Source organism: Felis catus, chromosome B3, assembly GCF_018350175.1.
Source record: "Felis catus isolate Fca126 chromosome B3, F.catus_Fca126_mat1.0, whole genome shotgun sequence".
Taxonomy (NCBI): Eukaryota; Metazoa; Chordata; class Mammalia; order Carnivora; family Felidae; genus Felis; species Felis catus.
In genome coordinates, this window is record NC_058373.1 from 145,824,695 (window position 1) to 145,895,194 (window position 70,500).

Here is a 70,500-nt window from a genome sequence, read left to right on the forward strand (position 1 = left end):
GGCAGCAGGAGGCCCCCCAAACCACCCTCCCTGTCTTGGCCGGAGGTCAGCGGCCAAGCCCAAAGAGGCTGCGCACTGGTTTGTACAGCCCTACCCACAACAGCCCAGCCTGGGTTTGTACCTTTGCTGCTCCCAGGTAGCCGGCTAGCCCGGTGTCACCCCTGGTCCAGGCTGCAAGGGACGGTGCACCCGGGACCCCTCCTCAGCCTCCCTTCGCCCCAGCCCAATTCTCTCCTCCTCCAGGCAGCCTTCCCTGTTCTTCCCAGGACCCTTCTCAGACACAGCCCCGGAACCAAGCCAGATGGGGGGTGGGGGCCAACCCTGGGGCCGGGGAGCAGACAGAGGGGTTTCCAACAACCGCGGCAGGACCCCGGCTCCGACATTCTCCGGCATGTGACTCTCCTTGGCCTCGGCTTCCTCCTCTGTAAAGCAGGGCACTTGCGGGCTGTACCTACTTCGTGGCCATGTGCAGGGCTTAGAGGGACTAGACTGGGCGCTGGCTCCACCAGGCCAGCCTGCAGCCCCTGGTCCCCAGCGAGGCGCTCCCCTCCGGGCAGGGGCTCAGGCCAGGCCCCAGCCTGAGGGGGTGTGTGGGCCACACTGGGCCAGGGCCAGGGCCAAGAAAAACAGATACCCGTCCTGCCGAGAGCAAATGTCTGGTGGCTCGGTCTCAATGAGATGCTGGCACTGGGGATGTGTGGACGCTGGGGAGGGGACCAGGGCCTGCCGGGGCCCCACAGTGGCTAGGAGGCCAGAGAGACCTGGAGACGGACAGAACCTCTGGGCACAGGGAGTCAGCCCCGCACACGTCCCCAGAGGTGTTCCAGCTAGCCCCTGACCCAGCAGCGGAGAGGCCGGGCTGAGCTGCACGGGGGGGGAGGGGGGGCCCAAGATCACGGAGACAGAGATCACTATGCAGACAGCCCTGCCTCTGCCCCTCTTGTCCCTGAGGGTGGGCACTCCCGGGGAGGGTGTCTCTGAGGCTGGTGTCCCCTCCCTGCTGCCTCTCTGTCTGCCAAAGTCGTCCTCTCCCCCTCCAACCCACAGGCTGCAGCCCTGAGGCACAGCCGGCCAGGCCCCCAGCCCTGGACGGACACACCTTGGCCCCCAAGCAGCTCCGGGCAGCAGTCCAGGTCGTGTTTACAGCGGCCGCTGTGTGCAGACTGAAACCGCACAGGCAGGCCCCAGATGGGCTGGCGGGTGCTCCCGGCAGGAGGGAGCCGGCCACCCTGGGCAGGGCGACCGGTGCTGTGGTCCCTCTGGTTCCAGGGCCGGCCCCGCCCACCTGCCCACAGCACCGGCTTCCAGGAAAGCAGGGCTCAGCATCCGGCATCTGGCTTCTAGCAAAGCCCTGCTCTGACGACCCTCGTTAGGGGCCCAGAGAAGGAGATCCCAGTCCAAAGAAAAGACACTCACAGAACCTGACGCCAGGTGTCCCTCTGGGGGGCACCAACACGGAGACAGACGGTCAGAAAATGCATCTGCTCTGGCTGCCAAGGCCCTGCCCCCAGCGCCGGCCGCCCTGTAGGGCAGGCCTCCCTGCCCGGTGGGCACAGTCCAGGCCCCTCCAGTAAATTCCCTTTGCCGACGTGACTCAGGGGTCTGCGTTTCCCCCCGCGTGGCCTCGGTGATGGCGCCCTCCCTCGAGAGCCAGCAGCACCCGGGCCCCTGACGAAGCCTGGCTCACCGAGTGAGAAGGTTTCCCCAGAGGCGGCACTCGGTGTGGCCCAGCGCTGTCGCTCCCGCCTGGGACCATTCCGTTCGGTGGCGGGTCCCGGCCGAGTACCAGCGGCTCCCGCGCCACCAGCATTGACTGAGGTCCTACTGTGCGCTCAGGGCGCGTGCGGGCTGCCCGGCCTCCACCCTGCAGCGCCCCAGGCAGGTGCCCCGTGAGGCCCCAGGCAGCACAGGGAGAGGAGCGGCCCGGCCGCCTGGATCCGGTGCCCCGTGGCCTCTGGAGCCCCACGGACAAGACCTGGCAGAGGGTCACTTCCCCGCACGCACCTCAGGAGACCCAGGAGCCTTCGTGGGGAACGTGGGGGATGTGAGGGGCCCCAGGGGCCGTCTCTGGTCTCTGAGGCGGGGCCTCTCCCCTGCTGAAGGCTGTGGGGCCAGGTCTGTGGCAGGTGCGGGCGCCGCGGACCCGGGACAACGGGCTGACGGTGCCTGTGATGCATGTGACAGCTGGAATCCCCGGTCCTGAGCGTGCGTGTGAGAGGGCTCACGTGTCGGTGCGAGCATTAGTGCATGCGTGTGCGTGTGCGTGTGAGAGAGGGCACGTGTCCTCGTGTGCACGTGTGCGGCAGGGTGGGCGCGGCTGGAGACGGACCACAGCAGCCTGCAGGACAGCAGGGGGTTTGGTGGGAGCAGGGGCTGCGGGGCTCGACCTCGGGGGTGCCTGGGCCCAGCGGCCTCCGTGGGGCCCGTCTCTGCCGGAGCAAACTCCCGGGGAGCCGGGGTGTCTCAGCTGCCAGGGCTGGCCGTGCTGAGTGACCCCCTCTGCGGCGAGGTCTGGGTTAGGTGACCCCAGGAGGTAGAGGGGCGGGTGGGTACACAGGGAGGGCAGGGCTCACCTCTCATCCCGAATCAGAGCTCCCGGTGCCCCATAACTTGATTTCTGAGATGAAAATGCCAGGCCTGGGTGGGGGCGGGGAGGTCACCCGGACCCCATCCACGCACACCGTCCTCCCTCAGGTTTGGGGGGGGCAGCCACAGGAGGGGCGGGAGGCTCTTAGAATTCCCCTGTGCCCCTCATCTCTGGGTGGGGGGGAAACTGAGGCCTGGGGAGCTGACCGTCTGTGTGCCTGGTGGGTTGACGGGCCAGAGCTCCTGCAGGACAGGCTGCCGTCCCCCACCTGCACCACCCCTCACACTGTGCGCCCCCCGTGACTGCCGCTCCCCATGTGGGGAGGGCAGCGTCCAGGCCCCTCTGCATGGGCACTGGGGGTCCCCAGCTTTGGAGCAAGTGGCAGAGGCTGGGCCTGAGCGGGTGGGTCTGGCCACCTTGCTTCTCCCCTCGGACGCTCGACGGAAGGGGCATTTGGACTGGTGGCCACCGTCCTGACCACCCCCTGCTCTGCCACCCAAGGCCACCTGGGACAAGCTCCAGGGCCTTCCCACTGGGAGCGCCACCACCGCCACCACCAAGGGCTGCAGAGGGGAGCTCCGAGCCCGAGCCCGAGCCCGAGGGGCCTGGCTCAGGAATGCACCTCCCCCCTCCCGCAAATGTGCCTCAGGGAAGGGCCGGAGGCCTGGGGTGCTGGCTTACCATCACCAGCCCGTGCCCTCCACCCTCCAGGCAGACGGCCTCCGCATCCAGGCTGCACTGCTCTGCTGTGGGACCTGGGTGAGCCGCTCACCCTCTCTGTGCCGGGTGTGAGTGTGGTCTCCAGGCTCCAGAGACGTTGTTGACTGTGCCTTCAGGGTCTGCTTACCGGATGTCCCACGGGGGAGGGGAGGGTCCCGTGGCAGAGACGGGCCAGTGGCAGTGGTCTCCCCAGAGCTCTCTGTAGATGTGGGGATGACCTGGAAAGAGTGCAGAAGAACCTACCTCCCCTGGGATTCGGGGGTGGGGGGAACCTGGTGGGGGCGCTTCCCAGGCCTGAGCCCCCTCGCAGCTCCAGCCCTTAGGACAAGCGCCCCTGGGGACAGCCCCTCACCCAAGTGGCCCAAGTGGCCCAAGTGCTGAGCCAGCAGGGGCTGGATGAATATTCATGATGGGGGGGGGGGGCTGAGCGGATGGCGGGTGATGAGGCCACAGGAAGGGAGCCAGCCAGCGAGTGGGGCTTTCAAATATCAACCTTATTAGCGGTGCCCCCGCCTCCTCAGACTGCCTGTCCCCGCGCCCCCAGCAGCTGCCCTGCGCCAGCCCAGCCCCACACTGAGCTCCGGGCACCCCGGACCCTGGACTCGATGGCACCGGCTTGGGCTGTTGGGCACAGTGCTGCCAGGGCCCCGGGGTCAGTACAAGTGGTCACGAGGGAGCTCGGAGACCCTGAGGACAGAGGCTGGGGAAGGGGCCCACCCCACCCCACCCCGGGGAGGAGAAATCTTCGTACCCAGAAGGGGCGAGAAAGCCCAAAGGCGAGTGACAGGCACCCTGGACCACCCAGCACAGCCCCTCCCACGCTGAGGCCTGGCCACCAGAGGGGGTGTGGTCGGCTCCTCCTGTTTCCATGGAAGCAGGCCCCCCCCCGCCCTCCCCTGGACCTTCCTGCTGACAGATGCCAGTCTCGGGCTCCGGCCCCCAAGGACCAGGAAATCCTCCACAGTCTGTGGCTCCCACCGGCCCCTCCGAGCGCTTGGGTGCGGTTCTCCGAGTGCCGCACTGACATAATTCCCATCCGGATGCCTGGGGCGGAAGAGATGATTCCAGAAGTCCGTGGCAGACCGGGGTCACCGCACGGAGTCTGTGACGCGGCCTGGGACTGACCCAGGGCACCAGGTAGGCCTGAACTATATAGTCTTTCCCACCCCGGTGGCTGTTGGCTCACCGTCCGTGCGTCCTGCTTTTCTCTCTCCTGAGGGACACTGTTCCCGCCCCTCCACGGGCCGGGGGCCCTGGCTTCACCCACCAGCCAGATCAGGTGCTCGCTGCCAGTGGGCCGGTTGAGGCCAGTGGGCTGGCTGAGGCGAGGGGGCGCCCGAGGGCTGCGGTAACCCCCCTCCCCCGCAGCCGGACCTCCGGGAAGGGAGCCTGTTTCCAGGGCGCCTGTCGGGACAGATCACGAGCCGAGACCCGTGGCCCCTTAGAGGCTGACAAGGCGCCAGGCAGAGGATCGGTCATGGGCGGCCTCTGAGAGAGATGGGGCCCTGGGGAGGGGCCCAGGGTGGCCACAGCCGCGGTGCCTGGTGGGGAGGTCGCCGCAGGGGCACCCCAGAGGAGAGCCAGGGGCAGCCACTCCCCCGGTGCCCCTGCTCCGGCCACCACGGCCCCGCCGACGTCACAGGGACACATCCTTCCCTGCCGCCCACCTGTCCCGTCCTCGTCTCACCGCCTGTGGGTGACGTCCGGCCCCCACCCTCGTTGGCCCGGCCCCCCCCCGCCCGGCCCCCCTCCCTGGCATTTTCTCAGAGGCCCCTGCAGCCCAGCCCTGGACATGTGGCCCCTTTGACATGGCCGGAGGGAAAGCAGCCGTGAGTGTGGGAGGCACACAGGCTTGCAGGAGCCAGAGACCAGATCTGTATCCCCGACAAGGACAGCTCATTCCTCGCGGTAGAAACGCAGCGACCCCTGTCACCCGTCCTGCCCGGGGACCCCTGTGGAAGTGTCACTGCCCTGGCAGAGAAGGCACGGTCCGGAGGGCCCGTGCTGGTCTGGGAGCTCCGGGCCAGTGGCCAGATTCCAGGCCCTGGAGAAGCAGGTGGACGGGCAGGCGGGTGGGTGAGGCCCCCAGGCCCGGCCCCGCGCCGAGCGGTCTCGGTGGGGGCGGCCCGGGCCTCCCTGCTCCTGGCTGCGGCCCAGCGGGAGCCAGAGCTGTGCAGCTCCCCTCACAGACGGACGGACAGATCGCACCTCTCTTCCCCTGTGAAGATGCAGCCCACAGTGGGCACCACAGGTACAGCGGGCACAGCGGGCAGTGATTGTGACCGAGACGGCAGGGCCGCCCCAAGCAGGCAGGTAGGGGCGAGGCGGTGCACCTCTGGGGGCAGCGACCGCGTGCGGGCCGTACTCCCTGCCACCCTGCTTCTCCAATGAGTCCTTCTCACCTGGCCTCTGTCCCACTCCAGGACCCCCACCCAGGCCCGCCCAGGAGGGAGGGAGGGAGGCCCTGTAGACAGGTGACCAGGATGAAGGAGGGAGTCGGGCCCCACGCCTGGCGTGGGCCACGGGAGCGACCCTGTGTCACGTGTGCTTCCTGCCAGGGGTCTCGGCCCTGACTGTCTCTGGCCTGCCTCCCTCGCCCCTCCATTCTGCAGGAGGCCCAGCCGCACCTTCCCCTGGAAGTCTCCCAGGACTGCCAGGCAGAGGGGCCCCCAGGCCCCCTGTCCTCACAGCCTTTACAGCCCCACCACGTAAATGCCCTCACTCCTGGGCCTCCCCTATCAGCTTGGGCACTCCCGGGGGCAGGCACCACAGCGACGAGGCCCCAAGGCCCTGTCCGGCCGCTAACTGTGCCCCTGTGGGCGCCTCTGGCCGGCCGCTGCGGGCCCCCTGCCTGCGGGTGATGCTCGGCTGGGACAAAGCGAGTGCTCCCCGCACGCCAGCCCCAGGACACAATCAATACCCAATGAGCCTTTCATTACCAGGCTCTTAATTATTCAGTGTCGACTCCAGGAGACCAACGCCAGTGCCCCGTCCGGCCCCGGTCTCCCCCACCCCCACCCCAACAACGCTGTGCTGGGACACAGCAGAAAGCCGCCTGGAGGGGGAGCTGAGCAAACGTAATGGGGAGGCTAAGAGCCCCTGGAGGGACAGCAGTGACCCCTGGGGCCGGGGAGCCTACTCCAGGCTGCTGTGCGGAGGTTTGAGGAGGGAGGCAAGGAGGAGGGGAAGGAGGGGAAGCTGTCGGCCCCGCCCTGCACCACCTGCGCCAGCCCAGAGGTGGGGCCTGCTCCCTGTGCGCCCAGGGTCACCCGAGTGCAGAGTCCGGGGACCCCAGGCCATGGCTGCCCCCACAGTGGGGGACGAAGACCTCAGCCGAGCCCCCCGAGATCAGACGGGAGGTCCGCCAGGGAGGCACTGGGTCCCCGAGGGTCTCTGGGGATTCTCTCTGGCCCCAAGTTACCTGGGAGACAGGTCCCCTGCTGCTCGGGGTGGGGGTCTCCCCGGGGCCACCTGAGCCCAGGGAGCCCGTCAGACCCTGAAGTAAGGGCTCCTCTCTCCCCCACACATGGACCCTCTGCTACGTCTGCAAAACCCCAGCACTGAGGGCCTCCAGCCTGGGTCCCCTGCCTTGACCTGGCTCCTCGAGGTGAGCTGAGATGGTCTGCCCATCTACTACCGGGGCCCGGGACATGGCCCTTCCCCACCTGGAGGCCGGGCCTCTGCCGGGCCCACCGGGCTGTGTCAAGGGCCTGTGGCCAGCGTGCAGTGGACAGAGCCGGCTGAGGGGCCGGGCGACCCAGGGCAACGTCTCCAGACATTATAGGTTGCGTTGTGTGCCCCCCAAAGTCAAACGTTCGAACCCTAATACCCAGCACCTCAGAATGTGACCTCATTTGGAGATGGGTTTGCTGCAGATACAATGAATTAAATGAGGCTGGGGTCCTGCTGGAAGAGGGTGGGCTCTAACTCACGTGGGACTGTGTCCTTATAAAAGCGGGGATTTGGACCCGGACACACGGCAACAGAGGCAGAGAAGGGGCGGTGCTTCCACAAGACGGGGAGCCCCCGGGATTCCGGGAAAATCCCCGCAGCCCACAAGAGGCCTGGGATGGACGCTCCCCACGGCCTGCAACGCGGCCCCCCCGACCTTGAGCTTCTGGCCTCCAGGGCCGCGCGCCCACATGCTTCTGCTGTCTCGGGCCCCCGTCCGCGGTGCTTGGTTGGGGCGGCCCAGATGCACACACAGGGACGTGGGGTTTCAGGCAGCACTTCTGGGACCTGTGCCGCCTGCTCCCACCCCCACCTGAGTGCACAAGGGTTCAGTGACGGCTGGGGAGTCCGAGGCGTCGAGATGGGACGAGGTTTGCCTGCGACACCCACGGGTCCGAGGTGCGGGTGGGCCCGAGAGCCAGCCCCCCAGGTGCCCACCTGATGCCCCGTCCTGCCTTCCAGCTGCATCGTCAGGGCCTCTCCCACCGTACGGGCTGAGGCCCTGCGTCCCACACTCACCTGGGGGCTGGCACAGAGGGAGAGGCGGCCGGACCGCTGCCAGGGGGTGGACACGTGGGTCGTGGGCTCAGGGGAGACCTTGCAGCAGAGCAAGGCAGGAGGGAGCCCAGGGAACAGAGCAGTCAGAAGGCTTCCTGGAGGAAGGCCCCCCCCCCCCCCAGCTGGAGGACGGGCAGCATTTCTGGGGCAGGGAGGGGAGTGAGCCGGGAGCTAGGGCGGGCGAGCGTGATGCCTGGGTGGGCAATGACGGGCGGCAGGACAGCAGCGAGACGCTTGCCTGAGGCCACGTCTGCCGGGTGCGCGGCTGGCACGCAAGCTCCCGCTCGCACCCGCCCCGCGATGGATGCTCGGGGCCCTTGCTTCGCGTTTTTAATGACAGAACACAGAGCGCGTTATCGACAACCTGTTTCACATGAAAACACGAGGCCGTTTGCGGACGCGGGTCCCGGCCGAGCGCGGGCGCCTCAGTGCCGCCAGCGTCCATCCCCGGCCGCCGAGCGGGGCCTTTCGCTCTTGACGAAGGGGGTGTCCTCAAGGCGAATCTCCTCATGCCTGCGATGGCAGCAGGACGGCTCCTTCCGTGACAAGTGCCGATTTACAAAGTGCAAAGCGGGGGCCGCGGTGCTGGTCTTCAGCGGCCGGCCCCCCGCCCCCCGCGGCTCCCCTCCACCTCCTGGGCCCCCCCACCCACGGCCGGCAGAGCAGGAACCCGGGAGCCACACGGTCTGCCCCGCCCTGGAGGGTGGCCAGGCCCCCGGCTCCTGCGGCCTCCCCGGGCACGGGCAGGCTCAGGGCCGACACCCCCCTCCCCGGCCTGCACCCACTTCTGCAGCAACCCCAGCACCCGCCAGGGAGCCCCGGCCCTGAGCGCAGCCGGCGTTCCTGGGAGCCCCCACCCAAGTACCCGGGGCGCCTGTGACGAACAGTCAGGAACATTCCGGAGCCGGGCCCGTTCTGGGAACAGAGGCGAACCCTGCCTCGCGGCTGTGGGACGTGCGGCAGATACCCTCTTGGAACCTGCTTCTTCCTCCGTCACGCGGCGTGGGGCGTGCCAGCCTCTCCCAGGGCACCTTCAGACCTTCAGAGACTCGTGCGCGGGCGCACGTTACCAGCCTCAGAGTCTGGGAGCCGTCATTCCTGGGACGGCTAGGGACTGAGTAAGTGGGTGCACGAGTACACGAATGGACACACGACCGGGGTGGGGAGGGGGGAGGTAAACGGCAGAGGAGGGTGGGTGAGGCCAGCGTCCTGGCCCTCTGGGGACGACAGCACAATGGCGGTGGGTCCGGGAAAGAGCCGGGTGGAGGGTCCTGACAGCCAGGGCCCGTGGGTCCATCTGCACGGATAAGTGAATTTGGGTCGTTGTTATTCGGGAATTTCACAGTCGGCAGTGTGAGGGGTCACGAGGCAGGCGCCGGGGGAGCCCCTTCTGCTGAGCTCTGCACATTGATGGAGACCCAGGGAGGGTCTAATACAATTACTTACTTATTTGCCCCCAACTGGACCCCCCCCCACCAGGCCCTGCACTAACTCAGCGTCCTTTAGAGTGAGGGGGGCGTGGGGTGCTCCCAAGGGTCCTCCCTGCCTACCCCAGAATCACAGCCCGCTCTCAGGAGCTGGGGAAACTGAGGCCCGGCCCAGCCCCTCACAAAGCACATTGCAAAGAAAGCCCAGATGGAAACCCGGGGTGTTTTTACCCCAGTTCCAGGACAGACCCCAGCCTCACAGTCCCCAACAAGAGTCCTCAGGGGTCAGAGCTCAGCTAGAGTTGAGACCTCCCTCCTCTGGACCCTAAGAATCATCCACTGGCTCCCCTCCTGCATGTGGGTTCCTGGGAGGCAGGCCTGGACCACTCTCCACGGGGGTCTGGACCCAGCAGCAGAGCAGGGGCGTGGGCTCAGGCTGAGAGGTTCTGGAACTCACCCACCTACAGGGAACTCACTCTCTAACTCAGGGCTCCCCAGCCGCCCTATCCGTCCCGCCCCCCCCCCCCCCCCCCCGCCACCCCTCGCCTTTGCTCCGTGTTCTCTGTTCCTTCCTGATTTGCCCAGAACCCTCCATGTTCCTGGCTCTCTGGGTCTCCCCACAAGCCGTCCTTCCCCCCTAAGACCCTGACCCACTTTCTGTCCCAGCCGAAATGCACCTTCACCGAGGGGCCCTCTGTCTGCTCCCCGGCCCCCACTTCCCCTGCAGCCGCACCCCGGCTCGGTACACGGCTGTGTCGGGTGCTCTCAGTCTGACCCCAGCACATAGGGGGACAGGGGCCGGGCTGGAAGAGCGAGGGGTGGAGGGTGACTCGGGCATTTTTCAGAGGGGACAGGCAAAGGAGGGCAGGTCGGGTGGCTCCTGCTCCGTGGGCTAGGCCTCTGGTGGCCCCTGAACCACTGGGCGTTTCACTAGGCTCCATAGCATGGGGGGTTTTCATAGGGAGAGCCATCGGCATGGCCTGGAACCCCAACACCTATTGGTGCTGAGAAAGCCTTCGTTGAGTCATTCATGCGTGGAGGAAGGCCCCTGTTCTCGGACAGCTCAGATGGGGGAGGGAGGAGGGAGAGCTACCCTAGAGGCAGAGGGGCCTGGGCCTCCCTCAGGGTGCACGGGAGTCAGCTCAGAGGACTCAGCGACACACAGACCCCAGGGCCGGCCCTGCAGACCCGGCTTCCTCCCCCCCCCCCCACCTTGCGGGCGGCCAGGCCACGTGCACCTGCCTCCCCCCGCGTCACAGGAAATGTCTTCATAAAATATTGATCGGTTGCATGAGCCTTGAGTTGTCAGGAGGAAAGGACGGGAGACTTTTGCATGTAAATTAGATGTGTTCAGCACTTCCTTAACCCTGGCCTGTCCAGGCGCCTGGGACGCGTCCTGAGACTCCCTGCCAGGTGGGCAGGAAGCACAGGAGGACGCAGCAGCCCGGGGCATGTGGGACCCAGGCTGTGAAGGGACGTGACCTCTCTGCCTCAGCAGGCCAGCCGCTCACGCTCTGCTAGATGCAGAGACACAGTCGTGTCGGCATCCCCAGCCCAGGGCCGGGGCGGGGGGGTAGGTGATGCCCCATCTCGGCAGCAGTGGCTTCCAGCCAGGCTTGAGCAGCACATCACCTGGAAAGGGACTTCCGTCTTGACTTTTAAATGTCATCATCCTGTCTCGCTAATCAGGCCCGTATCAAAAGAGGCATCTTCAGATCCAGCCCCCAGGGCTCTGAGCGCCGGGGGAGGGGACAGTGGAGCAGGTGCCTGCTGGCCTTGGCTTCCACACTTGTAAGCTGCTGAGCTAACTGTACTTGTCCCGCAAAATTGTGGTCAAGATGAAATGTGTGACTAGCACAGTGCCCAGTGGGGACAACCGGTCCAAACCTGCCTCCTTCCTTACTGAGCATCAGTGGAGGGAGGGGTAACCAGTGAGTCAGTGAGGGCAGCTCACACTCAAACTTAGTACTAAGAACCTACATTGCGGCAAAAATAGAGGTTTCAAATCAATGATCCAAACTTCCAGGTTAAAAGAGTGGAAAAGAAAAGCAAAGTAAATCCTAAAGTTGGGCGCCTGGTGGCTCAGTCGGTGGAGCGTCCGACTTCAGCTGAGGTCATGATCTCAACTACCTGTGAGCTCGAGCCCCGCGTCGGGCTCTGTGCTGACGGCTCAGAACCTGGAGCCCGCTTCGGATCCTCTGTCTCCTCCTCTTTCTACCCTTCCCCCACGTGTGCTCTGTCTCTCTCTGTCTCTTAAAAAAAAAATCCTAGGGGCGCCTGGGTGGCTCAGTCGGTTAAGCGTCCGACTTCAGCTCAGGTCACGATCTCCCGGTCCGTGAGTTCGAGCCCCGCATCGGGCTCTGTGCTGACCACTCAGAGCCTGGAGCCTGCTTCCGATTCTGGGTCTCCCTCTCTCTGCCCCTCCCCCATTCATGCTCTGTCTCTCTGTCTCAAAAATAAATAAACGTTAAAAAAAATTGAAACAAAATCCTAAAGTGAGCATAAGAAAGAAAATAATAAAGAGCATAAATCAATGGAATAAAAGGAGGAAAACTATAAAGAAAAACCAATGAGAAAAGAGCAGATTCTTTGAAAAGATGAATAAAAACAATGTACCTTTTCCCTAAGTGATCAAGAAAAATACCAGGAAGGAGAGGGTGGACACCACCTATTACTCTACAGATATTGTAAGGAAAAAAATACAATATTCTGAACAGCCTCTTACCAATAAGTTTGACAACATAGACGAAGTGGAAAATTCCTTCAAAGGTATAAACTACCAAAGTTCACCTAAGAAAAAACGGATAACCTAACCAATCTTACGTCTGTTAGAGAAACTAAATTTGTAATTAAAACCCTCACAACAAGGAAAATTAGAGGACCAAATGGTTTCAATGATGAAGTCCACCAGCATTTATGGAAGAAATAATACCAAGTCTATACAAACACTTCCAGATAATAGGCAGGGGGACACTTCCATTACCATTTGGGGAAGCCAGTCTTATTCTGATGTTGAATCAAAGACATCACAAGAAATGATAACGGAACACAAAATCCCTAATTAACAAAGATGCAAAATATCTTACCAAAATTTTAACAAATCAAATCTATCTATCTATCTATCTATCTATCTATCTATCTAAAGAATAGTATAGGGACACCTGGGGGGCTCAGGCGGTTAAGCACCGACTTGAGCTCAGGTCAGGAGCTCACGGTTCATGGTTTCGAGCCCCACGTCAGGCTGTGTGCTGGCCGCTCAGAGCCTGGAGCCTGCTTCGACTTCTGGGTCTCCCTCTCTCTCTGCTCATGCTCTGTCTCTCTCTGTCTCTCAAAAATAAATAAATGTTAAAAGAATTTTTTTTAAGCTACTAAAACTAATAAGCGTGTTAGCAAAATGGCACGGCTCAAGATCAATATACAGAAATCAGTTGTATATTTATATACTCACAACAGTCAGAACTTGAAATTTTAATAACAATGCCACGTAAAGTACTATTAACAAGCATACTTGGGCATAAATCTGACAAAAGATATAGGAGACCTGCACACTGAAATCTACAAGCACTGAGACTGAACATCTCACTGAATGAGGACATATATCATGTTCATGGATAGGAAAACTCAAAGTTGTTAAGATGTTCATTCTCCCCACGTTGATTTATAGACCAATGGAATCTCAATCAAAATTCTAGTAGGTTTTTCCTGTAAAAACTGACAGACTCTAAAATTTATGATTCTAAAAATTCATATGTAAGTGGAAAGGTTCTGGAGTAGTCTAAACAACTTAAAAAAAAAAGAAAAAAGTTGGAAGACTTACTCTGATCTTAAAGCTAATCAATAAAACAGCAGGGTATTGGCATAAACATTGAGCACAATGCGGAGTCTAGGAAAAGGCCCGCATACAAATAGTTGATTGATTAAAAAAATTTTTTTTAATGTTTGTTTTTGAGACAGAGAGAAACAGAGCATGAACGGGGGAGGGTCAGAGAGAGGGAGGCACAGAATCTGAAGCAGGTTCCAGGCTCCAAGCTGTCAGCACAGAGCCCGACGTGGGGCTCGAACTCATGGACTGTGAGATCATGACCTGAGCCTAGGTCAGACGCTCAACCGAGGTCAGACGCTCAACCGACTGAGCCACCCAGGTGCCCCTAGTTGATTGATTTTTGACAAAAGCACAAAGACAATTAAATGGAGAAAAGATGGTCTTTTCAACAAATGGTGCTAGATTAAAAAAAAAGTAAGAACTTCGATGCATTTGTCACAGCATATACAAAAATTAATTCAAAATGGATCATAGGCCTTAAACTATAAGAATTCTAGAAGAAAATAGAACAGGAAATCTTTGGATTTGACCTTGGATTAGCTAGAAGGTTTTTTTAATTTTTTATTTTTAATTAAAAAAACATTTTTTAATGTTTATTTTTGAGAGAGAGAGAGAGAGAGAGAGAGAGAGAGAGAGACCCAGAGTCCGAGGCAGGCTCCAGGCTCCAGCTGTCAGCACAGACCCTGAAGCGGGCCTTGAACCCACAAACCATGGGGTCATGACCTAAGCCGAAGTCTGGAGCTTAACCGACTGAGCCCCCCAGACGCCCCTAGAAGGTTTTTTTAGATAAGACATCAAAAAACACAATCCATGAGGGGTGCCTGGGTGGCACAGTCAGTTAAACATCAGACTCTTGATTTCGGCTCAGGTCAGGATCTCGAGGTTCATGGGATTGAGCCCCATGGTGGGCTCTGTAATCCCAAACCTGCTTGGGATTCTCTCTCCCTCTCTCTGCCCCTCTCGCCTCTCAAGATAAATAAAATAAACATTTAAAGAAGACAAAAAGCACAATCCGTAAAAGAACAAACTGACAGAAGCCCTTCATCGAAACCAAAACTGCTGCTCTTCAAAATACTCTGTTAGGCAATTAAGAGATAAGCAACAGATTGGGAGACTAGATTTTCAAATTGCCTGTCTGTAAAGGACTTCGATCCAGCATGTGTGAAAGCTCTCAGAGTTGAGTACAAAGAAGATCTGTAATAAGAAAATTCAGTGCCACCCTGTAGCCCAGCTCCACGTTTGAGCCTCATGTGCTGGAGGGGGACCAGAAGCACATGTGGCAAGAGAAAAAAATATGTTTTAGAGTCTAGAAAGGAGCAAAGCTAAACTATCACTATTTGCAGACCATGTTTCAAAGAGAAAATTCAGAATAATCTATAGATAGCTATACAAATTAGAGCGTTCAATGAGCCGTAAAATATAAATTTGGCATAAAAACTCACTGGAAAAAATTAAAGAAAGTAATATAATAAGATTCCGTTAACAGTTTTTTTTTTTAAACAGGCAAGTTTTCAAGGGTTATGTGTCATAAATAATGCGCGAGACGTTTCTAACAGTAATTTTGTTGGTTAAGCTTTGTTGGAAGGCATGAGAGAAGATGTAAATAAATGGAGAGATATACCATATTCATGAATGGGTAGAGTCAGTAATAATAGACATTTTCTTCAAATTGTTCCAAACGTTCCGTGTATCTCTAGTCCGTATCCAAAATGGGCTTTCAAGCTGATTTACAAAATTAATACATGAAAACTATAGGCCAAACACAGCCTAGGCACATCTGAAGACAAAGGTCAGAGAGAATCACCAATGAGACAACCAGACTTATTTTATAAAGCTTCCGTTCTTACAGGTATGATGTGGTTCAGGCAGGGATGGACAAGTGACGTCATTAAATTCCAGAAAGAGCTACGGCCACGTCCATTACAAGTGGGCACATGGAGCGTAGCTGGGGGGGCATCGCCACCCCCAGTGGGGCAGGGGGCACCAGACGGCACCGGGCGCTGGCACGGCAGAGCAGAGATGCTTCACGTCATAAAGAGAACAAAAAATAAAGTGCGGGCGGATAAGGACTTGCACGTGAAAACACCAAAGTGCCAAAGAGAACACGAGATTCTAGGACAACATCACAAAACGTTACGGGAAAGTTCGGGGCGTCAGACACATTAAAATTTAAAATTCTGTTCAGCGAAAGGCACCATCCATAAAGCGAGAAATACAAGCTTCAGTCCGGGAGGATGTATTTGCGACCCACATAACCAATAAAGTATCACTACTCGGATACATAAATAATTCCTGAAAATCAATAAGGAAAAGGCAAGCGACCCAATACAAAAACGAGCAAATGATAGGAAACTATAAATACGCGGAGAAAGCAACGTGCAATAAATATGCACAAGTCGGCCCAGTTTCACAGCGAACGGCGAGAAACACAAATTAAAACAACGAGACGCCATTTTTCACCCATTAGAGTGTAAAAAATTAATAAGTCTGGTACCACGGAGCGCTGCCATGAATCTGTGGAAACGGAGCTTTGTCCGTGGCTGGCGGGCGTGTAAATTGGCACAGACACTTCGGACAGCAATCTGTCAATACTTAATGGCGACGATGATGAGAGTGGTTAACACTTCTTTAGCACTTCACGACGTGCCAGGCGCTGTGAAAAACTCTCGCACAGATAGATGCGCTCCCCTGCGAGCCAGCAACCCTCCCTGCGCGGGGGGCCTCGCACACCAGCCCCCGCCACGCACGCAGGGCCGTTGGGGGGACCGCAGCGTGGAGAGCGGAAACGACCTGGGATTCACACGTGGGGAGGGTCGGTCCACCGTGCCTTATCCCCACCACCGAATCTGCCACCGCGCTCAGGAGGGACATGCCGGGTTTGGAATCTACCAACGGAGCTCGTTATAATTCACGACAGCGGAGTAGACGTGGGCCCCGCCGCGTGAGAAGTCCCGTGCGACGGCGACAGCAGTCTCACGCCTGGGGGAGCATCGCGGGCTCCCGTTAAAGCCTGCGGCCGGATGAGGATGCCAGGCCTCAGGCTGCTAGGCCCACGTCCAGGCCTTTGGGTCTGAGGACGGGAGACGGGATTTGCTAGCAACCGGATCGAGTATAAGGCAGAAACGCAGCAGCAAACTAGAAGAGACTTCAGTAAGATAGAGACAAGGCAAGTGTCTAGAAAACCCGTAGCTCTCCACCACCCGAGGAATCGCCACGGAGGAGGGTGCCCCCGGGCACAACCGCGAGGAAAACTGCCGGCCGTCTTGGGAGAAAGTAGCAGAAAGGCGCACAAAGCCTGTGTGAGGACAACGGGCAGACGCAGAAGGAAATCCGAGTACGGGGGGAGAGGGACCGCACCTGCCAGGAGGAAAGGGGGTCTGTGCCCCGTCGGCGCCCCCAGTAAACCGCAATCACCCTTAGGGCCTGTGGTGCGCCGCCTGACTCGCCTGGAAAAGAAAACGCTGGGGCGGAGCCAGCCCACGCGTGGGAAAGAAGCGCCGAGACTGGCGGCCGGGGCGCGGACCGGCCCAGACGCAGGCCGTGTGGTCTGTGAGCCGGGACGATGCGGCGGCCCACGGATGCGTCCGGAACAGGCGGCCGGGGGGACAATTACGTGTAGATTTCTGAGTCGTAAGCAGATCACCTCTGTGGGTGGAGGAAAAGGACACGAGGACTCACACGCAAAGATAAACCACGGCTGATTTCACCGGGTGTCAGGGGTGCCAGCGACGGGGCACCGGTGACCGGAAAGGAAGGCGGAGCTTCTCTCTCCAGCGATGGCGAGGGCGTGGGGAACGCAGGCAGGCTCCGTGCGTCGGGAGGGGTCCTCTTTCCAGCCTTTTAGGGACACGCCTTGGGAACGTCCGGGAAAAACAGCCCTGTGCCCCCCCCCCGCCCCCCCAGATCTGCCCCGGGGAGGAACGCCACGTGCGTAGAAGAATCCGGAAGAAGCAACTCGAGAGGGAAGCGCGCAGAAGCGGCTGACTCTTCCCCAGCAGGGAAGAGCGGAGGACCAGGGCCCCAGGACGGAGCCACGCCTCCCTCCAAACACGAGGCCGGCTGCGCGCACCGGCCACAGCGCTCCCCGAGACGCGGAGCTCGCGCGCAAAGCGAGTTGCAGACAAGCCGTGAAATATGCACGAGTCCACTGGTTTCACGGCAAAACCACCGGACACAACTGCACGCTGTCGTTTGTACGTGCACACGTGTGCGCCCCGGCGTACAGACACCAGGCTAGCGCCTCCACACCCCACTCTGTGCCCTGCTCCCCAGGGACGCGGGACCGGGCGACTCCGGTGATTTACGGAAGGACTGTGGCCAGAGGGAGAGACTGGAGGAGGCAGCTTGCTCTCCGGGTCTGGGGCTCAGGAGAAAGGCTGTCGGAGCTGGAGGTGGGGAGGAGTCTCGGGGAGGAGGGGGGGGGGGGGGGTGACGCCGCGGGCGGGCCCCTGGGTTTGAGAAGCAGGAGGAGCCGCAGGGTGAACCGGGAGCACGGACAGAGGGGCAGGTGGACACCCAGGTAGGGGGAGAAACCAGGGGAGGCCGGTGTGCGTGAGGGATAAGTGACAGGGGACAGAAGGAGTCCCTGAGACTCAGCAAGCAAGCTCAAGTTTAAGGTCAAGCCTGGCCCTGGAGAAAGCAGGTGGAGTTGGGGACGGGGTGGGTGCAGGAGGGGAGTGCCAGGGGTGAGTTCCACCTTTGGGGAGGGGAGGGAAGGAGGGTGGTGGGGAGGTTGGCTTCTGTGGCTTCCTCACTGAGAGTCCTGGAGGCAGCCTCCGTGGGCAGAGGAGGGGTAGGAGGGAGGTGGGGGGAGGGGAGGGCGTGTCCTCATTCCTCCGGGACCTGGGGCTCCGTGAGGTGACCAGAGCCCCTCCACGGAGACAGGAGGAGAGGGCGGCTGGGGACGAGAACGGTCTGCGTGCTGTGGGCCGCGTGGCAGTGAAAGCCGGAGCGGCGGGTGGCAGGAGGAGCGTGGGGGTCGGTGGCCAGGGGTCCCGATGGCGTCTTGGTCGGGCCACGTGACCAGAGCTGGAAGCACGGAAGTCGTGCGGGGGGACAGATGGCGGCTCCATCACTGGTGCCCCGGCCGGCTCACGGGACGGGCACAGCTTCCCCTGCGTCACCGCAGTCTGGAATCAGCTGTGCCCGAGCTGCGGAATGCGGTCCCTCCAAGGGGGAGCCTGAAGCAGTGATGGCAGGTGGGACCCCAGGAACCCTGTGCTGAGAGGGCAGCGTCACAGGATGGGGAGACAGCGTCAGCCAGGGCAGACCCCTCACTGCGCCTGCACGGGCGCGTGGGAACAGCGCGCTTGGGATCAGCTGGTCTGTGGTTGTTTTCATCCGGAATCGCCCACCACAGCAGCACCGGCTGCCTGACCCCACCAGCGTGTGTGAGCGAGTGGGTCACAGCGTGGGCCAGGGGGGCGCAGCGGGGGTGAGTAGGTCACAGCGGGGGCTGGGGGGCGCAGCGGGGGTGAGTGGGTCACAGCGTGGGCGAGGGGGGCGCAGCGTGGGCAAGTGGGTCGCAGCGTGGGCGAGGGGGTCACAGCGGGGGCTGGGGGGCGCAGCAGGGGCGAGTGGGTCACAGCGTGGGCGAGGGGGACGCAGCGTGGGCGAGTGGGGCGCAGCGGGGGCGAGGGGGGCGCAGCGGGGGCGAGTGGGTCACAGCGTGGGCGAGGGGGGCGCAGCGGGGGCGAGGGGGGCGCAGCGGGGGCGAGTGGGGCGCAGCGTGGGCAACGGGGGGCGCAGCGTGGGCGAGGGGGGCGCAGTGCGGGCTTGGCGGTCTCCCCGCCGATGCATGTATGCGTGCCGGGGAGGGGCCGATGGCGGGACACGAAGCAGAGGTCCCGCCGCCCGAGTCTGGCGACTCTTCAAGGTATGGAAACGTGATCTCAGAGCCGGACGTGTGCCGCAACGCTGACCTTTCAAGCCTGGGTTTAGGAAGAACGTGGTTCCCGGGTCAGAAGTTACCAGAAAGAAGCCCTGTTTTCCACACTCAGGTGCGTCTGCCGCGGTTCTGGGGGACACCAGGGATGCGAACTTGGGCTCGGTGTGGTCACTCAGGGGTCACCCTCGGGGGTCTCCACCCCAGGCCCCAGCCAAGTTCAGGGAGAAGTGTGTCCCTCCCGTGCCACTCTGGACAGCCGGATTGACCCACGGAGACCGGGAAGGGATCTCGTGTAAGGAGAGCCCCGCGTTAGCCGCACGCTGGCTCCCGCCGAGAGGGCTGCCAGGATTGCTCTGCCCCACTCCTCACCAAGAACAGTAATTAGAATGCAAGGTCATCTCCATATAATGCATTATGACTTTAATATCAGTAAACTCCCCTAAATATTAGATGCAGCAAGGAAATATTAGTTAAATTATCGCAGACCAATATGATGAGTTTCCTCTAGGATAAAGTGTGATAAATGGGTTTTAATAAACTGAGGAGAATTATACGCGTCACATTCGTGGTTCCTGTCAATTTTATTTAGAGTAAAATGCCATTGTGATAATTAGTTGGGTTTTACTGTGTTCATTAAAAGCTTTTCTAATGACCGCTTGGAGGAATAAGTAAAATTAATTTCTTTCTTGAACATCGGAAGAATTCATCAAACAAACAAAAAGCCAACTCCCGGGCCATGTGAGACGGGGCGGGGGCCGCGGGCTCGCGGGGACGGCACTTTCTTGTCCGTCACCGGCACTGAGACTGCCCCAGAGCGGAACCACCAGAAAGGGACGCGGGCCAGGGCGAGGGCTGTGGCAGGAAGCCTCCTCCTCCAGACAGTCCTCCAGGACTGTCCAGCCTCGGTGCCCTCCCTGCCCGGCCTGCGCTCCTAGGTCACACCTCCTGGGTCCCCGGAGGCTGCAGCTGGGCCTCCTTCTTGCCTGTGGCCCCTAGGGACCCAGCACAGAGACAGACCTTCAGGAGGGTTCAGGGGCCGGGTCTCCTGGCCACCCCGTGCCAGCCTGGAGCAGGTGTGGCCGGAGGGACCGCCAGGGGGACCCTGTGGTGGGACAGCAGTGGAGGGGAAGTGGAGGTGGCCAGGCTTGGAGAGGTCACGTCACCTGACTGAGGCCCTCAGGGGTGAAGGGGGAGACGGGGCCCAGAGGCCTCCAGCTGGTGCTAAAAGCCACGATCCTTCCCACCGACCTGTGCCAGGCGAGCAGGTGTCCCAGACTGGGGGTTGCGACGAGCCTGAGGACCCTGCTGGTGAGGCTCCCAGCACGCACACGCTCACACGTACACACAGACGTGAGCACACACACCCGTGCTCACTCACACACCCTCCCATCTCTGCCAGGGTTGGATTTCACGGTCCTCTAGTGTCCAGCTGCACCTCTGGACGTGACCCTGGACGTCCCTGTGGTCCCAGTGTGACCCACCCAGGACTGCACGGGCTTCTCCCCTCCACCAGGACCCTGCTGCACGGACCTCTCCCGGGCCCCTGACAGCGGCTGCAGACGTCGAGGGTCGGGTGTGAGCCTGTCATACACAAGAGGTCCCATCCCGGCTCCGCCCCAGAGGGCCCTCTGAGTCTCACTGGATTTTCCCTGTGCTGGAAGGTGAGAGGGCCCTCCGACCCTGTGGGGTTCTGGGGGGTCTTAGGTGCGGGCCAGCCGGGGCCGCCCTCCCGCTCACTGCCGGCTCCAGGATGCTGCTGGGCCATGAGCGCAGACAGGAGGCGTTTCTTCGATAGCCCCCCAGGTGACCACAGAGCCGGCTGGCGCCCCACGCTCTCTGGACGCCACCCTCACCCGGGGCCAGGACGTTCGGCCACTTGGAATGTGGGCACGGCGTCCCTGCAGGGTCGAGGGTCAGACCTGGCGGTTGAAACCTCTTCCCTGGCTCCGCGTCTGCAGCTTGTCTCTCGTCTGCCCGCCTTCAGGGGCTGGGCTGGCGGGGGCTCACTCTGGGGTAGCGGATGGATGGCACACGGATGCCCACTTGTTAGCTGCTAGCTTTCCAGAGGGTTCTCCGAGGGGCCTGCCCGGAGGCTCTTCTCTGCTCCCTGACTGGTGAGGCGAGGCCCGGTCACCCCCACCCCACCCCACGGCGTGCCCGTGGGCAGCCCCCATCCAGCCACACGGGCCCCCTCAGGACTGCTCGGAGAGGCCGGGTGGACGGTCGAGGCCCCGGAGGCCAGTAGTGTTGTGGTTCCCAGCCCTCCGTCTCCATCCGGGAAGCCTCCCTGGGGGGGTGGGTTCTGGGCCCCCCTCCAGCCTGCCACTTTGCCCTTGGTTGGGGGGGGCGGCGAAGGGAGGGGCCGCTCCGAGGTGGCTCACCCCAGCTGCGCCGCCCCTTGTGAGGGCTTCGGGCCCTTATGAGAGCCCCCCAAGAGCTCCCCACACCTTCCCCCGAGGAGAATGCAGCAGAGGACTCGGCCTACGAACCGGGAGGCCTGCGCCTGTTTCTGAACCTGCCCGCACCTGAGCTCGGGCTCCCTGCCCCAGGACCCAGACAGTACAGTCGAGGATAAGAACACAGGTGACCATTGTCAGAGGAGTCTGGGTTCTTCAAAGGAATGTTTTCACTAAGGAGGGGAGGTTGTGACGAGGGAGGCTGGTTGCCGGAGGACCCGGCGGCCGTCCGTTAACTCTGGGAAGTCGGGGTGTTTGTCACGGTAGCCTCACGGTGCCCGACCGTGGAAGGGCCCACCGGTCCCCGGAGCCCGCCCTGGGGGTGCATCGTCCCTGGGGGTGGGGGGGGGCGCTCCGTGCGGGAGGCCGGGAGAGAGTCCCGTGTTAGAAGAGTTTGCCGAGAGGAACTCCGGCAGATGGGTAATTTAGCTGGTAATTCAGCATCCGGAGCCGCGCCTCGGCCACCGGCTGGATGGAGGGCAGACACTCAATTAGCCAGGGCCGAGCGGCGCGAGCACGGCCGGAACCGGGGCCGGGAGACAGGGTCCATCCCACGAGAAGGCACCGTGCGGGCGAGTCAATCAGGGCACCCTAATTGGAAAGCGGTAATAAAAAGTAATTGAGTTTAATACATAATTTAGATCATTACCCGTTAAGTTAATGCGTGCCGCTTAGGTGTGGGGAGAAAATTATTTATCTGGTAGATGGGGGGGGATTTCATCTGTGTTTATAATGGAATGCTCGCCAATTGACTTCGGTAAGAGCAGGCTGTTAAATCGGGTTTTGAATTGGCGCGTAGATTGGAAGGCCGTGTTAATTTTGGACGTGATGTACTTAGCACCTCCTCCTTCGAAAGGCCTCCCGTGAGAATTCCCGGCTCCGTCGTCCACGGCAGCAGAAATTAAATCGGGTCCCGCAGGTGTCTTGACGGAAGGCGATGCGGCTCCTGACTTCTTCCTTATGTTTCTTAAAGCAGAGACGTTAACAGGGTTCGGCTGCTTCTCCGAAGCGTCTTTTTCCTCTGGAAAGCGGCCCGTGACTGCAAACGAGCGCTTCTGTGAAATACTGAGGACGAACTTACTAGCCGTCCCGACCCTGGGCCCAGCCGTCCGCGACCCGTTAACCTGTTGGATTTTCCCAGCAAGTCTGCGAAGCCGAGGGCCTGGCTCACCGGGTGCCCCCAGGGGCCGGTGCCGGCCCAGGCGGGGACACGGTGTGGGGGGCCTGTGGGGCCAAAGGCGGGGCTGCCTCGTGCTCGCAGCAGAGCCGGCCCGTGGGCGGTGCGGGACCACCGCAAGCTTCTCGTGTGTTCCCGGCCCCTGGGTGCTCCGCCCCTGCCCCCCCCCCCCCAGCTGTACGGGAGGACAGTAAGCTTTGGCCCAAGAAGCGGTGAGCTCCTAGCCAGCCCCTGCCCCTCACAGCGCCGGGCCCGGGTGGCGGTCCCTCCCTCGCTCGGCCCGCCGGCCTGCCCGTAAATCGGGGGTAATGACAATGCCCTCTCGGGGGCTGTGTCTGCTGCTGGCAGACCCCCCATCGTCTGTGGCAGGTGCGGGAGCCAACCCCAGGAGGGCTCACTGACGGCAGCTGTCCTGGGGACCTCGGATCCCCAGCCAACGGGATCACAGCTAGACCCGGCTGTCTTCCTGGGCATTTGAGGCTGCAGAGGAGGTCCCGGTGCCCACGGCCGGTACCCTGGGTCCCACCTGGGCCCTCAGACCGGCCCCTCCAGCTCACCCCTCAGGGTCCCCATCCAGAGCACCGCAGCCACATCCCGCTTCTGTTGGGAACGGCCACTGACTCGGGGTGCAGGCCTCCACTCTGGGAGGCAGACGGCCCCACGGAGCCCCCCGAAGGAGCAGGGCCTCAAGGACCCCGGGAGGCCAGAGCCGCCGAGTCCCGGGACATCCAGCCAGGTACAGTTTCAGAATTAGCACGGCTAGCTGTGAAACCGTGCTTTACATAAAATTGTAAGAGATAACCCAGTGGGTACGACCGACTTTTTAAAACCTGGGCCTTTTGGGGCGCCTGGGTGGCTCAGTCGGTTGAGCATCTGACTTCGGCTCAGGTCATGATCTCACAGTCTGTGAGTTCGAGCCCCGCATCGGGCTCTGTGCTGATGGCTCAGGGCCTGGAGCCTGCTTCCGATTTTGTGTCTCCCTCTCTCTCTGCCCCTCCCCCGTTCATGCTCTGTCTCTCTCTGTCTCAAAAATAAATAAATGTTAAAAAAAAAAATTTTTAAACCTGGGCCTTTTAACGCACAAATATCTCACTGCTGTCAGGAGCCTCCGCCCCTTCGCCCCTCTGATATGGTGTAGTGCCTAGGGGCCCGGGGACACACGTGTGATGGGGGCGCTCCCTGTCACGACAGGAGGGCATGACAGTTGGGGGAGGGTGTCCTTCCATTCTCCCGAAGAATCTGATGCTTCCGAAGCTTCCGGAACGGCCATCTCCGATAGCTCTAGAAGCCGCGCAATCGTTTGGCAAAATCTCCCCGGACACAGCTGGGCTCTGCATCCACAGATGAGCCGGCGTCCGTCCCGGAGGGGGGTCCGGGAAGACGGAGAGGACGGCCCGGGTGGTAGCAGACCCCGACCGGAGGCTTCCCAGGGAGAGGGCAGCACCACGGGAGTCCCACCCCGGCACTGAGCCAGAGCCCGGGCTGTGGGGGTGGTGTGGGGGCCTCCCCGGCCGGAGGGCTGAGAGGCTCAGGGACCAGGGAGGGACTCAGCTCCAGCCCCTTCGTGCGGCGCCCCGGCCCCTCGCCCTGGTCTCTCAGGCCCCGCCACCCTGCCCGGGGCCCTTGGATTCAGGAGCACCTGCGTCCCCAAAGCGTGGCCATCACGTGGCCTGCCTCGGCCCCTGCCCACATCCCACACTCTTGGAGAGAAGCCCACGTTCTCACTGTGCCCCGTCCGTGTCTGGGTCCCGCTCCGTGTCAAGCACAGGCCCTGGCCCACCGCAGCACCCGAGCCGGTGACTGGGCAGCTCGGAAACACGGTGGGCGGGCCTCCAGTTGGGGGCAGCGGGGCCTCTGAGCCCTTCCCGGCAGGGGCTGGAGTCACTAAACCGCAGAGGGCTCCAGCCTCCCTCCGTGCCGTCCAGCAGCGCCGAGCAGCAGAGCCCTCCCCACGGTGGGTGGTCGTCCGCGACGCCCCGGAGGGAGGCCACTCGCCACGTGGGCCTCGAGCGCTCGACACGGCGTTGGCTGCCTTTCCCGCTGTTCCACGCAAGCAGCCACGGGCGCCGCGGGCCCCAGAGCGGTGAACGCAAGGTCACAGCCAGCGCCTGGCGGGCTGACCCAGGAGGGGCCTCCGGCATTCAGAACCGCAGGGCCAAGGCCACTGCTCCGGAACAAAGGGAGGAGCGTGTTTACAAATTGTCTGTTGAAATTTAAGTTGCCAACATTGGCATCAGGCCTCGCCTGCCAGGCCGCCCGGATTGGAGGGTAATTTATGAAGATTGCTTTACCTGGGGCCGCGCTGGTCTGTGCCTGCGAGTAATTCACACCAGGCTCATTTCGGATGCAGTCAAAGACCCCCGTATGTCACTATGACAATGTAATCACAGAGCCACATTAAAAAGTCATTATTGTTTAGAATCCAGCTTGGTTTGAAAAACACTTACTATAAAATTCAACAGCCTTTGTAAATTACCGAAAGGTTTACTCAAGAATACTAGGTGCCGTGATTTAGACGGGGAACTTACCACTTTATTGATTCTGTGGGGTTTTGCCGGTTCCCGCATTTATGGGGAATGATTAGTGAGTAATCAGAGTAATAAACCCCTCCGTGTTGGTTCGTAAATAATGATGAATTGGGTCTGTGTCCTCAGACTTCCCGTGCAACTTGCTCCCGCTCGGAGTCTGGGCTTCAACTTCGGGGCCGTTCTGCAGAGCCGTCTGGAAATCAGTCATCTGCCGGGCGAGGGAAGGTGAGAATTTGTTTCTCCGCCCGTCGTGCTTCGAGCCGCCCCGGGAAGGACTGGCCGCCGCGTCCTGGAGACATGCGGGTTGGCGGGACGGCGCCTCTGGCCGGCACCCGGCGCTCCGGGACGCCCGGCCCCAGGAGTGGCCCAGACACCGATTTCTGTCCATACGAGCGTTCCGTCCCTGGCACGCCGTCGGGCTCAGGAGTTCCGTCTTGGTTTGGCCTGAGAGCGGGAAGCAGATCGGCCGCCAAGCAAGGCGCTCACGTGGGGATCCGGGTCCAGCTCAGCAAGGGCCCCAGAGCCGCACCATCAGAGCCCGGCCTCCTCCCTCCCTCCACCTCCACCGGCGGCCGGCGTGGGAAGAGACCCGGCGGCCCTCAGTGCCGTCAGGGATCTGCTCTCTGCGATAGTGCTCGTCTGGAGCTGGTGCACTGCTTCTAGAAACCTCTACCTCTGCCCCTTCCTAGAAGCTCGCAATGCCCGAAAACACGTCGGGGTCTCTGCAGAGGACGGCAGCGAAGGATGTGGTTGCACGTGCCCGGTCGTGTCCCTGGCAGCCTAGACACGCCTTTGCCCACAGGCACCTGTGCTCTGCGGTGCCTCACGGTCGGTGCCCCTCCGGTGGGCACAGGGTCACGTGGCCTCCACCCTCTCCCTGCCACCCCTGGGCCGCCCTCTGGGCGAGACCCTCCCCGTGTCCCCGTTCCTGGCTCCCGGCCCGGCGCCCGATCACAGGAAGTGGATTAAACAGAAATTGAGTCACACTGAGCTGAAAGCAGACTGGAAAGGGACGGAAGTCGCATCGGAACCGAACTGAATTGGATCGAGTTGGAAGTGGATTGAAACCGGACGCTGGGCCGGTGGTGAGGACAGGCAGGCAGGCCAGGGGGACACAGTCCTTCCTGCCCCTTGCCCTCGGGGACCCTGGGGTCAACAGCATCAATGGGGACTGAAAATTACAGACACCCACCGTGTGCTGGCGGGTTTTCTTTAACAAGGCCTGATACGGCGCACGCGGGATGTTTCTGGAAGAGCAGCAGCCTGGACTTTGGAGGCCACACTGCACACGCTCCGGGCCCCTGAGACGCAGTGTAACCAGCACAGTGGGACTTCAGGGGGGTGAGCACGTGCACGGTAAGAGCCGTCTGCCTCCAGCAAGTTCCCTCCAGCCCGGCGTCCGGCCGGCCGGCCAGCACGCAGGGATGGGGAGCCTGGCCCGAGGGGAGGTCTGGAAGCCACACCCAATGTCGGGAGGAGGCACCAGCGTCCTGTGTCCTGAGACGGGTCACGGCAGTCCCCAGACCGTCGACAGCACCACAGGCTTTGTTGGGCCCGATGTGGAAAACCAGTCCCGGTGATCTTAGGCGCCCGCTGGGACCCCAGGGAAGAAGTCGCTGCAGGCAGGAGGGGACCGGGAGCCGCCTGGCCAGGGAGTGACAGGCCTTTGGGGGCGGATCCGGGGGACCGGGCCCAGCTCTGTGACACGGGCCCGGAACCAGCGCCCGCCGCAGCCCTGAGCTCTCAGGCCGCCTGGATCCACGGGCAGCCAGCGACCCCAGCAGGTGCGCAAACAGCCTGACCCCGTCTTTACCAGGGCACTGAAGGTGACCCCAGGACAAGGAGGTGACCCCGTCTTTACCAGGGCACTGAAAACGTGCAGCGTCACCACACATCCTGTCCCCACTGAGCGGCTGGGCCTTTAACTTCCTGCCGTGACAAGTGGGGAAACTAACGCATTGTCCACCCCGAGGCCTGACTGCTCCCCCGGCCCGCCCGGTGCGCTGCAGCCAAGCTCGCCCTGCGGGCGTCCGGGACCTGGCCCCACGGCCGCTGGCTTTCGGCGTGGAAGGAGCAGCGGTGCCTGCCGGGAGGCCTTCCCACCCTGTCCCCGGGTTCGGGACCTTATCCTCAAGGAGCTTGTTCACGACATCTGCTCAGATGTGCGTCGCCCGCGGCCGCTGAGGCACGCTTGCCTCTCTGTCCTGACGCGCACTCGCACCCACGGGAAGGTGCAAACACCCCGTCCACGGAGCGTGTGAATAGGCCAGCCCGCAAGGTGACGGGGACCCTGCAGGAGGGACTGAGCTGGGCCTCTTGGGGGATCATCGGGCACTGTCTGGTCGGCACAGTCGAATCACACGCGCCCGTAGAGTGGACAGCCTTTCCCGGCTGGTGTCAGATTCGGCACAGGAAGGGGCAGGAGAGCCTGCGTGTGAGGACTCCACCGGCCCTTGTTGGCTGTGAGGACGGAGCAAGGCAGCCATGGGCCAAGGGCTGTGGGAAGCTTCTGGAAGCTGAGAGCCGTCTTCACCTGGCTGCCAGCAAGGCCAAAAATGCCTGGAACTGAGCTGAATTCTGCCGGCAGCTGCCAAGCCTGGAAGTGTACTGGCTCCTAGACCTTCCAGAAGGGATGCCACGGGCAGACGCCTTCCTGCCCCCAGGGAGACTCCGGACTGGCTCCCAGTCTACACGCCTGCGGGCCTGGGGCACCTCTGCTTCCCTGACCCCGCTCGGACACACCCCTGCGGGGAGAGTTTTCTGCTCTGTTCATTGTCCCCCCTCCTCCCCACCTTCCCTCCCTCCCTTCCTCCCGGAGGGGAGGTGCTGAGGCCCCACAGACCCCTTCCTCCCTCCGCCTTGCAGCCTCCTTCCCCGAACAGGCTGAGCTTTCTGCCCTCTTCCTCCTCCACCCCTCCACCCCGTCCTCCTGCCTGCGAACCACGGGGTCGCCCTGCCAACCCAGTGAGGCGGAGATCGGCTGTCCGTCCGCAGGCGCCGAGATCCCCCGGCCCCGTCTCAGCTGGGAGGACCCAGCCTCCGACCCCACACCCTGGCCGCCTCGCCATCCCCAGGCCACGGGGCGCCCCTTCCCCCGCACGCCTCGGCTGCTGCCCCCGGCGTTCATGGTCGTGCCCCTCCCCAGCCTCTGAACGCGGGCCGTGCTGGACCCCGGACCCAGATGGGGCGCAGCCACTCCTAGGTGCCCTGGGACGCCGCACACACCAGCCCGCCATGGCCCCTCGGCAACCCAGCCCTGGACTTGCCGTCTGCTTGTGGGCCGCCCCCCTGGCTCGGGGCGGGAGGGACCCCTCCCAGTCCCCGGGGCCTGGCTCTCGCAGGGGTTCAACTATTATTTGCTGACTGAATGAATGTCCTTGAGGCTGTTGCCGGCTGCCAGGTCCACAGGGTTGGTCCCTTTCTCTGTCACCTCCGCTCGGCGGGTGGCTCACGTCCGAGCTGCCACAAGGCCTTTTGTCTTCTCCCCTTTCTCCTTAGCTTTTTTTCCCTTCGGGATCTGTGTTCTTTGTCCCCTGAACGTTCTTTATGGGGTAGCCTGCACGTTCAGAACAAATCACGCAGGATGCTGCGTGCCCGCGCCCAGACTAGCAGGTGTCAGCCTCCGTCACATCCCCTCCTTCCCTCTCTCCTCCGTGTCGTTTCGGCAGGGACTTCACAGTTTCGCAAAAACCCATCGCCCTCCACGGCCCGCGCCGCCGCCCCCCTGCTGGCCCAGGTCTGTGCGCGCTTGCCGGCCCTGTTTTAACAACTGCTGGGTGAACGGGCCTCACAGAGAGCCTGTCCCCACCTGGTCCCCGCCACGGCTCCCACTTCTCCTGCAAAACGCGACAGTGTTTCCAGGGTCCGGGAGGGAGGGGGTCCCGGGGTGGAGGGGCCCGCCGGGTCCAGCTTCACCAGCAGACAGGTTGCTTTTCAAACGGTGGGGCCAGAATCCCCCCACCTCGGGCTGCCTGAGAGCTTACCTACTGTGGGTCAGCACTGCTACCGCTCCCTCCTTAGTCTCTGTTAACGCGAGGATTATAAAATCGTTGCTTAAACTTGCATTTTCCTGATTCCTAGGGAAAGGGTGCCTTTTTCATGGCCTGTTTTTTGGTTGGTCCTTTCTTTGCATTGTCTTGTTGATTACCATAAGCTCTTTATATATGCTGGACAGTGATCATTTATATGTTATGTTTATAGAAAATACTGCCTCTTGATCTGTGGCTTGTTGTTCGACTTTTCACTTTGTTTATGGTGTCTTCTGTTGTACAGAAGCTACTAATTATGAGATAGCCAAATGCATCAGGCTTCAGTTTTATGGTTGACAATCTCATGTCTCGCTTAAGAATTTGTTCTGGACTCTCGATGCCATAAAGCCATTTCTCCCAAATGCTGCAAAGTCCTACCTGTCGCATGTAGGACTCTCACATCTATCATAGCTCCACACGGACGGTCGCTTTTGGACGGAAGGAGTCTCTCTCCTTTCTGCTCTGGCTTCAGCCTCGTCTGGACTATTCTTGGTCCTTCAATATCCATGGGAAGCAGCCATCCGCGTGATCAGGTGCCCCAAAGGACACTGTTAGGATTTTAAATGAAACTGTATTTAGTTTATAGGGTTTTTTACAGGGAAAATGAACACTTAAAACCGAGTCTTCCTGCTCATGGTCTATGTCTGCAATAGTGAAACCTTCATCTGCATCCTCCAATAAAATTTTAATATTTTCCCATTTGAGATGCCGCACAGCTTTATTTACTGCTAAGTACTTAGAGTTCTATCGCTACCGTGAGAGGTATGGGTTTTTTCCATTGCATTTTCCAATTAGCGTCGGCCATCGGGTAGCGGTGCTGTGGGTTTTTATATTGGGCAATTGCTCTATGTGGAAGGTTATGTTGTCTCCATAAATGAGTCTGTGTCTCCTTTCCAGTTCTTACCCGTCTCTTTTGGCCAGATGGCCATTGCCGTGAGAGCAGTCATGCCCTTGGCCCGACACTCCGCAGAGATCGCACCTGGAGTTTCCGGGGAAGCCAGAGGTCCGCTGTGGCTTGTAGGAGTTGCCCTTTAACAGGTAAGGTGACCCTTACGTCTCTGCGTCCACTATGAAGGGAGATAGAGTTAAATTCAGTCTCATCCTCTGAGGGGACATAACTTCTCCCCTAAGATCTGCCAGCGAGGTGATTTCCTGGAAATCACGAGGGATTTCCTGGAACAACACCTACTCGGTCGTAGTGATTCCCTCCTGCCTCACTCCCGGTGGGTGACCGGTCAGGATGGCCGTGCACACCCACCCCTGCTGCCCGCTGGCCGGCACCCCCAAAACCCTGTGACTCCGGTTGCCCTGCCTTGTCCCCTGCCCAGATGGCTCACCAAACAGACTCTAGGAGGAGAGCGGACCCATTATCCAAGTAATTACTGCCCAAGACCCTCCCATGTGGAGATCATGCTACTAACTGTTCCAGGGAAGAAGAGGACTTATTTCTGTTCAGAGCAAAAGGTTGGCGGAAATCTGTCCTCCCGAGTAAGCAGCCCTGTTCCTGATGAGCTCAGAGTCCACGCACCCAGGGGTCCTTCTGGCTTCTCCACCTGCGCTCCTACCTCAGCCCGGCAGCTCGGGGCTCTCCCCCTGGGAGCAGCTGTTTCTGCTTTCTCTAGGACGCTGCATCCCCCTCCCCCTCCCCCTCCCCCTCCCTAAATGGGCTCAGGTTTCCCAGACAACAGTACACAGTGGGCGGGCGAAGCACAGCATCTGGGGCGGGGCGGGGTTGTGACCCGGCCTCCCACATTCTGTCCTTTTTCTCTGCTTGGTGCCACTCACCCACCTCCCACGAGGAAGAGGTGTGGTCCAGGGCCGAGGAGGTGAGTTGAATTCCCACCACTTACTTTGCGGTGCCCGGCTGTGCCAGTGGAGAGCTGGTCAGATGCACTCACGGGTCCGCAGTTCATTAAAGAGACTTGGGCGTGGCGGCATGAGGTTTGCGGCCAAGGCCACAGGAGGACGTCTGACCCACGTACCGATCACAGGCTAAGGGGGAGTTGATAAAGGAAGAAAGGACGGAGACAGCAAATGAATCAATTCTGTGAAAAAACACGGCAATATTGTGATTGATGGTCATTCCCCAAGCCTGTGCCTGCCCCTCTGTGACACTGAGGACCTGCCGTAGAGGCGTTCGGACCGTGTCGCAGGAGGTGGCTCCAAGCGTCCCTGCGCGTCTCATTACTCTGCTCCAGTGGTCCCTGACAGGTCGCTGCTACTCGACAGAAAAGCCATCCCTTCATGACACTTTGTTACAGAATTTGTGACTCGCAAAACATTAACTGACTGCTGCCTAGAGCATGTTGTCCTTGATGGAACCTCAGGTGCCTCTTCCTTGCAAAGCCCGCAACGGGTGGCCTGGGCCTCGGGCCCCACGATCTTTTGATCTCAAGGACAGAGACTTCGGGGGTGTGAGAGGGTGCGGTGCGACTCCCCAGGTTAACGGTGGGAGGGGGATTCTGGAAGCAGGGCGTTGTCCCCTCCACTCCGTCTCCCTCACGTCTGTCTACCCGCCTCCCCTGAAGTGGATGCTGGCTCCCGGTGGCACAGGACGACAGGAAGAGACTGGGCGACAAGAGGTGCCATGCCCGTCTCGACACCGCTGCCCACGGGGTCCCTCCCCTCTCTGGCAGAGCTGCTGTTTGTGGGCAATCCAGCCGTCGCATCTGGGCTCCCAGGGCCAAGAAAGGAAATGGCCCAAGCGCGGGCAGGGGAGGGGCGACCCCGAGACAGAGAAGGCCAGCCAGAACCACGGGAACATACGGGGCTGCCGGGCGACAGAGGACGCGTCGACTAAGACGGAGACAATGAGAGCATGAGGAGATCCGCGTGCAGTGACCTGTGTGCTGCTGGAGTCCAAAAGAGCGGATCATTTCGGCACAGAGACTGAAGGACGTTGTGGGCACTGCTTAGACCCAAAGCAACGGCCTGGAAGCTGAAGCGCAAAAAACACGAGCAAAGAGCAAAAACTAGGAGGCGGAAATCGTGGCAGATAAAGGACTTGGAGCCCAAGCGTGGGGAAAATTAGAGATACGTTTATAGAACAGCTCGCGGCTGAAATCTGAACGTGCTTGATGTTTTCCTAACGATCGAGCGACCAAGGGATCTGGGCCAAGAGCCACTTTCATTCTGTGATAAGGAGGGCACACGTGACCACCTTGACTTCCCGCTGTGGTCCTGACCGCGAGGATCCAGCTGACGCCATGCTGTCAGGCCCCTCCGAGGCTCCACTCGGAATTTTGACTCTTCTGCCTGCTTGTCCTCCTTTACCTCTCGGCGGAAAGTCCCCACGAGCAGCCCCCTCGAGGGGCGGGGAGGGTGGAGTGCTTACGTAGTTCCCTGGAATTCTTCTACCTGGGACGTTTGCCCCTTCCCCCCACTTACTTAGACCAGCACGGACTCAGGTGTTTTTATGCCTTGGGCTATAATCTTCGACTACTTTCTTTTGTTTTGTTTTGTTTTTCTAATTTTATTTTAGAGAGGGAGCAAGTAGGGTAGGGGCAGAAGGGGAGAGAGAGAATCTTAAGCAGGCTCCACACTCAGCTCAGACCCCAACACGGGGCTCCATCCCATAACCCTGGGATCACGACCGGAGCCAAAATTAAGAGTCGGACACTCCACCGACTGAGCCACCCAGGCAGCCCTACTAGTTTCTTTTAATGCTCAGATTGTTCCAGCTTTGGCCGTCAGGAGCCCTTTCAAGTTGGCTCCTGTGTCCCTTTGACATAATTCCATCCTTGCGGGGGTTTTAACTCCTTCTTTACTTTCTGGAACCACAAGATGTTCCGGGCGCCTCTTGTGTGATCGCTGACCCAGCCCTGGAATCAGCTGTCCCGCCAAGAATCTCTGGTTCCTTTTGCTGGAGAATGGTCTTAGAAACCAAGCTCTAGCCGTCAGGTGTGCTTATGGTGACTGGGACGTCACTGGAAATTCTGGAGTGGAAAAGTACAATAAGTAAAGTGAAAAATTCACCGGAGAGGTTAACGGCATAGTGCAGCTGGCAGAAGAAAGAATCCGCAAACTTAATGCGAGATCAATAGAGATTATGCCGTGTGAAGAACAGAGAGGAATAAAATGAAGAGACGTGAGCAGAGCCTCAGTGAAATGTGGAATACCACTAAGCACACGTTGTATGGGAGCACCAGATAGGACTAGGGAAAACACTAGAAAAAGTAATGGCTGAAAGTTTCCCAAATCTGATGAAAAATACAAACTCCTCATCCAAGGAACTCAATATTCCAAGGAGGAGATACACAGAGGGGGCCAAAGCACATGAAAACCAAAAAATGGAAGACAAAGGCAAAATCTTAAAGACTGCAGGAGAAAATCATCAACTCCTCACGTACAAAAGAACCCCAATGAAATGAACAGCTGGCTTAGAAACATTGGCGACCAGACAGCAATGGGATGAAGTAGTTCATGTTGAAAGGAAAAGTCTGCCAACCAAAAGTCTTATATCCAGCAATGCTATTTTTAAAATATGAGGGTGAGATAGAGGTTTTCCTAAATAAAAACCGAGATAATTAGTTGCTAGCAAATCTGCCTCACAAGAAATACTAAAAAAAGCTCTTCAGCCTGAAAGAAAGTAGCACAAGATAGTAATTCAAATCCGTACAAATAAAAATGTCAGTAGAGGTAATTACGTAGGTAATTATGAAAGACTATAATTGCATATTTCTTCTTCTTTCCTGACTTACTTTAAAAGCAAATTCATGAAACAGTATGTTGTACTTGGGGGCCTGTATCACGGATAGCTGTGTGATACGGCTGATAATAACAGAATGAGAGTGCTGGGGCAAAGCCACATTGTAAGAGGTGATGTGAGATGTGAATTCGAGTCCACAGGAAGAAATGAAGACAATAAAAAAAAGGTAAATAAGGTTAAAATAAGAAGCTCCACAAATATATACTTGCTCTCCATTCTCGTCTCAGCCTCTTTAGAAGACATGGTAAAATAAACCAACAATTTTAACGACGTGTTGTTCAGTTTGTAACATATGTGGGTGCAAGGTATATAATAATAGCACAGAAAGAGGGAGTGAACCGAGCAGAACAAGAGCAAAGTTTCTGTATTTTGCTGGAACTAAGTCAGCATGAGTCTGAACTCGATTCCGAGAAGTTAAAAAAATAGACACCGTAAGCCCTAGAGAGACCACGAAAAATAACTCAAATAGGTAATTTTATTGTTACATAAATTGTTTTTTTTAATTTAAAAAAAAAATTTTTAACGTTGATTTATTTTTGAGACAGAGAGAGACAGAGCATGAACAGGGGAGGGGCAGAGAGAGAGGGAGACACAGAATCTGAAACAGGCTCCAGGCTCTGAGCGGTCAGCACAGAGCCCGACGCGGGGCTCGAACTCACGGACCGTGAGATCATGACCTGAGCCGAAGTCAGACGATTAACCGACTGAGCCACCCAGGCGCCCCTATTGTTACATAAATTGTTAAAGAAATGCGTGATTCTTCATGTTGCACTAGAAAGCATCTACTTTAAAAATTTTTTTAATGTTTTTATTTATTTTTGAGACAGAGAGAGACAGAGCATGAGCAGGGGAGGGGCAGAGAGAAGGGGAGACACAGAATCCGAAGCAGGCTCCAGGCTCTGAGCTGTCAGCACAGAGCCCAATGCGGGGCTCTAACTCACGGACTGCGAGATCATGACCTGAGCTGAAGTCGGACGATTAACCGACTGAGCCACCCAGGCGCCCCGAAAGCAACTACTTTATACAAAGTACAGCAGTCACACAAGAGTAGAGGAGTGAAAATGACATTAAGAAATAGGAAACAAAAGCAAAATGGCAGGTGTAAATCTAATTAGATCAACAATAACTCTAAATGTGAATGGGTCAAACACTCCAATCAAAAGGCAGAGATTGTCCGATCGCCTGGGGGAAAAAAACCCATAATCCAACCATGTGGGTCTACAAGAAACACATTTTCGATTCCAAGATACAAACAGGTCAAAAGAAAGGATGAAACTGGATAAAAGTGCCAGAGTGACTGCACTATGATCCGACAAAAATCAACTGAAAAACACAAAAAATGTTACTCGGCACGAGGAGGACCATTTCACAGCAATAAAGGGGCCAATTCATGGGAGAAATATGAACATACTTCTTTTTAAACATATGTGCAACTAGCAACAGACTCTAAAAATACATAAAGTGAAGCTGACAGAATTGAAGGGAGAAAGAGTCAATGAAACCCTAATAACTGAAGAAGTCACTTTCAGTAATGGAAAGAACAAGCAGGCAGAATATCAATAAGGAAATAGAGGACTTGAACAACACTCTAAAGTAACCAGACCTAAGAGACATGTGTAGAGGACCCCGCACAGCAGTAGAATACATCTTCTCAAGTATGCATACAACATACTTGGGGATAGATCCTATGTTAGACTATAAGCCACACATAAATACATTTAAAAGGATTTAAATGATACAAAATATTTTCTCCTACCACAATGAAGCTAGGAATCAATAATAAAAGGAAATCTGGAAATTCACAAATAGGTGGAAATTAACCAATATACTCTTAAATATCCAGTGAGTCAAAGAAGAAACCTCAAGGGATATTAGAAAATACACTTAGATGGGTAAAAATGAAAACATAAGATATCAAAACTCATGAGGGGCAACTAAAGTAAATGAGGATGCTCAGAGGGGACTTTACAGCTGTAAACATCTATATTCAAAAATAAGATCTCAGGGCGCCTGGGTGGCTCCGTCAGTTGAGCACCTGACTCTTGATTTCAGCTCAGGCAGGCCATGATCCCAGGGTCATGGGATCAAGCCCGCATTGGGCTCTGCGCTAAGTGTGGAGTCTGCTTGAGATTCTCACTCTCCCTCTACCCTTCTCCCCGACTCGTGCTCTCTCTAAAACAAAAATAATAGTAATTTAAAAAATAAGATCTCAAATCAATAACCTACCCTTTTACCTTAAGAAACTCGAAAAGCAGAGTAAACTGAGCCCAAAGCAAGCAAAAAGAAGGAAATAATAAAGACTAGGGCAGAAACAAATGAAATAGAGACTACAAAACAATAGAGGAAGTCAACAAAACCAAAAGTTTTGTTCTATTGAACACAGTTTGGTTCTTTGAAAAAAACCAAAGAGACAAATCTTTAGATATGCTGACCAAGAGGAAAGGGGACAAGACTCCAACTATTAAAATCAGGAACGAAAAGGGGGCCATCATTACTGGTCTTACAGAAATAAAAGGGATTATAAAGAAATACTATAAACAGCTGTGTTCCAACAAACTAGATAACTCAGATGAAACAAGAAAAACCTAGGAAGAGAAAAACTACCCAAACTAATGCAAGATAAAGGAGAAACCTTAATAGACTCGTAATCAGAGATTGGATTAGAAATCAAAAACTTCTCACAAAGGAAAAACCCAGGTTCAGTAGGTTCACTGGTGAATTCTATCAAATGGAATATGAATCCTTCACAAAGTCTTCCAAAAAACAGAAGAGGGGAGAACACTTCCAACTTATTTTATGAAACCAGTATTGCCCTTCAACAAAAACCTCATAAAGACATCACAAGAAAATAATTTACAGACCAATATCCCCAGTGAATTCTCTTGTCAATACAAACGAGAAAATCCTCAACAAAATAATAGCAAACTGAATCCGGCAACATATAACAAGGATTACACACCACGACCAAGAGGGATTTATCCCTCGAACACAAGGTCAACTTACCGTACAAAAATCAATTAACATTAAGAGAATCAAGGGCAAAAACCACATGATCATCTCAATAGATACAGAAAAGGTGTTTGACCAAATCCAACACTCGTTTGTGATAAAAAAAACACTCAAAAAACTAGGAACAGAGGAACTTCCTCAACCTGATAAAAAGTATCCACAAACCCCTCAAGCTCACTTCACACTTAGCGGCAGAAGACTGAAAATCTTTCCTCCTCAGAACAGAAAGGAGACCAGGATCTGTGCTGTTGCCTCTTCTACCAACATTGTACCGGAAGTTCTACCTAGGACAACTGGGCAGAAAATGAAATAAAAGGCATTCAGATTATAAAAGAATCAAAACGATCTTTATTTGCAGACGACGGTATTACGTGTATCAAAAGTCACGAGGAATCCACAAAATACTACTATAGCTAACAAACCAGTTTGGTAGGTTTTCAGAATATAAGATTAATTACACAAAAATCAATTGTATATCTACACACTAGCAAAAAAAAAATCCAAAAATAAAATTAACAGTTCCGTTGACAATAGCATAAAAAATAAAATATTTAGGTACAAATTTAACAAAAGAAGTGTAAGATTAGCTCACTGAAAACTACATTGTTGAAAGAAATTGAAGACAAAACAAATAAAAATATATTCCACGTTCATGGATCCAAATAATTAATATTGGTAAGATGGTAATATTCCCCAAATTGATCTACAGATTCAGCATAATTCCTATCAAAAATCCCACCTGGCTTCTTTACGAAATCGACAGACTCAAAATCCTAAATTTGATATGCAAATGCAAGGGACCCAGACTATCAGAAGCAGAAGAGTTTCAAAGAAGAATAAGGTTGGAAGACTCATACTTTATGATTTTAAAACAGGCAAAGGAATAAAAACAGTGTGGCCCTGGTGTGAGAGCAGCTGTGTGACCAAGGGAGTCGGACTGAGGATCCAGAAGCTCATCTTCACTTTCATAGTCAACAAGGTTTCAACAAATTTCAATCACTGTATTTCCAGCACAAGTAAGTAGAGTGGTCTTTTCAACAAATGGTGTTGGAACGGCCATCTGTCCACTTGCGAAAGAACCAAGCCAGACCCCCTAACTCACACTCCGACAGAATGGAAACTCACAATGGGTCATAGACCAACACGTAAGAGATAAACTATAAATATAAAATTCTTAGAAGGAAACTAAAGGGTAAATGTTCATGACCTTGTGTCAGGCAGTGATTTCTAGGCTGTGACACCAAAACCACAAGTGACACAGGAAAAAGAAGCAAACTGGATTTTGCCAACGTTTTAAACTTCCGGCCACAGATTATACCACCAAGAAAGTGGACGTACAGCCCACACACTTGGAGAACATGTTTGCAAATCATTTATCTGATAAGAGACTTGTATCCTTTTTACATAAAATTCTTACAACTCAATAATGAAATGCCAATGGCCCGATTTTAAAATAGGCGAAGGATTGAACAGACGTGTCTTCAGAGAAGACATACGAATGGCCAATAAGCATGAGAGGCGTTACTCACCATCATCGCTCCCCAGGGAACGGCACGGCAAAGCCACGGCAGGAGCCACGCTCAGCAGCCGGCTAGAATAAAAAGACATAATAGCGAGTGCTGGTGAGGGGTGGAGAGACTGGAACTCTCATAATTTGCTAGCAGGACTATAACGTGATGCAGCTGTTTTGCAAGCCATTCTGGAAGTTTCTCAAAATGGCAGACAGATTTGCCATAGGATCCAGTTCTGCGTTGAAGTGTATACACCTGGGAGAAATGAAACTCACGTACGCGATCCTTACAAATGAGTGTTCCCGGCAGCATTACTCACAGGAGCCGCAAGTGGCAGCCACTGACGATAAATGGCGCGCGTTATGTCTGCATGATGGAATATTACCTGGCAATGAACAAGGAATGATGTGCCGATTAATGCTAGGAGGATGTGTGCGAGGATGAACCTTGAAAAGATTATTTTAAGCGAGAGAAGCCAGTAAGAACAGTTACATGTTGTGGGATGGCATTTATAATCAAGGGTGCCAAGTAGTCGTGGGAGACGGAGATCGCCGGAATTAGGACGTGAGGCTGCCACGCAGCCTTGTGGATACACCAACACATTGCCTTGAACACATTACATGGGAGATTTACATGATCTGAAATTACATCTTTAATTTTTTTAAATAATAAAAAATAATAATTTTTTTATTTCAGAAAGTGAGCGCCAGCAGGGGCAGAGAGAGAGGGAGAATCCCAAGCAAGCTTCCCGCTGTCAGTGCAGAGCCCGACTCGGGACTTGAACTCACAGACCGGGAGATCATGACCTGAGCCGATACCAAGAGTCGGACGCTCAACCAACTGAGCCAGCCAGGCGTCCCTGCAGACGCTCTATTTCGAAAAGGAGAATTAACGGGAAAATGTGAGAACCAGAGGATCTCACATCATCACGTGAGATCAGATGTCCTCTCTTTTCAGACAAGAAGCATCTAGAAATGGAGAAGGAAAACAGCCTCTTCTCCATAGTGGGGAAGCCAGGAGCAGCGCAGGGGTGAGGGCGGAAGGGAAGAGCTGCCACTCTTCTCCCGTCCCTGCGGTCCAGCCCTGGGGTGGCCGTGCCCATCTGGCACTCCCTCCACCGCCCTGCCCTCCCCGCGGTGTCTCCCCTCCCCCAGTCCCCAGCATTACACGCCTTCTGCCTGAAAGACCTGGAGTGCCCCCCCCCCCATCCGTGTGAGGAGAGTGTAGCATCTCATTTAAGGACGCAGAACAGACATTCCGCTGTCCGGGTAAGAACTCTGGAGATAAACGGTGTCATTCTACGGAGACTGATGTTCCAACGTAATACAGTTTTATTAGATCCCCAGCAGGCCTGAGGGCTTTGTTGCTGTCTTAGGTAAAATTATTTTGAAGTTTATACGATAAGCGTCACGCGCTGAATGTTCCCCCCTCCCCCATCCGCATGTTGAGGCCCTGACCCCTCCTGTAATGGTGTTTGGAGGTCAGGCCTTTCGGAGGGGATTTTAGACGAGGCCCCGTGATGGCGTCAGTGCCCTTGTAAGAAAGGCTCTCCCTGTCCGCCATCTGAGGACCCAGCAGAAGATGCCCGCCAGCCGGGAGCGGGGCTTCCTCACCAAAAGCCAGCCGTGCGGGCACCTGATCCCAGACTTTCAGCACCCCCCCCCCCCCCCCCCGTCTAGGGGGCAATGGCAGCGCAAGCCAGCTGACTCAGGAGTAGACAAGAGCCCCAGTGTGCGCAGCCGGCCAGCACCGGTGTAGGAGAGGAGGCACCACAGCACGGCCCCAGCCTCATGAGAGGCCAGACGGGAACGCGAGACCAGGGCCCTCGTTCCGGCACAAGAGGAAGCACCTTGTCACGCGTGGGGCCAGGACAGCCAGCTGCACCCAGCAGCACATAAAAGGGAGGCCGCCCCGCATCTTAATCGAAAACAAATTCAAGATGTCTTAGAGACTCCGATGTAAAATAAAGTAAACTAAAGACGCTGCCAGGAAGTCTGGGAGACCGCGAGCGGCCCAGGCAGGGGCGAGGAGTCCTTGCAACGCAGGAGGCACCTAAAAGAAATTCTAAATATGCCGGTCACTCCTGCACTGTTGGTGGGAAAGGAATCCAGGGACGCGGGCTCAAGGAACTCCTGCGTGTGGCCTCAGCCCCCACGTCCCCGGCCGCACCCGTCCGCCCCGCTGCCCCACACGGGACCGGCCCAGGGCCCCGAACCGCATCTACTTGTGAGTCCTGGAGGCTGGGAGCCCGAGGTCCAGGCGTGGGCACGGCTGGGTCCTCCCGAGGCCCCTGTCCTGGGCGTGTGGACGGCACCTGCTCCCCCTGTCTTCACGAGGTCTGTGTCCAGATTTCTTCCTCTTATAAGGACACCAGTCGTGTTGGATTAGGATCCACCTTAATGCCCATATTTAACATAATCGCCCCTTGAAAGACTCCGTCTCCCAATACAGTTGGGGTCTGGGCTGTCCTGAGGGTCAGAGCGTCACCGTGCGAACGTGACGAGGGCTCAGCCCCTAGCACAGCCTTGGGCTTTGCTTCCAGAGAATCGCCAACCTCGTGTGTTAAGGGCTGTTTCCGCTCGTGGCCTGGCTCATAGAGGCGGGAAAAAGCACCTGAAAACAGAGAACTAGGAGACCAACAGGCAAGTGGTCACACGAATAGGGTCAGGTCCACTGTGATGTGGAACAGCTTCCTTTGGGAAAGAGCCTGAGCTCGGCCGGGTGGGCCGGAGGAGGCGTTTGCTTCGTCCTCCCCGGGGTTGTTGAGATAGTCAGCAACACGTACCACTGTGCGGGTTTAACCTGGGCGCTGGGCAGGATCGCTGCATATATTCTGAGAACTCCTCGCCACAGGGAGGTCGGTTAACACACCCTTCGCCTCACTCACGTAATTACCGTTTCGTTGTTGTCATGGAGATGCCACGTCCACAGCAGCGTCGAACATACAACACGGTATTGTTAACGCCAAACACCGTGCTGTACGTGAGATCCCTGGACACTAACCATCTTAGAACCGGGGAAGTTTTTTTTTTTTTAAGTTTATTTATTTATTTTGAGAGAGACAGAGACAGCGCAAGTGGGGGTGGGGCAGAGAGAGAGAGACAGAGAGAGAGAGAATCCCAAGCAGGCTCCACACCGTCCGTGCAGAGTGCAACTCGGGGCTTGAACTCACGAAACGGAGAGATCACCACCTGAGCTGAAACCGAGAGTCGGATGCTTCACTGACCGAGCCATCCGGGCGCCCCATAACAGGAAGTTGTATCCTTTGTATCCACCTCTCCCCATTTCCCCCACCCCCCACTGCCTACCCTCTGCTTCTAGGAGTTCGGTTTTTTAAGATTCTACATAGAAGTGAGAACATACAATATTTGTCTTTTTCCATCTCGCTTGTTTAACTTAACATAATGCCCTTGAGATGCATCCACGTTGCCTCAAACAGCAAGATTTCCTTTTTCGTGGCTGAATGATATTCCTGCATGAGTGTGTGTGTGTGTGTGTGTGTGTGTGTGTGTGTGATCTCACATCTTCTTTATCCATCTGTTTTGTATGTTAATGTCTTGGCTAGTGAAGGTCAGATATCTCTTTGAGACGGTGACTTCATTTCCTATGGATGTGCACCCAGAAGGGAGACTGCCGGATCATAAGGCGGCTGTCCTGTTAACTGTTTGAAGACTCTTCATACTGGTTTCCCCAGCAGCTGCAACAGTTTGCATTCCCACCGATGAAGAGTGCCCGAGGGTCGTCGCTTCTCCACAACCCGGCCAGCATTTATCCCTTTCTGGCAACAGCCATTCTAACGGATATAAGGTGAGAAAGATCTCATTGTGGTTTTGATTTGCATTTTCCTGATGATGAGTGAGGTTGAGCACCTTTTCATGGACTTACTGGCCATTCCGATGTCTTCTTTGAAAACAGGGAAGCTTTTGCCCGTTTTAGTCGGATTGTTTTCGCTTCGTCGTCGCCGTCGAGCTGTATATTTATGTCTTTGGGGCACCAAGCCCTTGTCGGAGACAGGGTGTGCGAACATCTTCTCTCATTCCGTAGGCTGCCTCTTCATTCTGTGTATCGTTTCCTAGTTCGATGTGGTACCTCCCATTTTTGGTGCCTCTGTTGTGGGTGCTCTTGCTGTCGCATCCAGAGAACATCAGGGAGGCTGGACAGGAGGTCCGGGTGACGGCCGGGACTAACCCGAGTTCATCGTGGGGCTCTCCCGGGCCACCAGGACCCCGTCTGCTGAGGGGCACACCCCCGCCCCCCTGCCGGGGACCCCGTTCTCCCCGCAGCCCCCAGGCAGGTGGGCCGGACAGCGGGCGGCCTCCCCGTCCCTGGCAGGCTCGTCTGGCGGGTGGAGCGGGGGGGTTGGCCAAGTCAGGGCGGGGGCCGGCCGGGCTCCCAGCAAGGCTGCCCTTCCAAGCTGGGTGGGGCCTGGTGCCCGAGCGGTGTAACTCGGCTGCCCTCCCTGCCCCGTCCGCCGCCCTGTCCTTCTGGACACCCGGGTGTGGCTCCCTCCGCTGGGGACGGATGTACGGGTCGTCTGCAGCTCACACAACACAAGTGGATCATCTCCCGCTTCCCGCGCTGGGGACCTCGTGTGGGTACACGTCCTCTGCTCAGCTCGCAGGGCTGCGGTCCCTGTGTCAGGGCCGCACTCCTTCCTGCAGCCCCGGAGGCTGTCAAGGTCGTGGTGGAGGCCAGAGGAGTCCGGTCTCCGCTTTCCTGTGGGCTGCGGGCTGAGGACCGCTGGGGGCTCCCAGAGGCGGCTACGGACTCTGCCACGTGGCTTCTGTGGGCAGCTCACAACAGCGCTGTTTGCTTCTTTCAGGCTGCAGGGGGTGTTTCTGGTTCCTCGCCTTCTACAAAGGCCCCCTGGGTAGGTCAGGCACCCCCAGGGGTGTGCACGCCAGGGCAGGACCTTGGGGTCCCTGAGAGTCCTCAGTGGGGGGAAGACAGTCCAGAGGAGGGAAGAGACCGGGGACGAGGACGGCCCCCAAGAAAGAAACGGAGGCCGGGGATGCTCGTCCCTCTGAGCCTCGTGGCCTCGGAACCGGTCTCTGCCCCTCCCCCGACCCTGGGGTCCCAGCCCAGGGGAGAGGTGGGCTGCCAGAACGGCTTTCCTGAAATGCAGCACTGACCGGCCACCCTCGGTGTCCTCCAGAAGACGGCCAGACCCCTGACCTCGGCAGACGGGCCCCGGGCCACTCCCAGGAGCCGGCATCCGCACGTGGCCACAGGTCTCGGCCGCCGGCGCCCTCTGGGCCGTGGGTGAGGCGGGTGTTAGCAGCTTCTTCACTTGCACAGACTTGACCCGCATCCCGTTCCTGCTCAGGGGGCACACTGGAGGCTTTGCACACCCCCCACGCACGGGAGACCGCGGTGTCCCCCGCCCGGCCCCCTCCCGCAGCCCTGTTGACCGGGAAATGTCCGGGAAGGCTCTCGCAGCCAGAGGTCGCCAGGCCGCCTGCTTCCCCCAGTCACAGCCTCAGCTCCGCGGGGGACACCCCATGCCCACCCCTGGGACCCCTGGACCGGCCGAGGCTGGCCCCGCCAGGACACTCAGGGGGCCTTCAGCCTCTGTTCAGGCCAGACCCTTCCCAGTGCACGTCCAGCGTGCCAGCCTCTGGTGCCGGGACCCTAACCGGCCTCAAAGCCAGCAGGCCTCTTCCACCGTGAGAGGGACGAGGCGAGGGGGCGCGTGAATCCAGCCCAGGAGGCTCCTCTCTGCTGCCTCGGGGGGAGGGCGGCGTGGTGCGGGTGCAGACAGGGGTTTTGTGTCGGGACGGGAGGGGTTCTTCCTCCCTCCCCCGGAGAACGGCTTCGATCCTGGGTCAGAGGCCGGCACTCAGGCCAGGACACAGGGTTCATGTGGCACCTGTGCCCCCGGTGGAGACCCGGGAGGGCTGAAGCCACGTCCACGGCAGGCCGTTCCCAGCGGCCCGCGGGTGGGAACGACGCAAACGATGCGTAAACAGACGGGGATGCCTCCTTGCGCTGGGGTCGTCTTCCCGGTGAAAGGAATGTGGGGTCGACACGCTGGGACGCGGATTGAAGACGCTACGGTCCGTGGAAGAAGCCGGTCACGAAAGACCACAGACTAAGTGGCTCCTTGAACGTGAAGTGTGTGCAACAGGCAGGTCTGTAGAGACGGAACGTGGCTTAGTGGCTGCGAGGACAGGGGTGTGAGGGGAGTGACGGCAAAGAGAGAAGGGGTTTCTCTCGGGGGTGACGAAAATGTTCTAAAATTAGATTGTGGCGGAGGTCTGGTGGCACAACTCTGTAAATATACCAAAAACTGTCTCGCCTGTAGTTTGAAAGAAACAGCAGAGCCCTATTCTGCAGACAAGAAAGCTGCGGCTCAGAGGGGCTGCGAGAAAGCCGTCTTACCCTCTGCGGACGCTTGGCAAGGGCCACGCCGGCTTCGGCCGCCCACTCAGGAAGCACGTGACGGGCCTGGGTCACGTCAAGCCCCAGAGCCCCGCTCCCTGGGCAGGCAGGGTGCCCCAGAGGACACAGGGAGGCATGGCATGGGGACCCTGGACCAACCCCGGCCACCGCTGCCCTGCCCGTGCGCCTTCTCCTTGTTAAGGCGTCACGGACACGGCGCCCTTCCAGGCACCGGGGACCCACCAGGTGGAAAAAAAAAAACCCTAAAAGATGGATCCAGAATCTCCCAGGACACTTCGTGCCAAGGCCTCTGATTTTTTTCTATTTCATTTGCTCACTTTTAGGCAAATGGGCAGGATGCCGTGGGGTCCCCAGTGGGGGCTGACCTCACCTTGTCGCAGTTACAAGCCCAGGGGGGCTGTGGCTCCGGGCTCCCCCCCCCCCCCCCGCTGCAGCCGCAGGACGAGGGGCTGACGGCTCCCAGCTCTGGTAACGGAGGTTCCTCCGGAGACGGTCAAATCCCGCCACGGGCTGAACGAAGCCACTGAATCCCGGGGCTGGACAGCGAGCCCCGTGCCGTGAGAGATGGCTCCCCGACAGCCCTGGGGGCCTGCCTGCACCTAGACGGACAGACAGACGGCCGCACCTCGGCTCCCCGGAGACACGGAGACGAGCCACTTCCCGCTGTCGCTGCAGGTGCCCCAGGCCTGGGCAGGCGCCCTGGAGCCTCTGCCCCGTTTGTCTGCCACGGGAAGGCTGGAGGATTGGAGCCCTGAGCACGGAAGGCAGAGGTGTGCCGGGCTGCACAGCAGGCGCCCCGGGAGCGGGGTTCCCACCGCACTTCCCGCAGCCCCAGGCCCAACAGGGAATCGGAGAAGACGGGCGCGGGAGGGAGGGGTGGGGGTTGGGAGGGGACCAGGGCACTCCCCAAGCCCATGCTCCCCCCTCGCGGGTGTCCAAGGGACCGCCCCAGGGGTGGGCAGGAGTGGGGGACCCCAGGGGCCAGAACAGGTGCCAGGAGATGGGCCAAGACGGATGGGGCAGGTGGCAGAGGCGGCCACGGGCAGAGCTTCGCAGGCCAAACGGAGTGGACCCCCGACCACGGGTATATTTAGGATTCCTTCTCCGAAGGGTCCAGGGCCTTCCCTCTGCCCCCAGCGAGCGCTCAGCCCGAGAGGGGTACGCCCACCCGGGTGGATGGCCCCCATTCACGGGGTCCTCCCCGGCTCCCCGCCACCACACGGGAGCCTCTGTCTGGTGAAGAGGGAGCCGGGCGAGACTCCATGAGAGCGTGGACCCCCTGTCTGCCTCTCCTTCCTCCTCTCCTGCCCGGCACTGCCCCCTCCGAGTCTCCCTGCCCTGTCTTCTCCCGGGGAAGCCCCGTGCGTGCTCAGTCCTCAGCACACAGGCCTGGGTCCTCCTCCTGGGGCAGCCACGGAAGACTTCAGGCGGCCTCGACACGCTACCCCCTCCCGGGTCTGAGTTTCTGCCTCTATAAAAGGAGGCGGGTGGACCAGAACTCCCCAGGTCCTGCAGGGGTCCCCCAGCTGAGGAAAAGAGAGCCTCCTTGGCACGTCATGGAGGACATCCCGAGGCCAGAGAAGCCTTCTGGCAGGGCCTCGAGGCCTTCCTGGAGGAGGCCTGCAGGCCCATCACCACGATAGGGAGAGGGCCAGTGGGGAGTGACCCGGGAGCCCCAGGATGTGGACACATCCTGCTCTCCATGGCCTTCCAGGTGTGGTTTGTCTGGCCGAGTCGTAGACGCCCCACCGCCCTTTCGTGTTCCTGTCCGGCCCCACGGCAGAATCAGCCTCTCCGCGCCGATGGACCCGGCACGACCCATAAGTGAGGAAGGTCTCCTACCTCTTTTAACGTGGGTGCTCCTGGGGACCCAGGGTGCCGCACACTTACGTGTTAGACGTGTTTAACGATCAGCCAGTACCATAATTGGGTATAAAAATCTCACTGTGCCGTCATAAAATAACATGGAACGAATAATAAAGTATCATAGTTATAAAGTCATCAAAATGTAATAAAATGGTGTTATTACAAAGGCTTAAAATTTAACGATGGTTTTTTAGTGTGTCACTTATTATATAATTAAAGTTACAAAATAGGATAGAGTAGTTAAAATAGAGAGTTGAGGCTTTGTGGGGGTCCCACCTCCCCTCAGTGGGGGCAGGGAGAAACGGTCCAGCCTCCCAGGGGCTGAGGCCTCAGCCGGGGGTCCGCCTGGGTCGGGGCTGACCTTCTGCTCGTGGGAGGTGGGGGGCTTGGCCCACCTGTACCCCCTCAGTGCACGCTTGGACTTCCCCCTGCCGGCACCCACATTTCTTTGCCAAATGCCCCGAAACCTGTCCAGGCTGTGCTGGACATGGGGCCCACAGGCGACCAGATCTGGTCCCAGGTTCGGGTGAACCACGGGCAGGATGTGATGTGTCAAGGATGTGACAATCAGCAAATGTCCCTACCCAGCCTGGGGTTGGGAGAGGGGTGGAGGAAGGTGGCCGGCAGAGGGGTGACGTGTGCGGGGCCCAGGGGAGTAAGTTCAATGGCCTCCGAGTCCTTCCACAAGACAGAGCCGTGGAGCCTTCAACTGAATAACGGTGGGCTCACTTCCACTGAGAAAACTGTCCGGTGCACTCTGCCAGTCCTCATCCCTGATCGGGGGGAGCCTCAGCCCAGGACGGGAGGGTGGGGGGAGGCCAGGCCCCCGGACAGGGCCCCAGGCCAGCACCCACAAAGGTGCCCTCGGGCCCGGGAACCGGCGCTGGGCACCCGCCACTTTAGGCCCGGGTAGGCGAGCGTGGGCTCTCCGGGAAGAAGGGGCCTGTCGCCTCACTGTAGATCATCCTTAAAAAAGAAACCAGAGACACCCCGGGTGCCTCCCTGCGGCCCCATAAATCTGGAGAGGAGGGCGCTGCGCTCAGAGAACACAGGCTTTTGAATTTTAAATGGCCAATTTGGTCAATGAATCAATTTCGCAGGGCTGAGGCGAGCGTGCGGATGAAAGCAGTTTTAAGACCTATTTGAAGCGGTGAGGGCCTCTTTGTTCACGCTTTTCTCACACTGCCATCCTCTAATATTTCATCTGTATTCATTTTTATGGCTTTCCAAATTATAGATGTCAGCTAAAAACTGAAAAAGAGAGGTGCAGGGAGGAGGAGGAGGGAACTCGCCGCTCCTGGAAAAGAAGCTGAGTTTGGCTTGACTCACAGCCGATCCCTGTGTATCCGGCTCGGCTCCCGCGGTGGAGAACGAGGCAGACGTGCCCTCGGCAGGGCTCGTGTCCTCGGGGTAACAGAGAGAGCCCCTAGGAGCTGGCAGGACAGAGACCCTGGTGCCCAGGGCAGCACAGGCTCTGGCCGCCGGCTCTTGTCAACAGCCCTTCCTCTGCGTCCGAACAGCACCCCACGGTACGGCTCCCATCCCCGGGAACTCGTGTTCTGCCGATTCTGAACCCTTCCGACCCAACTGGCTGAAAATTCACAGGCGCGTCACCTTTGAAAGGGAGGGTCTGCTCTACGATTCACAGTGTGACGAGATCCCAAATACCGGAAGCCGTAAATACTTGAAAGTCAGCAAAGTTTCTCTGGGAAGGGCCAGGCCTCTGGGGGCCGTGGCATCCTGGTTGCCACCGCTCAGCTGCGGTGTGGGGGTGCGAAGGCAGCCACAGACCACGCACAGCCTACGAGGGTGGCTGCAAGCAGAGCTCATTCCCAGAAGCAGGTCAGCAGGCCGCAGGTTGCCGACTCCTGCTCTAAGCGCTAACGTGAACCCACTGGTTTTTTCTGCCGTGTCCAATCCCGTCCGGTGAGACGCTCACTCCAGATACTCTACTTTCCATCTCTCTCGTAATTTACGTTTGGAATTCTTGTGTCTTGTTTCTTTCCTCACTCTGGTCGTGTTTTTCTTTAAATCCTTGAGCATATGGAACATATTTATAACTGGTGTTTTTATATCCTTTTCCACCATTTCTGTCATTTCTGGGTCTGCCTCTATGAACTGATGTTTCTCATGTTCATGGGTCACATCTCCCTATGCCTTTGCCTGTCTAGTGATTTTTGATCGGATGCTGGACATCACCTTGGATTTTGCATATTGAGGGCTAGATTCCATTCCCTTCCTTTAACGAGTATGGGCTTCATTCTGGCAAGCATTTTGGTCTTGGATAACTTAGATAAGCTTGGCCCTTTGGTCCTTTGGAGGCTTGTTTGGATGCTTTGGAGACAGGTCTCGGGTAGCCCTTTCCCCAGGATCAGTTCAGCCCACTACAAAGGCAAGGCTTTTGTGGTGTCCCTACTGAATGAGTTCTTTCCACACCAGCTGATGGAAACACAGATGGTCCAGACCTGTGGGAGCTCTGAAAATTGTTCACCTTGGGGCATTCTGATCATTGTCCCTTCTGCAAAGTTGCTCTTAGAGTTCACACTCCATGCACGGGACAACCGCAGTCGGGCCAAGACCCATGGGAGCCCCTGTGCAGAATTCTGGAGCGCTTTCTCTGCCTATCTCACTCTTCTCTGGGTTTCTTCTCTGCAAACTTGAGACATCTCAGCTTCCCAGGTATGACTCAGGGAGCACACCAGGTCCTGTGCAGCTCCCTCCTCCCTGCCCTGCATCTGGAAACCATCTTCAGAGCACGGGAGGGCTCACTCCATGAGTTAGGGATCCCAGTTCCATGCTGCCCACTGTCTAATGTCTGAAAACAATTGTTTGTATTTTGTGTCTAGTTTTCGGGGTGTTTAAGGCAGGAGAGTAAGTCAGGATGCTGCAGTAGAGGCACCATCTATTTTTTGACCTTTTTTTTTATTGTGAGAAAGTATATATGACATACAATCTACCCTTCTGGCCCATTTTAAGGGCGCACTTCAAGGGCATTAAGTACATTCACATCATTGTGCAACTGTCACCACCACCCATTTCCTGAACCGTTTTTATCTCCCCAAACTGAAACTCTGTTCCGTGAGCCCTCACCCCTACCCGCCTCCCTAGCCCCTGGCGCACCCCCCCCCCCATCCTACTTTCTGTCTCTGAATTTGACTCCTCTCACGTAACTGGGATTTCATGTAGGTGGAATCAAAGCACCGGTCATTTCTTGGAGGACGGCTTATTTCACTCAGCGTAATGTTCTCAAGGGTCGTTCGTGTTGTAGCACGTCGTGAACTGTCCTTCCTTTCTGACGCTAAATAAGACCCCATCGTATTATCTACCGCGTTTGCTTATCCACTCATCCACTGACGGACACCTGGCGGCCTCCACGGCGTGGCCTTCGTGAAGAATGCCGCTCTGAACGTGGGCGTGCCAACATCGCTTTGACATCCTGCTCCCAGTTCTTTGGGTGCTTATGGGAAGGGGTCACCCGGTAATTTTTAACACTCGAGAAGTGCTCACATCTAGCAGGTCGCTTTACTACTTTAACCATAATTCTGGTGGGTTTGGTGGCATCAGGGTTTAGGCTGGACCTCAACTCACAAGTCTCTGGCTCACGTCTTTTGCTGTTCAGCAGGAGAGGGAGACCCCGAGGGTGGCAGGGCGAGGCACTCAGCAGCCAGTGGGAAAACAGGACCAAGGCAGGCCGTGTGCCCCCCGGAACCACTCTCAGTGCTGCCCGCCCACGCACCTCCCAAGCCTGGGCACACATGCTCACATACAGCAACGCCCCCGCCCTGTGTGTCTCCAGGCCACGTGGCTGCTTCTGGAGAAGCTCTGTCCACTTCCACGCTCCCAACGGCACTGTGGTGCTGGGCCCAGACCCCTGTGCAGTCCCATCCCTCTTTGGGGCCCAGAGGGGGTCTGAAGTGCTGACCCTCCAAGCTGAGGCTTCTGAGCAAGCCGCCCCTCGGCACAGCCCGGGACACCGTGTGCTTTCCTTCCTGCGTCCCGAGGACCGAGGCAGGGCTACACGGAGGAGTGACCTCGCATCGCCAAGCCAGCCTGGGCTCTGCGTCCCAGCAGCTGCTGTCAGTCAGCGAGAGCCCCGCACACAACACGAGGCACGTTCGGGAGGCAGAGGACCCGCAGGCAGGAAGGCCGTCCGGGGCCCGGTGATGGCCGGAGAAGCCTTCATTCACTTACTTGCTCACTCGCCTGCTCCCTTGGGGTTTCTTGGCTGGCTGGCTGCCCCGAGTCACGCTGGGTCCTGGGGGCTGCCACACCCTCCTTCCATGAGCCCCTAGGGTAGGACTCCCACCCCCCCCCACCCCAGCAGGGTGACCGGCTGTCCCATTTGCCCGGCACCCGGGGGTTTCCCGGAATACGAGGCTTTGCCAAAGACAGGAAAGTCCCAAGCGAACGGGGACGTCTGTCCCCTACTCCGGTGTGGCCAGCTCAAAGACAGCCACATCCTGATCCCTGGAGTCTGTGAATGCGGGACCTTCGTGGCGGAAGAGCTGAGCGGGGACGATTAAGTTAAGGGTCTTGCGATGGGGCATCAGGTGGGCCCTCGACGCCATCCCGGGGGCCCTTGTGAGAGAGGCCGAGGGGCATAGACGCTTGGGGGACCCACCACAGACAAACCGCCGGGGCCACGCTCCGGTCGGCCGCTCAGAGTCCGCCTCCCCGCCTAGAAAATGGGGACGAACGATACGAATGCCGGACCCGGCGCTGCTGTGAGGCTCCGCCCTGGCTCCGCCACCCGTCCCTGCAGCTCCGTCGGGAAGGTGTCGGGACGGGCCCCCAGCCTGCGAGCCCCGCGGAGCCCGTCTACCGCCCCTGGGCCACGTGCCCCCTCCCCCAAGCCGCAAATCGATCTCAGGACCCCCCCCCCCCCCCCGCAACGGGCTGCACGGGCCCAGGCAGCGCTCGCCACCCACTCCCGCTGAAAAGGAGAGACAGAAGAGGAAGCGTTTCTGTGCGGCGGCTGTGTTGTGGTCGCTGTAATTTCTCCAGACAATTTCTGTATCAAAACGCAATAGCCGCCCCCGCCCCCGCCCCCGCCCCCGCCGGCAAAGGGAAGGAGGCTCCCCGCGAGCACTCAGGACCCCCGCCTGCCCCTGGCCCCCAACCCTCAGCACGGCCAGCCCGCGGCCAGGGAGGCCCGTGAGTGCCCCGACGCGGCCCCCTCTTGCCTTCGGACGAGGCTCCGGGTCCCGCCAGAGACCCTGACACAGGGCAGGGCAGGAGAGGGGGGCCTGAGGGCCACGGCCCACCCTCCCCCCAGTTACACCTGCAAGATCAGGCCTCCACGGGCGACACAAGGAGGCAGGACGCGAGTTTCTGAGCAGACTGGCCGCTCCCACACACCCCCCCCCCCCACAGCACTTTCTGTGCCCCCTTCCTCTGCCCTCTCCCTGGACTGTGTCTCTGGTCGAAGGCGTCCTGCCCACAGTCAGTTCTCTGTTCTCACATGTCAGCCCAGCAGCAGGATTTGGTAGGACTTGGGTCCCCCTCCCGTATCCCTTCCCATACCCCCTCCTGCACCCCTCCCATACACGCTCCCGGCACCTGCTCCTGCACCCCCTCCCGCACCCCTCCCGCCCCCGCTCCCCCAACTCCCCCCACAGTCTGGAGTCTCTCTTTGCTCTTGGAGGCATCCCCTCCTCCCAGAAGCTCCCGGTGGGGCAGTCATTCCAAATCCAGACCCATTTCCTCCAGCCCCGGGCTCGGAGCCACCCCTCACACAGGCACCACCATGGTCAAGGTCACACTGGCTGTGTAAGGCCTTTGATGTCAATGGTCGGACGGTGACACCTCATCTAAAAGCAAGAGGAGAGTCCCCAGCTGCTTACTTGACATCTCCCCCCGTGGCCGGGGCCCCTCAGTCCACACCCCAGAGACACTCTGTGCTTTCCCACCACACCACATCCCTTCCCTGGGGGCGCCCGCCTCTCCAGGGCTCGGACCCCAAACCTCGGATTGTCCTGGCCCCTCCATACCTCCGTGCACCAGCAGGTGGAGGAAGGAGGCCTTGCCCACGTTGGAAGAATAAGGACAGCAGGGTCTGGGGTCCCCCCCCCCGGGTCCTTGGGTCAAGGAGAGGCCCACCATGTCGGGGGTGAGTGGGTTCCTCCAGATGACCTCGGCACCACAGGCCCCTCCCGGGCCCCACCTGCTCTTGGGGCTGTGCCCACCCGAGAAGGAGGCAGGACATTCTTCTGTCCAGGGCCCGGGTGGTATACGGGGCTGGGACCAGAATGATTCTGTGACCAGTGCACCCCAACAGCTGAGGAAGTCCCCTTGCCGCTTGGCTCTCAGACCAGAAGCCCCAGATGTCGCGCTGACCTCATCCTTCCTTCTCCCCGAAGCTCTGACCGAGTCAGCGGGGAAGTGGGACTTGCCCCCAAGAGCGTGTCTCCGGGTGGCGGGCTCCCGGCTGCCGGTGGGCAGGAAGGAGAGAGCCCACAGTGCAGCTCCTGGGTCTGGGGATGGCTTCACTCCCCACGCCCGCCACCCCCAAGCTTCCCTGTGATGTAATCCGGCATTTAGGGGAGAATAGGGTAAAGGCAATTCTACGACTGCAGTGAAACCAGCAAAGTGACCCTGATGGTTGTTAATGAGTTCCATCCTATCTCCGCAGCTGGGCAGGCAGACCGCAGCCCCACACGGGAGGTCAAGGCGAACGCCACGCAGTCCCTGGCAGACGGGTGGAGCATCACCACAGTCTCCTAATCTTCTGCTGCCACCGACAGAAGCGATCAGAAGATACCTCACAGGAAATTATTTCCCCTCCTCGTAACCATAGCAACAGATGAGCGCTGGTCTGGCTCAACTTTCCGAGTGAGGGTCTTTGTCAACATGGAACCAAACCCTGAGAGCAAAAGCAGAGACCGTGCCCAGCTCACTCCCAGACAGGCTGTGGAGGAAGACACGTGTGGAGGGCTGGAGGGTTGTGGGCACAGGGCTGGTGTGGCTAAGATGCCAGTCGTCTCGGAGGGGTCCACGGACTCGGCACGGTGCCCTCAGAGCCCCAGCAGACCTCTCGGTGGGAACCGGGAGGTGGGTTCTAAAATCCATCTCAAAGTGCCACGGGTCCGGGAAAGGAAGAGCCATCTTGGAAAAGACGGGCAGAGCTGGAGTCTGACCCAGCACCGCCTGACCCCGGACGTGCCGCAAAGCCACAGACATCAGGGTGGCGAGGCCATGGGGGACGGGTGGACGTGGCTGGGAACGGGAGAGACTCCACAACCAGACCCACAAACACGAAGCCCGTCGATCTTTGACAAAGGAAAATTTCTTCTGCGTGACTGTGTGGAAAAAAAATAAACACCAACCCCTTCCTCACACCGTCTACAAAAATTAGTTCAAGATGGATCATAGATCTCAATATGAAAGACGGACTGGGGAACACCCAGGTGGACACGTGGGAACAAACCTTTGCGACCTCAGGGCTGGCAGATTTCCCTTGGAGAGCACACCAAAGAGACTGGCCGGGGGAAAAAAAATGATAAATGGAACTTCATCAAAATGTAAGACTTCAGATCTTCAAGACGTGGGAAAGCAAAAAAAAGAGGCAATCCACAGACCGGAAAGAAGACATGGACACCCATCTATACACACATATATACACCCGTAGATCTTATATCCAGAATGCATAAAGGATTCTTACGAGGCAACAATAAAAAGGCAAACAACCCAATTAAAGCTGCAAAAGACCTGAGCAGATGCTTCCCAAGAGAATCCAGACGAATGGCCAATACGAGTGTGAAAAGATGCTCAACATCCTTAGTCATCAGGGAGATGCAAAGTAAACCCTCAAGGAGATGGCATTTTCGCCCAGTGGGTGTGCGGGTGGGTGTGGGGAGGCTTCCACGGGGTCTAGGTGCTCCTGCCGCTGCAGAAACACCTTGGCCATTTCTCACGTCGTTAAATCTACGCGGACCCTGTGACCCGGCCATCGGACTCCCGGCTCTCGGGTATTTACCCGAAAGAAAGGAAAACACACGTCCCCCAAAATACTTGCACTAGGATGCCGACAGCGGCTTCAATCATACTACTCACAACTGGACACTGCCCGAACATTCGTGCACCTACAGGAAACAGCATCTTGGTGTGGTTCCGAATGGAATATTAGCCAACCAGGAAAACGAATAACCTCCGTGAGTAAACCTCGAAACATCACGGTGAGTGAAGGAAGCCAGAAACGGAAGGATGCAGGCCGTAGGATTCCATGTATTTCAAGTTGTAGGACAGGAAAGACCCCGCAGAAGAATCAGGGCAGTGGCTGCCTGTGGGGGGTGGGGGGGCGCCACTTCTGGGGCAGCCCGCCTTTGGGAGACGGAGGCGTGCTGCAGCTTAATGGGGACGTGGGTCACATGCTCGGTCACATTGGACCCTCGGGTCCCTGCTTTTATTCCATAACAAACAAGGCCACCCCAAAAGAGGATGTGACAACCGCATGGAGGGGCTGCCCATCCCCTGGGACGGGGCCAAGTCCAGGAGCCGTACTCTGACCCCACCTGGGCATTCCGGCCTTGAGATTAGCGCCCCCGATGGCCCAACGGTGCCCCCAACGGCCCAGCCGGGGTGGCCTTTGTTCTGTGCGCTTGAGTGGTGGCCTTGGGGGTCATCAGGAACCAAGTGTGAATTTAGTGCTCCCACTTAGTGGCACATGGCCTTAACCTGGTCCCCTCCAAGCCGCGGTTTCCACCTGTAACCAGGGACCGCGGCTCACCTCCCAGTGGCTGGTGCTGGGAGCCATCACACCCAGCGCCTAGCCCTGCGTCTGGCCTCTGGAGGGCTTCGCGGAGGGCGGTGGCCTGGGGCAAAGCACGCCTCACCCGTCTCCCCCAAGACACCCCGTGCTCCCTGCAGACCTGCTGGGAATAATCAACAGCTGTCCCCCTGGGAAGGGCCCTGCACAGCAGGTCTTGCCCCACTTCTGACCTTAAATGCACAGCCTCTTGAGGCCTCCGGCAGGCGTCTCCCGGAGCCCCTGCTCCTGTGGCATCACCTGTCACCTCCAGCATCTGGACGCCCCGGGGTCCAGGTCTGCCCTCCGCCCCGTGAGTGCTCGCTGCATCTGGGGCTGGCCGGGCCCCTGCTTCAGGGAACCATGGTGACACGTCTCCATGGCAGCAAGCCAGGGGGTGTCCACCCGCCTGCCCGGGCTCCTCCGTGGGCAGCGTGTAAAGGCCCCCGGTCTCCCAGCAGCCGGGCCAGCCGCGCGCCCCCGCCCCTCTCAGCCTGGTGGGCAGCCGGCCCGGGGCCAGATGTGGATGGTGGGCAATTTTCTCCCGAAACAAATGGAGAGAAATTGCTCTAACAGGCAGCAGCCTCAGTTTCAAGCTAATTTCCACATAATACAATCAAATGACTTCCCTTTCCTTTCTGTCCGCTCCCTCTGCATAATGTGACAAATTGCACGAGCTATTTGATTCAGGGGCTCAAGCGTAGGGGCCGATTCTTCTGAATAGTCACGGACAAATGGTGGGGGGCAGCGGGGGAGAGAAGGCAGAGGGTCCCCACAAAGCGTGGGCTGGCTCCGCCGCCGAAGAGGACATTTCAGGGGTCCCCCGAGGCTGCTCCGCAGCCGGGACCCGGGCGTCAGGGGCCCAGAGGGCAAGGCTGCCAGCACATTCCACCACCGTTTCCCCCTGGCGAGCAGAGACCCAGCCGGGAAGGCGGCCGTCCACGTGTCTGGTGCGCAATATGTCCCGTGGGGCTTGCCAGCGGGCTCCTGGCTCTGAGCTGGTGCCTGGCGCCCCCAGCCTCAAGCCCAGCCAAGACTTGGGCTCGTGCTTGTACTGCCGATCCCGCCGCGTGGTGAGAAAGCGCTGGCCCAGCCGGCACAGGCAGCTGGCACTCCGGTGCCCGCCCGTCGAGGCCGCCAGACCCCGCCAGCTCCGCGCGTTCACGGCCCCATCCCCCAGATCCCTCACACTCCGCCAGTCCTCGGGACCCCCCACCGCACGGCGCACGGCCGGGCGCACGGTGGGCGCGCATTCGTGCGGCTGGGCTGGGGCTGTCCTCCCGCGTGGACCCCGCCCTGACGTGCAAGTCGCAGAGAGCAAAGGGGACAGTAAGGATCCACGGAAGGACTTCTATCGTCCAAGGCGCCGCCGTTAAACGAAGGGAATGTTTGTTTCGACGGTATTTTATTTTATTTTATTTTATTTTTCAACGTTTATTTATTTTGGGGACAGAGAGAGACAGAGCATGAACGGGGGAGGGGCAGAGAGAGAGGGAGACACAGAATCAGAAACAGGCTCCAGGCTCTGAGCCATCAGCCCAGAGCCCGACGCGGGGCTCGAACCCACGGACCGCGAGATCGTGACCTGAGCTGAAGTCGGACGCTTAACCAACTGCGCCACCGAGGCACCCCTCGACAGTACTTATTTTAAAATTACGCCAGCGCCATTCCAGGCTATTTCCGTGTGAGAGTTTCCCAGCCCCGTGCCCTCCCCAGCGGGATTCTTGCTGTGGGTTGGCGAACACCTTCCAGTCTCCCCAGGCATTTTTATACACATGTGCGTGTAAGAACATGCACGCATCAATGAGGGCGGTTACGGGATGGGCCCCACTCACCCTGTGGTCCTGTGCCTGGTATTCGCACTTAACAGACACTCCATTTAAATGAGCAGAGTCACTTCTAACTTGGGAAATGCCCTACTTCCTAAGGTCCCTGGGGGGGACAGTCTGCTTCCGCGGTGGGCTCGCCAGGGCGACAGGCGGCCTTCGAACCCTGATCGATCGCCCAGAGCACGGGACAGTCCACTCTGTGCAAGGTCCAGGATGACCCAACCCACCAGCGTCCCCCGAGAGCCACGGGCAGTGCTCAGGATCAATCACCCACCACCCCAGCCCCAGTAGCAGGTGGCCTGCGGGCAGGAGATACAGAACTGTGGTTCGGGGGCTTTCTGGGACTCTCTGGGGAGCCGGGGATGTTGAGGGAGAAAGATGAAAGGAAGTCCAAGCCCAGGGCTGGAGGGGGTCTGGGGTCCGGTGCCCCCAAGGACAGCACTGTGGGGGAGGCAGGGAGGTGGCACATGGGGTGGGGAAGCCCTGAACGTCAGGTCAATCAGGGGGCCACAGGGGCAGAGGGCAGGGACAGGGAGCCTGGCTGGAGCGGCTCCCGCCTCCTCCAGGCCTGCGGTGACGAGGGCTGGAGCACTCTCCCGAGATGGAGACATTCTGGAAGCTGGCATATGCTTGGGGAAAGCGAACGGATTGAAATATCAGCCTGAGAGAGACATAATTAAGAAGGTAGACGTTGCCAAAACATCTACTGTGTTTCAAAGCCAAAAATGTGTGGCTGGGGGACAGTCTGCTTCTTGGTAAGTCTGTCCTCCAAGGCACGTGTTCAGTGAGTGCGTCTGTCCTCAGCGGGCATGGGCGCGCCCTGACAGCCCGCCAGGCTGGCGGGGGCAGGGGGCAGTCAAAAGGAAACCCTCCAAATCCTTGCTGCTGCTGAGAGCACACACACAGGAGCAGAGGTCCCCCACTGGAGCATGCTCACCAAAGCAAAAGGGGCTCAGGCCAGAAGGACTTGGGGGACGGAATGTTCTGTCTGGAAGGCCTTCTGGAGGAGGCGTGCAATTCTGCAGGACAGGAGTATGGGGTAAGCAAATGTTTGGGGGAAGGCGGCGAGAGCACAGGAGCCCAGCTGTCTGAGGCCAACTACGCCCTCTGAGGGTCCCCTCGGCAGTGCGCTGGGGCAGGGGTCAGCCTCCCCAGGGAAACCCCCAGGGTGGCAGCAAGGTCACCTGGGTTTGGCTGCATGTGGTCTCTACGGCCCCAGGAGCGCCGATCTGGGATTTTCAGATGGGTCCTGGGACTACCCAGCCTCTGGTGGCCCCCCAGCCCGCACCCTGCCACCCCAGTGCTCAGAGGGATGGTGCCGGTGGGCGCTTCTGTGGGGCACCCAGAAGCCCAGCAACGCCTGCCCACGGGGGCCGCCTGCCCACGCACTCCAGGCACCGCTTAAGACCGAGTGACGAAAATATCACCCTCTTGGCGGACAAGGGGTTAATTCAGCCGTGTAATTGCTGGCAACAGCCTTGCGGATGATTTATTGATTTTTTTTTTTTAAATAAAAATATGTCACATTCTCCGGTGTGGATCCAGCCCAATTACGGGCACGGGCCAACTGGATGAAAACTTAGGAGTTTATACCAGATGCCGGCCCGGACCCGATGCCAAGCAGCCCCAGCGCGGCCAGGACAGAGCGCTGCTGACTGATGTCTCTCTCAGGCTCACGCGTGCCGTCCTCCAGGCCACAGTGGGCAGTGGTGCTGTGCCACACGCCCGGGCATGGGGTGCTGGGTGCGCCAAGGCCAAGCAGACGGGGCCTCTGCCCTGCGTGGGCTGGAGGCCGCAGAGGCCCGAGGAGAACCCGCCAGGAGGCCACGGTTGTGGCTCGTGTGGCGGGGGCAGCGTGGCCCGGGGCCCCGGGAAGCGCGTCCAGACCGGACCTCAGAGGATGAGGACCACCGGGCAGGGCGAAGGACACAGGATGCCACCGAGCGGCGAGCGGAGGCAGTGCAAGCCAGGTGAGTCGGGAAGGAGAAGACGGCCCACGGGTACGGAGCCCACGAGGACAAGAGCCAGGGGCTCGGGGGTCCCTGCGGCTGCAGCACGCGGGGTCTTGTGCGTTAAGACCCCGGAAGGCTCAAGCAGGAGAGACTCATCCCCAGCTGTGTCTTAAGAAGCTCCCTCCGGCTGGCACGTCCATCCGCAGAGGAAGCGGCCTGCGGACGTGGACCAGCCACGCGCCGGACTATCACTCGGCCGCGAGAAGGAAGGACATTCGGAGACAAGTTACAATATGCGGATGGGCCTCGAACGCCTGCGTCTGGGTGAAGGAAGTCCGCCTCCCGCATGGTTCCGCTTCTGTGAGACACGTGCACGGAAAAGAGGCTGGAAGAGAGGGGGCGCGGGGTCCCCTCACCCGGCTCTGCTGGCGCTCCGGAGGTAGACGATGGCATCCGCACAACCCTGTCAGCGTCGTGAGTGCTCTCGGCGGGGGGAGGGCGGGGAGGAGGGGTCACAGGGCAGAGTCGGTGGTCCTGGAGGCCAGGAGAAAGGCCGCAGACGGACGCTGGGGCCCTTCACGGCGGGAAGGGCGAGGCCCCGCAAAGAAACGGAGGCACAGCTCGAGTGGGGTGGGACCCCAGAGATGGTGGGTCCTGGAACCAGAGTTTCGTGGGCAGTGGGGGCGGCACCGAGCGAGGTGGGGGGGGTGCAGAGGACGCGTGTCAGGGGCACCGGGGGCGTGGCACTGCGGGGAGCACCCCAGCGCGGACCCCGTGGAAAGCTAGCTGTCCCCGCCTCCAGAGTCCCCAGGCAGGTGCAGAAGGAACAGCGGCCACCGCGCCCCACCCTCCTCCCCGGGGGCTGGTCTCCCGCATGTGCCCCGCCGCCGTCCACGCCGTCCACGCCGTCCACGAAGACAAAAGTGCACGCAGGATGGGGGCTCCCTCTTTATTGGGTGGTTGGTTTCTAAAGGGGGCTCACGGTGGGGGGTGTGGAACCACGTGGGGCGGGCCCTCCAATCTGCAGGCCGCTCAGGAAGGGGGGCAGCCCCTCCCCAGAGAAGCCCCAGCGGCCCCACGACTTCCCTGCTCTGTCTTAGGGCGGCCCCGGGTCACTTGGAGCCCCCGCCTCCCGGAGCCCATCCAACCCTGGCTTGTGAGGTGGTCTTCTTCCCACAATCAGAGCCCCTGCACCTCCCGCCCAGCTCACCTCCTGCCAGGTCCCAGCCCCACGGCCTGAGCTGCTCGCCCAGGTCTCTATCAGGGCCTGTAGGCTCCCCCCACTTCTCTCCGGTGTGGCTGCTGCCCGAGGGGGCTCCTCCCCCGCCCCACTCCCACCCCCAACCCCTCACCCTTATCCTCACCCCACCCCCCCACCCCTGTGGGGACAAGGCTCTTAGTTCCCCCGCAGGGAGGCCAGCTCTTCCCTCCTGGGCAGAAGTCAGGCCCTGCGCCCTGGTCTGAACCCCAGGTTCCAGGTGAGCCCCTTGGGGGCCCCTCCACCCCTGTGGTGGCAGGGGCAGCCCCCCACAGCCCTCCCCTCAAGGACCACAGGTGGCTGACCGCACACGCACCTGCCCTGGGGCATCCTGGAGGCGAGTAAGTCTTCAGAGCCCCAAACCCGTCTTCAGACGTTTCTTCTGAAAATCCAGAGGCGCTCAGGGCACCTGGGTGGCCCGGTCGGTTAAGCGGTGGACTCTTGACCTTGGCTCAAGTCCCGATCTTGTGGTCGGGGAGATCCACGGCCTCTGAGCTGACAGGAAGGAGCCTGCTTGGGATTCTCTCTCTCCCTCTCTCTCTCTCTCTCTCTCAAAGTAAGTATTTTTTAAAAAAGAAAAGAAAACCCCCAGGAGCTGTGCTTTACCGCCCACCTGGCGTCCGGCGTCTCTGGAACGAATCCCAGCCGGGGTCAGAGCCTTCTGACATCCTGTTCTACGCGGTTTTGAAATCCACTGTCGTTACTTAAGGGACCCGGGGAGCCCCGAGTCGTCACGTGCGGGTTCAGCTACTCTCCGCCTGCAGCTCAGACACACAGAGACGACCTGGCTTCTTGATAGTCTGGGATGGACGCCAATCCCTCCCGCGAGGACCCCGCTGGGGGTAGGAAACAGCTCATTCCGTCAGCGTCCAGGAGGACCCTCTCACTTGGCTCTTGAGATGAATTGTTTGACTTCCGTAATATCTTTCTGCCCCGCTCCCCTCTGAGCTGGGCTCTGCTGGATGGGGACCCCGTGTTGGAGGGCGGTCACAGGACAGCGCCAGGCCTGTGGTCTCCATGGAGCACAGCTGGATTCCTGGTCCAACTTACCAGGAAAGAACAAGAATTGTTCACCACTTCAGAGTCGAAAACTAAGACTCAGAGAGGTGATGTCACATGGAAAGGCTCACACAGGACAGCTGGCCCCTAACGCAATTGCAGCTGGTTCCCAGGCCCCAACAGCGCTGGCCTCCCAAGTGGCTCCCAGGGGGCCCCCCAGGTGGCCCCCAGCTAAGTTGGCCTGGACTTTCTGTCCCTTCACCCGGACCGTCCCTCGTGTCTGCTGGCCCCGGGTGGCTCACTCACGATAGGCCTACTGACTCGCTCGGCCGCCTGCTGAGACCCACTCTGGTTCCTGCACACGCACCCGGAGACCCGGAGGTCTGAGGGAGGGGAGGGAGCTTGATCTTTGCACAGGCCGAGCCCTGAGCCGGGAGCCGAGGATAAGGGACACACCTGGCCCAGCCCCGGCCCCCAGGATGCTCACGTGACATTGGGTGACAAGAGGTGAGCAGTGGCCATACGCCCCACTTGGGATGTAACGGAGGGAGGCCCGGAGGGCTCTGGGGGCACCAAAGAGGCTTCTGATGCAGCTGGGCACCCAGGAAGACTTCTTGGAGGAGACGGCATGTGGACCTAGGGCTCAGGGAACGGGACTTGCGTGTGAGCTGCATGGCAAGGGGCGGGCCTCCCCCCTGCGGAGACATCTAACTGCTTCACTGCTCATTTGTCATCATCTCAGCAACCCCTCACACTGCCATGTGCCAGCACACTAGGCCCCGGGGGGGGGGGGGCGGGGGGGCAAAATGCTAACCAGCATCTGAACACAAGCTGAGAGCTGTCAGTCACCCAGACAACCCCAAACAGTAGCTGGATTTCTGAACCTGGTGTCGGGGAGCCCAAGCTCGGAGGGATCGCCGGGCCATTATTAAAGCATCTCTGCAGCACATTCCGAACCCCAGGCGCCACTCCGAGCCCCCAGCATAAACCGGCTCGTTTGCGTTTTGCTCTGTTTGGCTTCTGCAGACACAAGGGGCTGCCGGTCCCAGGTCCTCCCCCCAGGGGACCTCAGTTTCCCCCTCTGCACAGCAAGGACGAGCACTTTGCGGCCTCCAGAGCCCCAAGCTCCGGCCTCGCCGCGCCTTGGCAGAGCTGGGAGCCTAAGCCTGAGAAGCCACCACGTGGAGACTCTCCGGCTGGAGTGAGCCCTCCGCCTGCTCCGGGGCCCTGCTGCCCGGAGGCTGGGCTGGGAGGGCAGCCCCGGCCGGTGTGGTTGTGCGTGCTGCCCGGCACAGGGTGTCCCAGAACCGGGCTCGGCCAGGCGAGGCCCGGAGCGGGGCTCACACTTAGCCCGGGCCCGGCCTCCACACTGTCTGGAGCACAGAGCCTCAGAGGGACAGACTCCGGGAGCAAGAGAGCAGGGGACGTGACCCCGGCCAGGGAGGGAAGGGCAGAGAAAACCCCTCCTCAGCCAGCACCTCGGTCACTGCGGCTGCAGAGAGCTGAGAAGGTGTGGCCAGGGGTCCTGCGTTTCCGAGGCTGGGAAACAGGATGGGACCGGTTCTGTCGGGTCCCAAGCGGATCTTTTGGCTTAAGTGTCCAAGGGGGAGAGTTTGGGGAGCAGGAGGTGAAGGCCGAGGGGGACGGTAGGGGTCAGGGCTGTTGGCTTCATGAAGACAGCTCTCCGGGGTCCCCGGGTCCCCTTCTCTGACCCTCCCCTCCACCCATGCAACCACACAGAGCACCCGAAGCTTCTCCGGACGCCCCAGGCAAGACCCCAGCTTCGCCCGCCCCTCCCCAGAAAGCTTCCTCGGGACCCTGAGAGGACCTCGCCTCTTGAAGCCCGGGGCCAACGAGGGCATCACGACATGACCCTGTTCCCTGTCGCGCACATCATGCGATGCTCCGGCAGGCCGCCCACCGGCGGACCGGCGCCCTAGGGGGCGCCTCCCAGGCACCAGCACGCCGGCAGCTTCCGGAAAGCCCAGCGCAAGCCACCACAGAGCCTCCCCTCTCCGAGTAGCAGCCGGGGAGGTGGGCGGGGCTGGACCTCTCCTGGATCTGCTCCCATTTGGGGACCCGCTGCTCCCTGACCCCGTGCGTCCTGCATCCTTCAGGGTCATGGGAGCCCCTTCAGCCAGCGCTTCCTCGTGTCAGACCTCCTCCCGTCCTCGGCCGTGTGATTTCTGGCTCCCCGCCGCGCCTGGCTGGCAGGGTTGGCCCCGGAGCGGGCTCTGAGGATGCGGCCCCCGAGGCAGGATCACAGACTCCATATGTGGTGCTTCGCGCTGGAGAGCAGCCCACACCCCGCTTCCTGCCAGTGGGAACCTGTGCAGACGGCAGGGGCGCGACATGGCCGTCAGCCAGGCCTCCGCGCCTGTGACCGTGTGTGCCCTGGGACCAGGGTGACCGGGGACGCGCCGTGCACTGGCAAGAGGAGAGGACGGCACCCCCTTCGGCTCGGTCCCGCTCCCGCTCCCGCTCCCACTCCCGCTCCCGGTCCTGGTGTGAACAACGGTCTAGGGAGAACCTACCCCTGCAGCTGCCGGCAGGCCCTGGTGAACGTCAAGACGGCATCATGCGGGGCCGGGAAGGGAGGAGGCGCCCCCCGCACAGACAGACGGACAGACACACAGACGGACACACGGGCACACAATGGACACACAGACACAGACAGGCAGACGGACACACGGGTAGACAGACAGACACACAGACACAGACAGGCAGATGGACAGACAGACGGACACACAGACACAGACAGGCAGGCACACAGACAGACAGACGGACACACAGACAGACACACAGGCACACAGACGGACACAGACAGATAGACAGACGGACAGATGGCCACACAGACACAGACAGGCACACAGACAGACAGACGGAGACACAGACGGACATACGGGCACACAGACAGACACACAGACACAGACAGGCAGATGGACACACAGACGGACACACAGACACAGACATACAGGCAGACACACAGATGGACACACAGACAGATGGACAGACACACAAGCACACAGACGGACACACAGACACGGACAGGCAGACAGACTCACAGACAGACAGACAGACACACAGACACAGACAGGCAGACAGACACACAGAAAGACAGACAGGGACACAGACACAGACAGGCGGACAGATGCACAGATGGACACACAGGCACGGACATACAGGCAGACACACAGATGGACTGACGGAGACACAGGCACACAGATGGACACACAGACAGATGGACATATAGACACATAGACACACAGACAGACACACAGACACAGACAGACAGATAGATAGACACACAGGCGGACAGACAGACACAGACAGACAGGCACACAGACGGACAGACGGAGACACAGATGGACACACAGACACAGACAGACAGACGGACAGACGGAGACACAGACACAGACAGGCAAGCACACAGACAGACACACAGACGGACAGACGGAGACACAGGCACACAGATGGACACACGGGCACACAGAAGGACACACAGACACGGACAGACAGATAGATAGACACACAGACAGATAGACAGACACAGACAGACAGATAGACACACAGATGGACACACAGACAGACGGACAGACACACAGACACAGACTGACAGATAGACACACAGACAGACAGACACACAGACGGACACACAGACATACAGACAGACAGACACACAAACGGACACACACACACACACACACAGACACACAGATGGACATACGGACATACAGACAGACAGATGGACATATAGACACACAGACACACAGATGGACAGACACACAGACACACAGACGGACACAGACACACAGACGGACAGACACACAGACACACAGACGGACACAGAGATGGACACACAGGCAGACACACTCAGACACACAGACAGACAGACACACAGACACGCTCAGACACGCAGAGGGACAGACAGATGCACAGACGGACACACGGGCACACAGACGGACAGACAGACGGACAGACGGACAGACGGACACACAGACACAGACAGGCAGGCACACAGACGGACACACAGACGGACAGACGGAGACACAGGCACACAGATGGACACACAGACACAGACAGGCAGACAGACGCACAGACGGACACACAGGCACAGACATACAGGCACACAGACAGACAGACGGAGACACAGGCACACAGAGGGACACACAGACATGGACAGGCAGACAGACTCACAGACACAGACAGGCAGGCAGACACACAGATGGACAGACAGACACACAGACGGACAGACAGACACACAGACACAGGCAGACACACACAGACGGACAGACGGACACAGGCAGACAGACGCACAGATGGAGACACAGGCACACAGACGGACACACGGGCACACAGATGGACACACAGACACGGACAGACAGATAGATAGACACACAGACGGACAGACAGACACAGACAGACAGATAGACACACAGATGGACACACAGACACACAGACGGACAGACGGACACGCAGACACAGACAGGCAGATGGACACACAGACACGGACAGGCAGACAGACACACAGACGGACAGACGGACACACAGACGGACAGACAGACACACAGACATAGGCAGACATACAGACAGACACCCAGACGGACAGACGGACACACAGATGGACACACAGACATACAGACAGACAGACACACAGATGGACAGACGGACACACAGGCACAGACATACAGGCAGACAGACAGACACACAGATGGACAGACGGACACATAGACTCACAGACGGACACACAGACACAGACAGACAGACAGATAGACACACACACAGACACATGGACACACAGACAGACACACGCGCACACAGACGGACACACAGACGGACAGACGGACATACAGACACACAGACAGACACAGACACACACATACAGACACACTCAGACACACAGACAGACAGACACACAGACGGGCACAGAGACACACAGATGGACCTACAGACAGACATACAGGCACACAGACACACAGATGCATAGATGGACATATAGACACACAGACACACAGACGGACACACAGACACAGACAGACAGATAGATAGACACACAGACACAGACATACAGACAGACAGACACATAGATGGACACACAGACACAGACAGATAGATAGACACACAGGCGGACAGACACAGACAGACACACAGACACACAGACACAGAGATGGACACACAGACAGACAGACGGACACACAGACAGACGGACACACAGACACAGACAGACTGACAGACACACAGACAAACACACAGACGGACACACGGACAGACGGACACACAGACATACAGACAGATAGACACACAGGCGGATACACAGGCACAGACACACAGACAGACACACAAATGCACATACACACACAGATGGACATACCGACATACAGACACACAGACAGATGGACATATAGACACACAGACACAGACAGACAGACACACAGACACACAGACGGACACAGAGATGGACACACAGGCAGACACACACAGACACACAGACGGATACACAGGCACACAGACGGACAGACAGACACGGACAGGCAGATAGACACACAGACGGACACAGACACAGACAGACACACAGACGGACACACAGACGGACACACACAGACACACAGGCAGACAGACGGAGACACAGGCACACAGATGGACACACAGACACAGGCACACAGGCAGACACACAGACGGACACACAGACGGACACAGAGATGGACACACAGGCAGACACAGACACGCTCAGACACGCAGAGGGACAGACAGACGCACAGACACGCGACACACGCGCCGTGGGCCTGTCGGGGCTGCGCAGGAGCCAAGGGCGAAGCTACAACAGGCCGGGCAACGAGACACGCTGAACGTCAGCCCCGAGTGGAAAAACAAGTCACGCATCCACGTGGACGCGCACAAGGGAGTCCGCACACGGTCGGGAAGAAGGGACACGTCTCTCAGCAGCAGAACCCAGTGCCCTCTCCCGGGCGTGGGAGGCGGAAAGGAGCCACTTTCCAGAAGCGACCCCGACCTGACAGCACCCCTCGGCCGGGGCCGGGGCGCGGGGCGCGGGCGCCAAGGTCCACAGCCGCGGGGTCGCGCGCCCCCGGACGTGAGGTGACGGGAAAGGACCCCGTCTGCGGCTTCCTCCTAAAATCACACGTGCGAGTCCAGTCGTGGCGAAACACGAGACGAGCCCCTCGCGGGGCTCTTCCCCCAAACTCCGAAGCAGGCGCCTCAACGCCTCAAGGTCACGGGACCCAAGGACGACCTACGGAACTGCCCGCCTAGACGGGCCTAAGGAGACGTGACGAAACGAGACGTGGTGTCCCGGATGTGACCCTGGGACGGACAACAGGCGCGAGGGGGCACAGCGGTCTGCACACGCCGTGGGCCTGACGTAACAGCCGCGATCGCTACCGCTTCACGCGCTCTGGCCACGCGCCGCCCTCCTGTAAGACGTGAACTCCCGCGTGGGCTGCCTTCACGATTTTTCGGTAAATCTAAACCTGTCCTGAGAGAAGCAGCTTATTTAAAGAAAACAAACCTCAAAATGTGTATGTGGCGGCTGCTGACCTGTGACGCCAGTCGAACCCGGGCTCGCCATTCGCTGGGGGAGGGGCCGGGATCCCGAGGACGCGGGGCTGGACCCCGAGGGAACGGGCAGTCTTGCGCCCCTGCGTCTCTCTGAGACGGCTTTCCCTTGGAAGCGACTCGCCCGGCGTCTCGCGAGGCTCCAACCTCATCCGTCCGCAGCCCCCAGGCCCGAGCGCACCGGCAGGAACCCCCCGTGAGCGCCCCCAAGCCTTTCCGGCAGCCGTTTGCGGAGCAACTGTGGGCGGGCCGGGGGGAGGGGACACTGAGGTCTTTTGGGATCGGTAGACACCGGCCTCGAGCTGATGGGAACCCTGGGAGCCCAAACACGACCCCAGCCCCCCGGGCCAAAGGGGGACTCGTGGCGGTCAGGTCATCGGTGGTTTCTTCACTTGTCAGACTCCGTCAGACGCCGAGCTGCCCCCCACCCCACGCTCTGGTTACCTCCCCGGTTCCAGAACGTTGTCATCGGAATGGACGTACTTTGCAATGGGCAGAATGCAAACCCCATGGCTTCTGGGACCCGCGGATCGGGGGCCATTACAGCGACTCCCTCACTCCCAAGGGCCGAATAGAAATCCTGGAGCCCTCCCGCCTGAGGACACAAAGCGGGAGCCATGCCACCTCCCTGGAGGGATGGCGGGAATCGTGGCCAGCCGCCAGGCCCGAAGGCAGAGGGGCGAGGGTGCCCGACGCTGTCCCCCCGGCTCGCCACCAGGGAGGGGGCTGCCGGAAACCCCCCCAGCTCCAGACGCTCCCCACTCTCGACCACGACAGGCACCTGGTTGCCCTCACTGACGGTGTCCCGCTGCCCGTGTCCCTAGAGGGCAAGTGGGAAGGACTTTACGCGTCTCGGGAAGACACAATCTAACCAGATGATGTTAAGTAAACCCCACCAGCGCCAGGGGTCCACCATGTCAGGGAGGTGGGCGACCCCCTGACATCCGATAATTCCTCACGCGAAACCCCCCCCCCCCTTTCCAAACTGCTGAGCCGCGGCGGCGCCCGGGGGCACCTCCGTCCCAGCGCTGGGTCCTGAGTCCTCCCCTTCGGGCTCCGTGTCTTTCCCGAGGACCCCCTCACTCCCCTAGGGAAGGAAGCCTGATGCCAAATTTGTCTGAAAATGTGTTTTATCACCTGCATTCTCGAAGCGTGTTCTCCTGGACAGAATTCCATATTTTGAGTTGTTTTTTTGTCGGTTTTTCCAAGATAACAGAATTGTCTTCTGGGCTCCCGAGTCTCTGGGGAGAAGCCAGGGGCGTTTCTGTTGCCCTTGAGAAGGTAGTCCCTTCTGGCCTTAGGGGTTTCCTCCTTGTCTTTTCTTTTCCACATTGTCATATAATGAGCCTGAGGGGCCCCTGGGGGGCTGGGGGGGGCGGGGCTCGGGGGGCTGAGCTCCATTTCCGCTCCAGTCGTGTTCTCACGGTTTGTGAGTTCGAGCCGCACGTCGGGCTCTGTGCTGACAGTGCAGAGCCTGCTTAGGATTGTCTCGCTCTCGCTCTCGCTCTCTGCCCATCCTAGCTCGCCCTCCCTCTCTCTCTCTCTCTCTCTGTCAAAATAGATAAACTAGATTCATAAGGAGCCCGGAGCGTTGCTGGCCGGGTGCTTCCAGCTGGTCTGGCAGCGTCTCTTGTATGTGCAGCTGGAAACCGTAGTGGGTTCCCTGCAATCGAACTCGAAATCCGAAATCCGTTGCCCCGCGGCCCCCAGGCTCTGCCTTTCAAGGAAAAGCTCACAGGAAGGCGGCAGAAACAGGAACCCATCAGCAGGCCAGGGCTGGGGAGCGGGGCTGAGTGTCATCCCACCCCAGGGCCGTCCCGGGGCCTGACACAATGGGGCGTCCCCCGGGTCAGCTCCAGAGGAGGGCTGGGCCGCCGTGCTTCGTCTCCTTGGGGCAGTTGAGGCCTGTGGCCCAGGCGACAGGGGTCCCAGCCCCCAGCTAGGCCTTCTCCTTCCCTCCCTGGCTGTGGAGCCCTGTCCCTTTGAAGCATCTGGCCTGCAGCTGTCCTGGTCCCAGGGTCAGGTTCAGGACCCGGTTCTCTTTCCCCTCCAGTGGCCAAGACCCCGCCTTTCTGAGGACTCGGGGCCTGTGCCCACAGCCCCTGCCCCCCACCCCTGCTCCCTCCATGAGTGTGCTTCAGAGGTGACACCTGGCCTTGGAGGGCCAGGGGTCACAGCAAGGGCAGGGGGTCCCTGAGCCAATCACTGGGAGCAGAGATACTTAGATGGGCAGAACAGACTCTGAGACCCAAGTGTGAATTCTGCCCTCCCTCCTCCTCCCTCCCTCGTCCCCCCTCCCCTCCTCCTCTCCCCTCCTCCTCCCCCCTCCTCCTCCCCCCTCCTTCCCCCTCCCCCCTCTTCCCCCTCCCCCCTCTTCCCCCTCCCCCCTCTTCCCCCCTCCTTTTCCCCCCTCCTTCCCCCTCCCCCTTCTTCCCCCCTCCTCCTTCTCCCTCCTCCCAGTCCTCAGTCCTGCTCATGGCTTCAGGCACAGCAGCCTGGACCGGGCTC

General features: G+C 58.9%; 3 long non-coding RNA genes across 4 annotated transcripts; 1 reads left to right on the top strand and 2 right to left on the bottom strand.

Moving 5' to 3' along the window:
- Positions 1–22,019: 22,019 nt before the first annotated feature.
- Positions 22,020–23,799, bottom strand: LOC123386218. The gene is made up of 2 exons (XR_006600040.1): positions 23,669–23,799; positions 22,020–22,448 (listed from the first exon to the last, which is right to left on the bottom strand). It is a non-coding gene; the product is annotated as an uncharacterized LOC123386218 (long non-coding RNA).
- A 66-nt stretch (positions 23,800–23,865) lies between these two features.
- LOC109501055 lies at positions 23,866–41,447 on the top strand. Of its 2 annotated transcripts, XR_006600038.1 has the most exons (5): positions 23,866–24,540; positions 25,241–25,339; positions 30,040–30,180; positions 39,067–40,596; positions 40,913–41,447. It is a non-coding gene; the product is annotated as an uncharacterized LOC109501055 (long non-coding RNA). The 2 variants fall into 2 exon arrangements; XR_006600037.1 differs by having other exon boundaries at positions 23,875–24,540; positions 39,067–41,447.
- LOC123386217 lies at positions 28,923–31,482 on the bottom strand. Its single transcript, XR_006600039.1, has 3 exons — positions 30,932–31,482; positions 30,047–30,209; positions 28,923–29,690 (listed from the first exon to the last, which is right to left on the bottom strand). It is a non-coding gene; the product is annotated as an uncharacterized LOC123386217 (long non-coding RNA).
- Positions 41,448–70,500: the final 29,053 nt, after the last annotated feature.